The 60,948-nt window shown below is 44.3% G+C and overlaps 2 protein-coding genes and 2 non-coding genes across 4 annotated transcripts; 2 read left to right on the top strand and 2 right to left on the bottom strand.

Moving 5' to 3' along the window:
- Positions 1-7,592: 7,592 nt before the first annotated feature.
- On the bottom strand, positions 7,593-11,598 carry Slc25a5 (solute carrier family 25 member 5). The gene is made up of 4 exons (XM_090326873.1): positions 11,396-11,598; positions 9,572-10,058; positions 9,152-9,292; positions 7,593-7,943 (listed from the first exon to the last, which is right to left on the bottom strand). The coding sequence occupies exons 1-4, from the start codon at positions 11,504-11,506 to the stop codon at positions 7,786-7,788; spliced, it is 897 nt and encodes a 298-aa protein (XP_090182999.1). The 5' UTR covers positions 11,507-11,598; the 3' UTR covers positions 7,593-7,785.
- A 6,568-nt stretch (positions 11,599-18,166) lies between these two features.
- On the bottom strand, positions 18,167-43,283 carry Slc25a43 (solute carrier family 25 member 43). Its single transcript, XM_090325607.1, has 5 exons — positions 43,009-43,283; positions 38,138-38,379; positions 34,067-34,239; positions 20,996-21,130; positions 18,167-19,817 (listed from the first exon to the last, which is right to left on the bottom strand). The coding sequence occupies exons 1-5, from the start codon at positions 43,281-43,283 to the stop codon at positions 19,617-19,619; spliced, it is 1,026 nt and encodes a 341-aa protein (XP_090181733.1). The 3' UTR covers positions 18,167-19,616.
- Positions 23,535-23,606, top strand: Trnaa-ugc (transfer RNA alanine (anticodon UGC)). The gene has a single exon. It is a non-coding gene; the product is annotated as a tRNA-Ala (tRNA).
- Trnaa-ugc (transfer RNA alanine (anticodon UGC)) lies at positions 24,172-24,243 on the top strand. Its single transcript has one exon. It is a non-coding gene; the product is annotated as a tRNA-Ala (tRNA).
- Positions 43,284-60,948: the final 17,665 nt, after the last annotated feature.

Genomic DNA, 60,948 nt, shown 5'->3' with positions numbered 1-60,948 from the left:
AGAGTTAGGTTCAGATTTCAGTGACTATCCATACATCATTTTTTCCTAAGTGACAACAGAATTTCACCCTGAAGCCCAACTGCTTTTGTCACCTACCCCTCATTTCTACAGTGAAACTACTACAAGGTTCAATATTTATAATGAATGGACTTTTTTTTCCTGGTCTGGGGCTTGAATACAAGGTCTGGGCACTGTCCTTGAGGGTTTTTTTTCCCCCCAAGGCTAGCACTCTACCACTTAGAGCCACAGCTCCACTTCCTGTTTTCAGGTGGTTAATTGGAGATAAGAGTCTCACAAACTTCCCTAGCCTGGCTGGTTTTAAACCACAGTCTTCAGATCTCAGCTTCCTAAGTAGCTAGGATTACAGGCAAGAGCCAGGGCCTGAATAGAGTTCTGACTGCTGCGCTTACTTGCAAAAGTGAAAGGAGCTCTTTGGCCTGTCAGCAGTCACTTCCCTGAGGCTCCCTTCCCTGGGGAGTGGTGACTGGATTGGGTCAGCAGACTGGAACCTCATGAATTCCTTGAAATACTACTAGAGCAAAGGTAGCTAGAAGAACCCTGATTGCTCTCTGCGTCTTGTGAGGCAAGCCGGATGTTTTCTGCCTCTGTTCCCTTTTCTAGTCAATTTTGTGAAATAAGGACATAGAAAAAAAAAGGCTCTGAGTTAGAGCTCAGAACTGTCATTAGGACTATATTTCTTTTCAGTCCATTTCAAAATGATCTTTTAACCTTTTTTCTCTCTATATGTCTAAGTGATTGGCTTTGTGTGTGTGTATTTGTGGTACTGGTGTTGGAACTCAGGGCATTGTGTTTTCTAGGCAGACACTGTATTGCCTAGACGCTATCCTGTTTTGCTATTTTAGTTTAAGTTTTGGATTATGTTCTCTTGTTTTTCCACAGGCTGGCCTGAACCATGTTCCTCCTCGCATGCTATCCATGTAGCGGGAATGAGAGACACTGGCTTCCATGCATGTGTCTTGTTTTTTGTTTTGTTTTGTTTTTTTTGAGGGAGGCGGGGTTTGGTTAGGATGAGATTCTGTGAAATTTTTACCTGGGCTGGACTCTAAAACTGTGATCTTCCCTATCTTTGCCTCCTGAGTAGCTGGCATTACACGTAGGATCCACGGTGGCCAGACTCATATAGCATTTTCTTGAGGCTGTTTTAAAAAAAGTACAGGGCTGGGAGTTTGTCCTAGTGGTAGAGTGCTTGCCTACCATGCACAGAGACCCAGGTTCCATACCTCAGCATCACACACATAGAAAAAAGCCAGAAGTAGTACTGTGGCTCAAGTGGTAGAGCTCTAGCCTTGAGAAAGCCCAAGGACAGTGCTCAGGCTGTGAGCCCAAGCCCAGGACTGGCAAAAAATGTACAGGGAGGGGGTGGAAGGAGGGAAATGGGGACAAAAACATGAGACAGGGTATCAATGTGTGAGAAGTAATGTACCTACTACCTCTATACATTATCCCAACAATTAATAAAAAAGAATAAAGATGTACAGATCAAAGATAAATCCATTAAGCCAACCTCCCATGAATGAAATGAAAATAGAATGTTTTGCCAAGACAATTGTATAGGGACTGAAAGTGCAACCCACTGGTGGAACTAGTGCTTACCATGAAGTGCAGTCCTGGTTTCCAGTCCTCAGTAACAGAAAAAAGAAAATCCAAAACAAAACAAACGTGGTTTAAAGCAGGTCCCCAGAATTGTTCTAAGCACTTTATACATATCAGTCTCTTTACACACAACATGATTCCTATGAAGTTACTATAATTATCTCCATTTAACAGAAGGGAAAACTGAGGCACAAAGCAGGTAAGTCAAAGTTGGATGGTTGTCTACATTGTGGATAGTTTGGAAATGAGACCTTTAACCCCAAAGCTTGTCATAAACTGAGCAGAAAGCTGACAAGTTTGCTTCATTCTAGGTAAGATCAGATTGACTCCAAATCCCTTCCTGTATTCTAGTCCAACAGTAGGGCTGCATCCAGGTGGGGCTTGAACTTAGGGCCTGGGCACTGTCCATGAGCTCTTTTGCTCAAAGATAGTGCTCTACTACTTTGAGCCACAGCTCCACTTCTGGCTTTCTGGTGTTTATTTAGAAATGAGAATCTCATGGATTTTTCCTGCCCAGGCTGCTTTTGAATCCTGAACTTTGAATCTCAACCTCCTAAGTAGCTAGGATTACAGGCATGAGGCACCAGCGTCCAGCATGGAACTCTCTTTGAAAAGAAAAACATTTTGAAAATGTTACTAAATCCCCTAAGCATATGAAGATATAACCAGGTTCCCTCCCAGGGCTTGACGGAGGGGCCCCCGTGCAAGGGGCTCTGAGAGGGGGAAGCATCTGCTTCTGTCTACAAGATGTCTGCTTCTCCCCAGCCGGCCATTGGTGTTCACTCAGACAGAAGCATTTCCCTTTCACTGGTAAAACACGGGGCGTTTTGGAAGTTCATCTTTCAATAGCTAGTGCACATACTCTTTGCTATGCATTTTGTCTTTTTGCCCACAACAACCATCTACATTCTGGAAGTAAAACCATGAGAGCTGATGCATCATCTCCAATGTGATCCAATTGGGTATGTGCTCTTAAATCTCAGTAGTGCTACATTTTTTCCCCGTAGTTAGCCAAATGGCCCAAGCAGATGATATCCTAAGACAGACATTCACCATGGAAATAAGAACCCATTTACTCCCCCTGTCCCCCTCGCCGGTGCTCCTGCAGCACTCAAATAGACTCATCTAATTCAACTCAGTTTGGTCTCCAAAGAGGGTCCAATGAAAGCAACCACCCAATCTGTCACTTGAACATTGTTTATATTTGTTGCCCGGATACCGAAGGCTCTTTTAAGCCTTTGGCTAGGAAGAGCACCATGCATCTGACCTTGTTCACCTGCATATACAACAATAATGGCAGAAATGTTAGGAAAGATCCTCCAAACATGTAGAGTGGAGCACAAGGCATTTTTGTGTGTATGTGTGTGTGTCCCCAAATTGCCACATCCAGTATTTGTGATTCAACTCAATCTCCACCCGCATGCACAAGTGCACATTACCCAGAGTAAGATGAGGCTTTGGGAACATAGATGCTAATTATTTTGGAGGGCAATCAGATTACCTTTGACCTAAACCCCAAAACTGTAATTCTGTTGCTCTACTTCTTGGTGCTGAAATTAATGGAAATCTTCTATATTTGTAATTTTTATTTGCCAAAGACAAACCCACCCACACAGTCTGTAAATGACTGCTCTGAGTCAGAGACCATTCAGTTACAATTTTGTTAGGTTATTTGGAAAAATGTTCTCTGGAAGGATTAAATCACCTCATCCTGGTCCTTTCACTGATTCTGCTCCATATAAAAATGAGGGAGCTGGAGAATAGCTAAATTGGAAGGTACTTCTAAGTTGATCCCCGCACCCCAAATTCCTCCTTTCATGGATGAGAAACTAAGGTTCTGATGTTAGGGACCCCCCCTCCAGGTCACACAGCAACCAAAGCTTAAACCCCAAAGCAAAGTACTGGGTTAGGGTTTTCAGTAAAGGGCTACACTTTGAAATTCTTGCTCAGCATCTAGAAACTACCCCTCCCTTGCTCTCATCTCCAACAGTATCTGAGGGTCCTGGCCTCTGATAGCTCGGTGCCTTTCTAAAAAACATGCCATTTTGAATCTAAATGGTCAGAACAGGATTCCAGTAATTCAGCTAGTGTGATTGCAGTAAGCATCAATTTGGGGAGGATGGATAGACGAGACACTGCTAATGGTGACTTTTGAGGAGTGGGGCTCGAGAGATGGGAGAGGGTGGGTGAGATGTTGACTTTACATTTCCTATCTGCTTCACTATGTGGCTTTTATTCCCATGTACAGATAGAAACGATATCACAAACCTCAAAGGCAAATTAGAAATATTCTGCTTGCAAACTTCAAAGGAGAAATAGAACGAATCCCAGACCATAACACTGATGCTTGAAAATCCATTACATAGTAATAGTAGTACTTAAAAAATAAAACACACATTTTTCCCCTCCCAAAGTATCCACAATGGGAGAGAAAAGATTGAATGGATCCCTTCCGGAGTCTCGGGGCAGTGACAGAAATGGTCCTTGTTTACAAGAACTCACTTTACACTTGATGCTTTTCTAAAATGCTATGAAATTCATCAACTCCCTAGCATTTCTGCCTCTGTTTTAATACAAAAATAACAGCTTCAATGACTTACCATCCACGAAAAAGCTGGCCCTCTGGGAAAGACACCCTTGGTTTCTTTTCCCCACGGTCCGGAGTGCCCGCAGCTCACCGCCTCCTGTGCCTGTGTGGAGAAGCCCCTGGAATAGCCAGCGCGGCTGTGCACAAGCTGACTGACCTGTATTCTGGCTCTCTCACCTGGAATCAGGCTCCCCAGATCCTGTTAGGCGTTGAATAGTAACAAAACAACAGCATAAATTAGGGGGTTGCTAAGATTGTGTACCATCAACGTTTGCATGAGCATAATGGACATAATGAATTCTATAGCACTATCTTGCACAGCTTGGGGAGATTAAAATCACTTTGTCTTGAAATTAAATTTCAAAAATCATTCAACAACCGGAATAGCAAGAATAACAACCAAAGCCCCCTACCTCATCTATGCCAGCCACCCAATGGAAGCAAGGTACCACTTCTTGCTTTCTGATCATTAATGCCCAGTCCTATGTTTATTTTAATAGCTGCCAGCTCAGTGAGTCCGCATCTATTGTAATAACCATAAAGGGGGATTGGGTCCTCTTGTGATGTGTGTGCAGCCCGAAGTGAAGAGCCTCTTACCTCCCTTTCAGGAACAAAGTCTATAGCTGAAAAAGACCTAAGCTGAAGTTTATTTTATATAAATGCTACAGACTATACTATGCTTAGACTATGGTGAAAGAAAGAAAAAAAGAAAGAAAAGGGGAAGAAAGGGAGGAGGGAGGGAGGAGGAATGAAAAGGTAGACTTGAATTCATTCTACACTGGACTTCAGCAAATCCTTGTTCAACAAAAATTATAAAACAAAACCCATAATGGAAAATTTATTAGATGCCAGCCATCATACTTACTGCTCAACAGGTTTAATCTTTCTCAACACCCTTAAATAATATGGCCCTTACTGTCGTGCTAGTTCCACGAAGAAGGAAACTGAGGCTCTGAGAGATAGACTTGTCTGAAGTTACACAGCTAAGTAAGTAGCAGAGTCAGGCTTAAAACCCTGAAATCGGAGCTGCCTCCTAATTATCAAAGTTACACCATTTATGGAGTACTTATTATATATGTTCTAGGGCAGAGGGTTTGCATAAACCATTTAATCTTTGCGACAACCCTCTGAAGCAGACAATATTAAGCTTCACCTTATGAATAAGGAAAACTGAAGCTTACAGAAATTTAATTAACTTGCCTAAAGCACAATTAAGTGGCAGTGTCCAGATTTTTGGTTCAGACCTGTCTGATACCAGCTGAGTGTTTATTAAAAAAAAATCTCTTTTCTGGAAACCACTAAGATGATGATGAAAATGAGGTGTGTATAGAATTTCCTACTTGCTCAAAGGAAGAAAACAACCATCAAAGGCAAATGACAATTGCAGCAAAGAAACACGAAGAGCCAGCTTCACACTCAGGAGAGAATGCTGTTGCCGCCTCCTCTTCGTAGTCACAACAGTTCTTAAAAACTAAGCTATAGTGTGACTCAGATGCTTGGCCAAGGTGTGTACAACACAACCCTAGGATCTCCTAGTCAATAATGCGTGTTGCTATTCATCAGTGAATAGGCCTTCAAATACAGCAGTGTGTGGGATGTGTTCCTTGGGAATGAGTTTTTACCTGTCACGTGGATTACCTATCTTCTGGAAATGTGGTGACCTGACAAGACAGAGTGCTTTTCTTCACACAAATCTTATGTTACACACAAACCCCACCGGATTTGGGCCCTAATTGAGAGCTATACAGAAAATGCAAACTTTCATGTGCATGCCAAATACGGGCTTAGCTCCTAGAACCACGAATGTCTGCCACCCACAGGGCTGGTGAATGTTAGCCCCCATGCAGGTGCTGGTTATCCTTTGTAAAATGAGTTCCGAGGTTGTTGAGGTTGTCGTAGCTGTCATCCGGCCAGCTCCATAGTCTTTAATGGCCCTGCAACTAGACCAGCTCTAATCCCCTTGCTTTCAGTGAGATTAAATAAAAATGGCTTGAGCTAGGTGAATGCTGAAGACAATTAGATAAAAACTACTAACTAGTGTTAGAAATGTGGCTCAAGTAGAAAAGCACCTGCCTAGCCAGTACAAGGCCCTGAGTTCAGTCTCTAGCACCACCAAAAAAATATTCCTTCCCCTGCTATGATTATCCTGTACTGAGAAACAAAAAGACACACACACACACACACACACACACACACACACAAACACACCCCCAAAAAAACCACCTTAGACAGGCACCAGTCACCCATGCTTATAATCCTGCCTACTCAGGTTGAGGTCTCTGAGAATGGAGGTTCAAAGCCAGCTCAAGCAGGTCCTGTGAGACTCTAATTTCCAATTAACCACCAAGAAGGCAGAAGTAGAGCCGTGGCTCAAGTGGTAGAGCACTAGCCTTGAGCACAAAAGGCTCAGGGACATTGCCCAGGTCCTGAGTTCAAGTCCCAGAACTGGTACACACCCAGCAGTTTAAATGGGGCAACATTCACGTAGCACATCTGACCACTTGAAAGTGATAATCCAGCCCACAGGTCTTAATAACCACAGAACTAAGAAATGCAGGTGCATGATACCTTTTGGAGAGAGCTCATGTAGCTATGACAGGCCAGACAACGAATCAACATCTTTGTTTTGTATAGACCTAGTCCACATTTCATTCTGTTAATGTGTTGGGAACATTGACAGGTCATATAACCAAGTTCTTTGATGTTGATACTGATGATGGCTTCTGAAAGTTCATCTAGAAGCTCCGTGTTGCCCATACCTGTAATCCTATGCAGAAAGCTAAGATCTGAGGATCACAGTTCGAAGCCTTGCCTGAGCAGGGAAGCCTGTGAGACTATCTCCAATTAACCATCAACCACCAGACTTCAAAATCCAGGATAAACAGTGCTTAGCTGGGTGTTAGTGGATTATACTTGTAACCCTAGTTACTCAAGAGGCTGAGATCTGAAAATTGTGGTTCACAGACAATCCAGGCAGACAAATCCTTGTCTAATTAACCAGAAAATATGGTGAAAGGAGGTGTGGCTCAAATGAGGCGGCCAAGAATGAGCTACCAGCACAGAAAAAAAAGTATTTCAGAAGACTGTAGCATTTGCTTAAGACAGCACTTACTCCAATTACAAAGTACTTTTTTTGTGTGTTTGCCAGTATTGGTGCTTGAGCTCAGGGCCTCGTACTTTTGCTTGTTTTTTTTTCAAAGCTGGTGCTCTACGACTTGAGTCACACCTCTGCTTTTTGCTGGTTAACTGGAGATAAGAGTCACAGAATTTTCTGCCCAAGCTGGCTTTGAACCTCATCCACAGATCTCAACTTTCTGAGTACATTTTCAGATGAACATAACCAGACAAAAGTTTTGATTTCTTTTAAAGATGTCTTTATTTATTTAGGAGTGACTGAAATAAAAAACATAAGTTGAGTCCCTTTATTATCATCATAGAAATAGCTTTAGCACAAAACTGGTGAGGTAAATATTGCTTCCCACTTTCAACCAGCAAATTGTTGCCAATGATAAACAGCCCAGAATCTGTTCCAAAATGCTCAAGACTATACAACATAGCTCGTCAGAGACTCCTGGGTGAACAACTTAGGTGTACTTCTTGATTTCATCATACAAGACAAGCACAAAGGCTCCCCCCATTCCCCTGAGAACATTGGACCATGCACCCTTGAAAAAGGCCTTGCTTCCTTCATCACGTGCGATCTTCCGCCAGCAGTCCAGTGTGCCTTTGTACATGATATCAGCTGCAAAGAAGAAATAGATGGAATTGGCCACCAAAGTGAACGCAAGCCCTAAGTAGACCAAATAAAACTCAGCCTCCCCTTTAAGAATCAATGTCATGCCAGTTCCCCCCACCTCCCCTTGTCGGGAGATGCTGGGGATGAAAGACAAGGACTGGTGTTTCAGAAGTGCTGCGCTACAGAGCTATACACCTAGCAGCCCTCATTGTGGGTTTTAAATCCAACATTTACACATCAGAACCGACAATTCTGAAATATTCATGTCATGACTAAAGATTAGGGATCTGTAGAGTCTGCACTGGCCTTACCCTGTAATCCCGTTTAAGCACCTTCATTCATGGGCATCTGAAGGGCCAGGCCAGCATGTGTTATACACATGCCATCACCTCCCATTTCTCACACTGAACATAGTGCTCAATTTTGTGTGCGTGTGTTAGTCCTGAGGCCTGAACTTAGGGCCTAGGCCGTCTGTAAGCCACAGTTCTATCTCTGGCATTTTGGGTGGTCTAATTGGAGATACAAGATGCATGGAGTTTCCTGCTGAGTCTGGCTTTGAACTGTGATCCTCAGATTTCAGCATCCCAAGTAGTAGGACTACAGGTATGAGCCACCAGCACCTAACTAATATTGCTGGGTTTTTTATTTTATTTTTATTTTCTTGTGGGTCATTGGGGCTTGAACTAGGCTTAGGTTCTGTCCCTGGGCGCTTCAGTTCAAGATTACCACTCTACCCCCTGGGCCTGGTTGTTGGCCCTGAGCTCTTCAGCTCAAGGCTACAGCCCTACCCTTGAGCCAAGCCCTACTTCCAGTTTTCTAGAGGTTAATTCTAGATAAGAGACTCAGTTCCTTTTTGTGCCCTGGCTGGCTTTGAATCTGGATCCTCAGATCTCAGCCTCCAGAGTAGCTAGGATTACAGGTGTGACCTATAAGTCCAGCCTGATTTTTTTTTGTTAGTCCTAGGGCTTGAACGTCTTTTGTTCAAGGCTAGCACTCTACCACTTGAGCCACAGCACCACTTCCAGCCTTTTCTGTGTATGTGGTACTGAGGAATCAAACTCAGGATTTTGTGCATGCTTGGTAAGCACTCTACCACTAGGCCACACTCCCGGCCCCTACTTTTATTTTGTTTTTCAAAGACAGGTTATTATTAATTTGTAGCCATGGCTTGCTCCCTACCCCTGACATTCCCATTCTGCTCAAGGGAAACTTACTTCCTTTGCGACCTGATTGCATCATCATGCGTCGGCGCACAGTATCAATAGGATAGGAAATCAAACCAGCAATAGCTGTGACAGACTGTGCGATCATCCAGCTGATGAAGATATGAGTGTTTTTAGGATCTGGAAGCATTCCTGGGTATAGGAAATAAGATACATTTATCAAAAGAAAAGAAAAGAAAGCTTTCCACACCCACCACACATTCCATCAACCTTTGATCACATTAAACAAGGTGTACGCATAATCTGAGTTGTTGAATTGAAACCCCTTTATACTAGTATTTAAAATAAAAAACAAACATACACCCCTGCCACACACACTCCCCTTACAATCTTTGGCTTAATTTTAGGTTGGCACTGTAATCTTTTAAATTGTCTCAAAGAACACAACCTCAAAGTATACAGCTAACTTACCCTTTGCGGTGTCATAGATACCAAAGTAGGCAGCCCGGTAGACAATAATACCCTGTACAGACATATTGAAACCTTGATACAGGCCTCTAAGCCCATCGGATTTGTAGATCTTTACCAGGCAGTCACCAAGGCCTTTAAATTCTCTTTCAGCTCCAGCTTTGCCTACATCAGCTGCTAGACGGGTACGGGCAAAATCAAGAGGGTACACAAAACACAGGGAGGTGGCCCCGGCTGCCCCTCCAGAGGCCAGATTCCCTGCAAAGTAGCGCCAAAACTGGGTTTTCTTGTCAACACCACCCAGGAAGATCTGCTTGTATTTATCTTTGAAGGCGAAGTTGAGAGCTTGGGTGGGGAAGTATCTGATGACATTGGCCAGGTTACCACGCCAGAAAGACAGAACTCCCTGTTCCTTCGGGATCCGAACCACGCAGTCTACAATGCCTTTGTACTGCTTATCAGCGGTGATTTGCTTGCTGGCATGTTGTACCTGACAAGAGAAGCCAACAGGGGAAATTATAAGCATGGATATGGGAAAGGGAAAGCATAAGTGTATCATCTCAGGTTAACTATTTTTGTGCTGGTTTGGGGGCTTGAACTCAGGGTCTGGACTCTGTTCCTGAGCGCCTTTTCCCCAAGGCTAGGGCTCTACCACTTGACAGTACCACTTGTGGCTTTTTTCGATTAATCTGAAGGACTTTGTCTGCCCTGGGACTGGCTTTGAAACACGATCCTCAGATCTCAGCCTCCTGAGTAGCTAGGATTAGAGGCGTGAGCCATCTTTTGAGTGGCATAAGTTTTTCTAAATACAGCTCCTGCATTTTACAGGCTGGATCCTAACAGCTGGCTGTCATAGGGGAAGACCTCCACCCTTTTGGGTGGGGACGTAGCACTCAAGCTGACCCATGATCTTTAGAGCTGGGTAAAGTTCACTGCCTCAAGTACAGGTACTAGAGGAATCTGGGCTAGATCCACAGAGGGCAGGAAGACCAATCAGGGTGTCCGTGGCGTGAGCATAAGGAATTGCCTGAAGTGCTTGCTTCCTTGGCGTTCCGCCCCCATCCGTCTAGTAGGGGCGAGCGAGTGTTCCTGCGCCTGCGCAGGCACGCCCCCTAGGGCCGGACTTAGCCGGCACAATCGGTTGCCCAGCCCAGTTTCCGGGCGGTGAAGTCTGAGCGTGTGTTCTTGCCCGGCCCACGTGGGCTCACTGTATCACTTTCTCACCGCACCCTTAAAGTCTTGTGAGTGAGTGAATGCGTTTGTTCTCGTGGCCTTGAACTCAGGCTGTGGCCACTGTCCCTGAGCTTTTGTGCTCAAGCTAGCGCCCTACCACTTGAACTACAGCACCACTTGTGGCTTTTTTTGGTGGTTGTAGAGTCTTACGGAGACTTTTCTGCCCGGGGTGGCTTTGAACCACAATCCTTAGATCTGACGTTCCCGAGTAGCTCGGATTATATATATAGGCGGGAACGATTAGAGTCCGGCTCGGGTGTGCCTGTCTAGAGCCGGTTTTTGGCAAGGCCCAGGAAGATGAGACTTTACCCACGAGGTTCTAGTCAAGTTCGCTCCCCAAGGGGTGCCACACCCCTGAACTTGCCCCCTCTCCCCCTTCCCGCAGCCTTGTTCCTACTCCATTCAACATTTTTAACATCAAGCCACTAAGCACACCTCTCCCAAGTGGGTCGTTTCATCCAACTCCGCGCTCACTTTTGTCCCCACGGTAGCACACGTAGAAAGAGTTAGCCCCGAAGTAGCTGGCTTCCAGTGCCGGCGCCCCTTCCCCCCCCCCACACTTCCTGCACGAGCCCTCGGGATCCCACAACGTACCTGTAGCAGGAGCTTAACGCGCTCGATGGGCGCTACAGCAGTCTTGGAGATAGCAGCCGCCACTCCACCGGCCAAGAAGTCCTTGACGAAGGACACGGTGGCATCAGTCATGTTGAAAGAGAAGGCGAGCAAGTGCGAGCGGGATGGGGAGAAGCGGAGAGCCGGCAAGTACTCCCGGGCTGGAGGGCAGAGCGAACCAAATGGCCGACCTATATACGCGGAGCAGATGCCCGGGCGGCGTGGGTGGATCAAGGCGGGACCCCCGGGGGCTGTAAAGCCAATGAGTGGCTCAGGACATAGGGGAGGAGTCAGACGGTTTAGACCACGCCCCCACCCCACCCTTCTAGCCCAACTCTACTCATCCCTCCCTTTTCCTCGCCCTCCCGCCCCCACACACTTGACCGGCTGGGAGGAAAGAGCTGCCGGAGGGCGTACCCCATCCCCCACCACAAAGGCTTCTGCTATAGAATTGTAGCCAACAGCGCAACAAAAAAAGCTAGGCGAACTTTAGAAACTGACATTCCAAGCACCTGGTTCGAAGCCAGTCTGGGCACTAAAATTGCTGAGACTCTTCAATTCATCACCAAAAAGCCAGAAGTAGAGCTCTGTTGTGACTCACGTGGTAGAGCCCAAAGTTTTTTTTTTTTTTTTTTTTTTTTTTTGCCAGCCCTGGGGTTTGAACTCAGGGCCTGAACACTGTCCTTGGGCTTTCTCAAGGCTAAAGCTCTACCACTGGACCCACAGTACCACTTCTGGCTTTTTCTACGTATGTGGTATCGAGGAATGGAACCCGGGTCTTTGAGCATGCTAGGCAAACTCTCTACACTAGACCAAACTCCCGGCCCCAAGCCCCAGTCTTGAGCACAAAAGCTAAAGCACAGCACTAAGGCTCTGACTTTAAACCCCAGGACTGACACACGCACACAAAAAGAAACAATACAAAAACTCTCAGCACTGAAGATAAATAATATGTAATATAGCATTTATAAGATTTCAACTTGTATGGCTGTATGCATGCCAGTAATTCCAGCATTCAAAATGCAGAGGCTGAATTTAGCCCCACGGCTCACATAGAGAGTTCAAAGCCATCCTCCATCATATTGCCAAAAGACAAAAAAAATCTATATAGCTAACTTTTGTTCCTCAGCTCACTGACGGCCACTTACAACTTAAAACATGTCTTCACCCCTGCTTTTCCTAGCTAATTAAAGATAGACATAGATTTGTCTTGTTTTCAAACTTTGACCTTTCCGTCTCAACCTCCTGAGTACCTAGGAATACAGATGTGAGCACCCAGTGCTGAGTCTGGTCACCGAGTTTTGTAATTAAAACTGATTTTTTTTGTGGGTCATGAGGCTTGACCTCGGCGTGGACTCTGTCCCTGACTTCTGCAGCTCAGGGCTACCACCGTACCCCTGGGCCCGGACACTGTCCCTGAGCTCTTCAGCTCAAAGCTACCTCCCTACCCTTGAGCTAAACCCTACTTCTGTTTTCTGGAGATTAATTGGAGATTAAGAGTCTCAAATCCTATTATGCCTGGGCTGGCTTTGAACCAAGATCCTCAGATCTCAGCCTCCTGACTAGCTAGGATTACAGGCGTGAGCCGCTGCACTCAACTAAAACTGATTTTTAAAGGAATTTTTTGTCTGTTTTAGAAATAAAATGTTTTTTTTTTAAAAAAAACTGAGTCTGAAGTTTGCCCTAGTGGTAGAGTGCTTGCCTAGCATGCATTAACACCCAAGTTCTATTCCTCAGTACCACATACATAGAAAAAACCCAGAAGTGGTGCTGTAGCTCAAGTGGTAAATCACTAGCCTTCAGAAAACTCAAGGTCAGTGCTCAGAACCTGAGCCCAAGCCCAAGACTGGCAAAAAATTTTGCAAAAATAGTAATTTGATTACATACTTTATTGTTTTAAGTATGTTCTGTGGATTCCAAATCACAAAAATAATATATTTAAATTTAAATAATTATTTTCAAGTGTTTATAGGACAAAAGAAAACCACTTTAATAGTTAAATACTTTTGAGCCGGGCGTGGTGGCTCACGCTTGTAATCCTAGCTACTCAAGAGGCTGAGATCTGAGGATCTCAGTTTCAGGTTCAAAGGCAGCTTGGGCACTAAAAAGTCCATAACCCTCTTATCTCCAATTAATCACCAGAAAACTGGAAGTGGCAATGTGGCTCAATGGGTAGGGCAGTAGCCTTTAGCTGAAGTGCTCAAGGACAACATCCAGACCCAGAGGTCAAGTTCCACCACCAACCAAAATAAATAAATAAATACTTTTGGTTTTTGAGTGACATCCTCATTTCCAAGGAGACCCCAAAACACTAGGTTGGGCATGGGGACATGATTTTAATCAGAAGCCAGAGATGTAGCAAAACTTTAAGAGGCTTAAGAAAGTTAAGAACTAGAACTAGCCTGGGAGTTTGTCCTAGTGGTAGAGTGCTTGCCTAGTATGGACAAAGACCTGGGTTCAATTCCTTGGTACCACATACGTAGCAAAAAAGCTGGAAGTGGTGCTGTGGCTCAAGTGGTAGAGCGCTATCCTTGAGAAAGTCCAAGGACAATGTTCAGGCTCTGAGCTCAAGCCCAGGACTGGCAAAAAAAAAGAAAGAAAGTTGAGAACTGATTGCCATTTGACTCAGGGGACCCCAAATAAAACACTCTTGGATGGAGGAGATTTCTGAACTTCAAAAATATTTAGAGGAATCGGACTTAGGTGACATTTATTGTGTTAATGGACAATTGCTACTGAGCCCCTGAGTCCTGACATTGGTAATCGTTTGCCACATTATGTTCTTACAAGCTCCAGTGCTTTCCCTAGGGTCCGAACAGCAGCCAAGAGCACAGATGTAACTCTCCCATCTAAATCATCATGAGAATGTTGACAGAAATAAGGGTAACAATTGAAACCTGCAACTGCAGCAGAACCTTAGGTGGCCAGACTTCACAGTTCCCAGAGGGCAGATGCCATGGAGCCTTGCATACCAAAGGAAGGAATGGTTATCCTCCTCATTCTCCGTTCTGCCCTCTCCCTCTTCCTCCACAGCTGCCTCCTGTATGACCCAGCTCTAGGATTCCCCGGACTGGCTTGTGCCCCTTCTACAAGTAAGGCTTTCAAAGAACCCCACCCATCTACACTGATGTGTAGAAACTATAGATGTTCAGAACAAGGAAAGTATTTATTATTATTGTTGTTGTTGTTGTTGATATTGTTGTTGTTTGCTGGTCCTGAGGCTTGAACTTAGGGCCTGAGCTCTGTCCCTATGCATCTTTCTTTCTCTCTTTCGAGGCAGGATAGCCTAGGGAAAATAAGACATGATAAACAGCTGCCAGGGATTCAAAGATCCAAGCTTAAAGCTTGTCCATCCACTTCCCTTATGATTGAGGGGACAAAGTCATTTTCAGAGAAATGAAGCCGGATAGATGAGAGAAAATGAGGTACAGTCAGCTTACAGCAAATACAGGCGATATTCCTTCATGTACTTCCCTTAAGATTAAGGGAACAGAAGTCAGGTTAGGGGAAATGAAGCAGGATAACTTAAGGAAACTGAGGCCTGTGAAGGCAACTCAAAAATATGGTATTTAGCAGTGCTATCTTTACTATAAGGAGAGACAACTGAATGCATTTCTTCCTGAGGGATGCATATCTCACCCAACTTAACAGCTAACTGACAGAATGTATGTCTTCCTGAGAAAACTCAAGCTACCTGCCCAAATTACAGATAACAGGGCGCCTCCTTGTCTCAGCTTCTGTTTTGTGGCAGGATGCATTCTTATTTGGAAACTCAAAGTAACACCAGGTATAGTCAGAGCAAAGACAAAGCACCTATTTTTGCATGACATTGAAGTCAGACCCTCCCCCCCCCAGCCTTTACCCTAACAATATCCCAACAGCCGGAGGAGCTGTGTGCTTCTCTGTCTAGCTCCCCATAAGAACACCCACACTGCGTAAGAGTGTGTCCCCTGCCCTTCTGTTTCTGTTGTTTTTTTGTCTATTTGTTTGATTGCCTGTCTATTTACTCAATAAAGCTCTGCCAAGTTTTCTTACTGTAGTGACTTGTCCAGAACTTCTTATTCTGCAATTGAAGTCAAGGACGGTAAGTGAAGAATTCCTCTATTTAAAGGGAAGCTTCACTAAACCTCACATCCGTTGGGTGTTTATTCCTCCTTGGTATACCTCATCGTCACTCAAACATCCCTTTTCTACACGTGCTCCTTCACTGGCCTTTTGAGCATGGTACCTCTTCCATATTTCATTTCATAGCTCTTATTATTGAAAGCACTTCCGTATTTGTCAGATTTCCCTCTCTTCACTAAATGTATAATAAAATCACTACATGGAATTCGTCCTTGGGTGACGAGGTGTAGTTTTACTGACAATGAAATACAAATTGAGTCATTTAAAAGCAACTTCATGGCTCACCTTAGTATTTCACTAAATCCAGTATGATCAGAGCTGCCTTTTGCCTTTAGCATGTTCATCTTCAAGGCAAACGGCTACTTTAAGGTGCTTTCAAAAATGTCTAGGGCAGCTGAGTGCAGTGGTTCACATCTGTATTCCTAGTTATTTGAGAGGTTTAAACATCAGGATTATTGAGAGGATTGGGTTTTATATTTACCTTTTTTTGTCTGTCTTGGGGTTTGAACTCTGTGCCTGGGCACTGTCCTTGAGCTCTTTAGCTCAAGGCTACCTCTCTACCCCCTGGGCCTGGGCACTGTCCTTGGGCTCTTCAGCTCAAGGCTACTGCCCTGCCCCTTAAGCTACAGCACCACTTCTGGCTTTCTGGTGGTTAACTGAAGATAAGAGTCTCATGGACTTGAGTGCCTGGGTTGGCTTTGAACCACGATCCTCAGATAGCTCCCTGAGTAGCTAGGATTAAAGGCGTGAGCCTCCACACCCGGCGAATGTGAACATTTAACACTTTTTTTTGCTAGGCCTGGGGCTTGAACTCATGGCCTACACACAGTTCTTGGACTTTCTTCAAGGCTAGTGCTCTAACACTTGAGCCACAGCACCATTTCCAGCTTTTTTTTTCTGTGTATGTGGTGCCAAGGAATCACACCTAGGGCTTCATACCTGCTAGGCAAGCAGTTTACCAACAGGCCAAGCTTCTAGCCCCAGCCCTTCTTTTTTTTGTATGTTACTGGTGTTTAAACTCAGGGCCTTGATTTGTTAGGGAGGTACTCTACCACTGAGCTATGCCTCCAGCCTTTCTTTTGTCTGGTTGTTTTTAAGATAGGGTGTTGATTCTGTCTGGTTATGTGCCTGGACCTTGATCCACCTATTTTAGGCTTCCTATCATTGCTAGGATGACAGGTTCAAACTAGTACAGCCAGCTTCCCTCTATTGAGATGTTTATAGACTTTACTGCCTTGGCTTGCCAGGAACTGCAACTCTCCCAACTTCAGCATCCCATGGAGCTGAGGGTGACAGATGTATGTCACTGTGCCCAGCTACTGACTGACAAGGTTCTGGCTGGCCTAGAACCATGATTCTCCTATTTTCAAAGTTCCCAAGTAGTTAGGATTACAGGCATGAGCCACTGGCATTCTGCTGTGATATTTCTCCCTCCCCCATTCCCCCCTGAGTTATGGGGCTTGAGCTCAGGGCCCGGTCACTGTCTCTGAGCTCTTTTGCTCAACGCTAGCAACTCTACCATTTTGAGCCACAGCTCCACTTCCGGTTTTCTGATGGTTATTGGGGATAAGAGTCTCATTAAATTTCCAGCCTGGGGTGGCTTTGAACAGTGACCCTCAATCTAGGTAGCCAGGCTTATACGTGTGAGCCACGAATGCCTGGTTCATCTTTTTCTCTCTCTACTTTTGTGCTTGTACTGGTGCTCGAACTAGAATTACAGGCATGCACCACCAATGCTTGGCCTGGGGCACCTTCCCTGAGCTCTTCAGCTCAAGGCTATTGCCCTACCCCTTGAGCCACAGCCCAAGTTCCGGTTTTCTGATGGTTAATTGGAGATGAGAGGCTCACGATTTTTACTGCCTGGGGTGGCTTTGAACCGAGATCCTTCGATCTCAGTCTCCTGAGTAGCTAGGATTCTAGGCGTGAGCCACAGTGCCGGCTCTAAAGAATTCTTTGGAAATTACAGGAACCAGAGCTTCTTCATTTTTTACTTGGATTTATTGAAAACAGCTAAAAGTACCACACAGAAAACAGTCCTGTCACAAGTAGTTATTTCAGTTACTTCTAGAAAAATATACAGATCTGGGTCATGGAGAATTGTGATCAAAGCTACCCTGCACCAAAACTTTCAAAAGACTCCATCTCCCAAATAACCAGCAAATAGCCATTCTGGAGGCATGGTTCAAGTTGTAGAGTACCAGCTAAGCAAGCAAGGCCAGGTGAGACAGTGAGATTCTGAACTCGAATCCAGGTACCAGAAAAGAAAAGTAGATAGAAGATGCACGATGAGGTATATAAACTGAGGTTGGAATGTTAGCATTTATAAGAGCTATTTTTGCTACTTTAAAAAATTCATGAAAAGTTTGCTTTAAGGGGAATGAAGAGGACAAAAGTATGAACTATTCATTCTGTGTAAATTCTGAATTCTACCACAGAGTTTTAAATGAGGCTTGCATGAGAGTATCGACAGCTTTTTCCTGTAAAGTTCAATCTGTCCCAGAGATTGTAGAGCGGAGTTATTTTGGCATATTTAAAGGACAAGCTTCTAAGAAGTTTGACCATTTAGGTATTTAGTCATAATTTTATCCCTCTCATTATTAAGACATGATCATTTTTTAAAAAATTCTGGAGCAAAATTTAATAGAAAAATACTTTCAACACACCGAAAACCGGATACACAAAAACAGAATGGTTTATGAATAACAACTTGATTTAAAAGGTAGTTATATAAATTTTACATAGAATCTCTAAGGTAGAACAATCTCCCCTGCCCCTACTGGGGACTGAACTCGGGGCCTGGTGGTTGTTAGGTATATACTCTACCATTTGAGCCACCTTTACCCCTTATGGTGGAACCATTTTGAAATTCATTAAAAAAATTCCAGTACAGATAATGTGTCTAAAGTGTTTTAATTGTACTACATTTAGTTGGATATGTGTGTCAAATGTTCCATTTGATCCTTTCTAGGCAAGTGGGACATTTGTGAGAATAATGCAAGATAACTAAATAATTCATTTTTAGCGCAGGCTTGCCAAGCAAGTTGAAACGGCAGAGATACAGGCTGTCTGAACTGTACCTGACTTCAGCCAGAAGGTATGTGTGTAGGAGGCATAATTAAAGAGTCATGGTTAAAAAGTGCCTTCTGAAACAAAAGCTTCCAAGCCCAGGGTGCTTGCATTTCATTAAAGGAGGATAGTCTTAACCTGATCGCAGTCACTTTTGTGTGTGTGTGTGTGTGTGTGTGTGTGTGTGTGTGTGTGTGTGTGTGTGTGTGTGCTGGTTTTAGGATTTGGATTCAGGGCTTGCATGCTGTCCCTTAGCTGATTTTTTCTCAAGGCTGGTACTCTACCACCTCACCTCACATTTCAGCCACAGCTCTACTTCTGGCTTTTTGCTAGCTAATTAGAGGTAAGAGTTTTATAGACTTCCTGACTAGGTTGGCTTTGAATATTATTGATCTTCAGATCTTGACCTCTGCAGTAGCTAGGCTTAAAGATATGAGCCACCAGAGCCTGGCTTTAGCACTGTCAGCTCCAAGTGGTAACAGCAGAAATCCCAGCACTGGTTGGGGGCAGAAGGATGGTCAGTAAAGGTCAGTGTGGGATCCACAGGGAAACAGTCTCAGAGAAACAGAACCAAAAGTATGATTATTTTTTTTTCCCATCTGGTTCAAGATAAAGCCTAAGGTATACACTGTAGTGGGTTATTCTCACAAGTTAAATCTAGGATAACTGGAATGGGAGAAGGGGAGGCCACAAGTCCATGTGAGAATTCTATCATCTGAGAGTCACCTTGGGGCTGAACTCAGGACTGCACTTTTCCATGCATGCTGCCTGGAAATATCACACCATGTTCTTTTTTTTAAATTTTGCTGTCCTATTTCTCTTTAAAGGCTGTTGGATGTACATTTACAACCACTGGACTTTGCTTATAAAATCTGGTGACATGCCATTGTGACGCAGTAGTGTTGGGAAAAATGCTATGTATGGTACAGGTGTTCTCACGGTAGGTGACATTTGTCTGTGATTGCACATTGCCTTCAGCTGCTGCACTGGTAGTGTCGTTTTCATTTGGACTTCACAACGTTGGTTTTCTAGACTTTAGATTTCCATTTTTGAAGAACTTCTTTATTTCCCGTAATTCTTGGGGCTTCAAGCTTTGGTCCACTCCTGGGGTCAATTTATAGCTCAGAGGAGACACGATATAACCATTTTGGTAAAGAAAGACTCTCTTGCAGAACTCAAAGGTGCTAAACATGACTGCAAAATAGGGAACTACCTGTTAGAACAGAAAATGAAAATTGTATTAAACTCATAGAAATGATTAGTGTTCCTAATAGTAAGTTAGATGAGGGTAAAATGACATAAGAGCTGTGGAATTCTTCTGGAAATCAAACAAAATGATAGAATGAATCCAAGTTCCAGTGGTTCACATTTATAGTTCTAGCTACTCAGGAGGCTGAAATTGGAGGCTTGTAGTTCAAAGTCAGCCCTGGCAGGAAAGTTGCTGAGACTCTTTTATCTCCAGTGAATCACCACAAAGTCAGAAGTGGAGCTGTGATTGAAGTGGCAGAATGCTAGGCTTGAGTGAAAAGGTTCAGAGACAGCATTCCAAACCTGAGTTCAAGTCCCAGGGCTGGCACAAAAAATGGTAACAATGAAGGCTGGCATATTTATGGAGAGAGAGGGTTGACAGAGCCATTGGAGAACAAGCTGTGGGCCTAGAAGAATGCACTCAGGGACTATCTGACACTTCCTGTCATTATCTGTTGGCCCTGTTTGGAATTCTTGCCCTGCAGCTAATATGAGGGTGGTAGCTTAAGAGTTCTTACCTTAAGCCTCTGCTCATGGAAGATTTTGGGAATAGGATGCATGCATTGCATACATGCATACACATTTTTTTGGTCAGTGGTGGGACTTGAACTCTGTGCCTGATGCATACACATTTTTGCAGACAATTTTAGGCTTGGTGTTAGGTTCTCCTTAGGGTTCTCCTTAGAGTTCCTAAGTCCCATGTTAGGGGCTTCTAGAGTAAATGTTCAGCTCCTTTAAGATAGGCTCCTGAGTAACTAGGACTGTAGGTATGTGCCCTAAGATCTGAGGACTACGGTTTGAAGCCAGCCCAGGCAGAAAAGTCCAAGAGATTCTATTCTCTAATAAACTATTTAGGAAAAAAAAACCAGAAGTAGAGCTGTGGTTCAGTGCTTAGCCTTGAGCAAAAGATCAAGGACAGAACCCAGGCCCTGAGTTCAAGCCCTATAACCGACAAAAAAAAAAGATATGAGATGCCTACCCCTGAATATGTCTTCAGGGTCAGTAGTCAGCTTGTATCCCTAGCTTTGTGCTACCGGAAGTGCTAGATGGGGCATTTCCACGACAACTCATCACTGAGGTGGCTGCCAAAGGAGTGGGTACAAGCGGAAGAGGCAAGGAAACAGTAGAACGGTCGCCTCTCACCTTCAGTAAGTTGGCTGTCAGTCCATTCCAGAGCCCCCAAACCCCTTGGGCCTTCACAATCTGCCGGAAGCAATCCACTGCTCCTGAGAAATGCACATCGACTCCTCCATAGTGGGGGAGGTAGGAACTCTGAGCCTGGTAGGAAATAGAACGATGGAGAAGGTGATTTCCACACCAGGAAAGAAATGTGTTAATGAGAGAAGCCAGGGTGTCTGGCCTACACAATAGCAAGGAATGATTGCTCTGGGCTTCAACTTCTGTGGGCTTAGAATGAATATTAACTTGTGATCAAACCATGCCATCCTGTTCTCATATTCGTGGCCTATATTTCCTTAGAAGAAAGCAGGCTTAGGGACACAAATTCCATTTTGTTCTGACCGTCTCTCCCCGACTGGGTCCTGTGGAATGGGTGTTTGGGTGTCTTGAATCTGCCCTTCTGTCTCCTAGTCTTCATCACCCCCCTCTCTCCTGGGAAGTTACCTGAGGGCTGGGACAGATGTTATCTGAGTAACTTATCTTTTTTTATTTTTTTGCTATGCCTGAGGTTTGAACTCTGGGCTCGAGCTCCTCAGCTCTAGCACTCTACCATGTGGAGCCACAGCACCACTTCTGGTTTTCTGGTGGTTAATTGGAGATAAGAATCTCATGGACTTTCATGCCCGGCCTGGCTTTGAACCATGATCCTCAGATCTCAGCCTCCTAAGTAGCTAGGATTACAGGTGTGAGCCACCGGCACCCAGCTAACAACTCAGTTTTTGATTATTTCCATTTCCTCAGTTGCCCAGGTTAGAGATTTTTGTCCTCATTCGGACTCTTCCTAGGCCCAGAGTATGGGCCATTATGTCAATTTGTCGTCTTGGATTTGGGCCATTTTAGAATGAAGTCTCAGAGTCCAAGACATTTTCAGTTCTGCTACCTCTCTGCGATGATGACAACTCTTTATTGGAAACACCTATTACTCTGTCTTTTTTTTTTTTTTGCCAATCCTGGAACTTGAACTCAGGGTTTGAGCACTGTCCTTGCGTTTTTCTCAAGGCTGGCACTCTACCACTTTGAGGCACAGCACCACTCACTGTTTTTTTTTTTTCTGTGTATGTGATAGTGAAGAATCGAACTCAGGGCTTCTTGCATGCTAGGCAAGCAGTCTACCACTAGACCACACTCCTGGCCTATTACTCTCTTTAAAAAAAAAACTACTATCTTTAGGTGGTTATATAAAGGGGTACAATACATCTCTCTCTCCCTCCCTCCCTCTCTCTCTCTCTCTCTCTTTCTCTCTCCTCTCTCTCTCTCTGTCTCTCATCCTGTGACTTGAACTCAGATCCCTGAGTTTTTTTCTTAAGCCTAGTGCTCTGCCACTTGAGCCACAGCTCCACTTCCTGTCTCAACTTCCTGAAGAGCTAGGATTACAGGCATGAGTCACAGACACCTGGCCTACAGCTCCAATTCTGGCTTCTTGTGGCTAATTACAGAGAGAGATGACTCTAGCTCAGTGGTAGAGGGGATGCTTGGCGTGTATGAGGTCCTGGGTTTGATCCCTGGCATGTCTACTTTTTTATTCTCAACTACCTGCCGATGTCTACATTTCAAGATTGAATCTTCAGAAATATAAACTTTCATTTTATGAGAGCATTGATATTTCCACGGTATTTAACCTTTAAATATTTTAAGCACATCTTATTTTCCTTTTCCTATATTGAGAAATAAATGTCGGGGTTAAATTCTTTTTTAAAGTTTTAAAAAAGCCTTGTGCTTGTGGGTCATGCCTGTAATCCTAGCTCCTCAGTAGGCTGAGTTCTGAGGATCATGGTTTGAAGCCAGCCTGTGCAAGAAAGTCCATGAGCCTTTTTTTCTCCAATTAATCCCAGAAGAAGCAGTAGTGGAACTGTGGCTCAAACTATTAAGAGTTAGTTAGGCTTGAGCAAAAGGCGTTCTGGGACAGTTAGCAGTTAATTGTCAGTTCGAGCCACAGGACTGGCAAAAAAAGTTTCACTGACACCAGTTTGCTTTTCTTTTTTCTTTTTCTTTTTTTTTTGCCAGTCCTGGGCTTGAACTCAGGGCCTGGTCACTGTTCCTGAGCTTCTCTGTGCTCAAGGATGGCACTCTACCACATGAATCACAGCACCATTTCCAGCTTTTTCTGTCTTATATGGTACCGAGGAATCAAACCCAGGGCTTTGTGGATGCTAGGCAACCACTCGACCACTAGACCATGCACCCTACCGGCCCCAGACACCGTTAAGTGAACATAAGACTCTCTTGGGCTTTCCTTCCTAGGCTGATAACTGTCCCTGAGCACTTTTTGCTCAAGCCTAGCACTTCACCATTTGAGCCCCAGTGCCACTACTGCTTCTTCTGGATTAATTGGAGGAAAAAGGCTCATGGACTTTCCTGTGCAGGCTGGCTTCAAACCATGATCCTGGAATCTAAGCCTTCTGAGGAGCCTGGGTTACAAGTAAAAGCCACGCGCATGCGCTATAGTCTCCACTTCCGGCTTTATATGGTTAATTAGATGTAAAGATAAACCAACTGCTGTGCTGGGGATGTAGCTCAGTGGTAGAGCGCGTGCTTTGCATGTATGAGGTCTCGGGTTCGATTCCCGGCATCTCCACTCTTTTCTTGTTTTCAACCACATGCCTATGTCTACATTGATATTTCTAACCCATTTAAACTTTAAATATCTAAATCACATCTTATGTTCTTCTTATATTGAGAAATAAATGTCAGTGTTAGAAAAAAAAAAAGCTGTTTGCTGTGGCTCATGCCTTGTAATCCTAGTTCCTCGATTGTGGTTCAAAGCCAGCTTGGGCGAGAAAGACTCTGAGACTTGAGACTTATCTCCATTTAAGTACCGCAAAACCCAGAAGTGGAGCTTTGGTTCAAATGGTGGAGCGCTAGGATTGATCAAAAGGAGCTCAGGGACAGCGCTCAAGTCCAGACTTCAAGCTTATAGACCATCAATAAAACAAGAAAAAAAAAAGTCCCACAGGTACCGATTTTCTCTTGGATAGCTGGAGATAAGAGTCACATGGGCTTTCCTACTGGGGCTGATTTCGAACCTCGATTCCTTAAGTCTCTTGAGGAACTAGGATTACTAACTCCCGGCAGCCTGCCTACAGCTCCACTTCCAGCTTTATATGGTTAATTAGACCTAGAGAGGCACATGCTGTTGTGTTGGGGATGTAGCTCAGTGGTAGAGCGCGTGCTTTGCATGTATGAGGTCCTGGGTTCGATTCCCGGCATCTCCACTCTTTTTTTTCTTATTCTCAACTACAGCCTATATTTACATTTCAAGATTAAATCTTCAGAAACAAATATTGAATTTTATAAGACTATTGATATTTCTAAGCCATATAATCTTTAAATATCTAAATCCCATCTTATCTTTGTTTTCCTATATTGAGAAATAAAGGTCGGGGGTTATAAAGGGGCCGGGAGTTTGAACTCGTGGTAGAGTGCTCCCCTAGCATGCACAAAGACACGGGTTCAATTACTTAGTACCACATATAAAGAAAAAGCCAGAAGTGGTACTGTGGATCACATGGTAGAGCGCTACCCTTGAGAAAGCCCAAAGTTAGTGCTCAGGCCCAGGACTGGCAAAAAATAAATAAATAAATAAATAAATAACAAAAAAAAGAAAAGAAAAAAATTAAAAAGTGAAAAAAAGTCCTTGTTGGGCTGTGAGTGTAGTAGCTCTGGGTTCAAGTCCCCGGTACCATATTCACAGAAAAAGCCGGAAGTGGCACTGTGGCTCAAGTGGTAGAGCACTAGCCTTCAGAAAAACCCAAGGACACTGCCTAGGCCCTGAGTTCAAGCCCAGGACTGGCAAAAAGAAAGAAAGAAAGAAAAAAGCCTTGTGCTGGTGCCTCATGCCTTATAATCCTACCTTCTCAGGAGGCTGAGATCTGAGGATGGTGCTTCAAAGCCACTCCGAGCAGGAAAAAAAAACAACATATGCCCAATTAATCACAGGAAAAGCAGAAGTGGCACTGTGGTTCAAGTGGCAGAGCACTAGCTCAGGGACAGTTCTCACACCCAGAGTTTAAGCCCCAGAACTGGAGTGGGACAAAGTCTCACAGACCCTGGTTTTCTAGTGCTTAATTAGAGATAAGAGTCTTATGGGCTTTCCTGCCCTGGCTGCCTTTGAACCTTGATCCTCAGATCTTAGCCTACTTAGTTACTGTCATGAGCCACTAGTATCCATACTTTGCTCCCTTGCCCCCTCTTTTCCCTTCTCCCTCCCTCACTTCCTTTCTCTCCTTTTTCTCTCTCCCTCTCTGAGTGCGAGGGATAGAATCCAGAGCTCCAGGATGCTTGGCTAGTGTTCTATCCCTGCGCTCCAACCCAAGACCCATAACCTGCTCTTCCTTGCTCTCCTACATCCTACTCTTAAGCCCCTGACAATCCAGAATCCCTCAAGTACAGACTCCAACTTGTTAGAAATCCCAAGATCCTCTAGTCCAATTACTTTATTTAATAGGGGAAAACCCAACACTAAGAGAAGCGGGATGCCATTAAAACCTTTAGTGAGTGTGTGGTAGAGGCGGAACTAGTAGTCACGACTTCTGCCTCTTGTTCTACTGCAATCTGTACTCTAAGATCCTGCCCTCTATGGCTTCCGACTCGCCCAAGACATCCTGCCACACTATCAGCTGCTACACATCCCTGCTCATCTTGCTCATTGGACTTCAGTCTCTCCATGACTTCCTCACTATAAGGACAGCCAATAAACCATATCAGAAGATTCCATGAATTCCAATAGGGTGGCAGCCTCGCTCTCACCTTTGCATCTTTGAGTTACTCTTTTTTTTCTTTTTGTGCCAGGCCTGGAGCTTGAACTCAGGGCCTGTACACGGTCCCTGAAGTTCTTTTATTTATTTATTTACTTACTTATTTGTGGGTCATGGGACCTGGGCATTATCCCTGAGGTCTTCAGCTCAAAACACTATCGCCTTACCCTTGAGCCAAGCCCCACTTCTCGTTTTCTAGAGGTTAACTGGAGATAAGAGTCTCAGGTCCTGTTGTGCCCAGGGTGGCTTTCAAACTTGATCCTCAGATCTCAGCCTCTTGAGTAGCTAGGATTACAGGCTTGAGCCACCTCCCCTGGCTCCATCCTGTAGATTTCTAATATGCATTCTTCATAACCAGGTGGGCCAGTTCCTTAAAATCTGTCTGTTTCTCCATACATCCGTGCATGTGAGTACATACCCATACCCCAAGGGAAGTCTGTTTCTGGAGAATCTAATGCCCTCTCCCACCCCAGGGAAACCCCCTACCATATATCCTCTCACACTTCTCATCCCCTTCTCCAAGTACCATGCTACATTTTATTCTACTCACTCACATCTGGACCTGGTGCCACTTCATTTTTGAAGTTTTTCTTGTACTGGAAAAGTTTGTTCCTTCCCTCTGTCTCCCCTTCCTTTCTCTCTCCCTCTCCCTCTCCCTCTCCCTCTCCCTCTCCCTCTCCCCCTCCCTCCCTCCCTCCCTCCCTCCCTCCCTCCCTCTCTCCCTCTCTCCCTCCCTCCCTCCCTCTCTCCCTCCCTCCCTCTCTCTCTCTCTCTCTCTCTCTCTCTCTCTCTCTCTCTCTCTCTCTCTCTCTCTCTCTTCTCCCCTCTCATTGGAGATAAGAGTCTCACGGTCTTAATTGCCTGGGCTGGCTTTGAACCTCGGTCCTCAGATCTCAAAGTATCTAGGATTACAGGCGTGAACCATCTGTGCCTGGCCCTTTCTTTTCTTTAACTACTACTATTATCATTCGGGTTTTTTTCCCCTTCTTCCTTCCCTTTTTTTTTTTTTGGTCAGTCATGGGGTTTGAACTAGGGCCTGGGCGCTGTCCCTGAGCTCTTCAGCTCAAGGCAACCACCCTACCCCTTGAGCCACAGCCCCACTTCTAGTTTTCTAGTGGTTGATTGAAGATAAGAGTCTCAGGGCCTTTCATACCCAGGCTGGCTTTGAACTGAACTGTGATCCTCATATCTCAGGCTCCAGAGTAGCAAGGATTACAGGTCTGAGCCCCCTGTGCCTACCCCTTTCTTTTTTTTAACCACAACTATTATTTTTTATTGTAAAGGTGATATACAGAGGGGTTACTACTGTTATCATTATTATGATTATCTAATCTTGGAGAAGAGACAAGTATGCTGAAGACCCAACCAACCTGCTAGACTGGAATTATCTTCCTGGCCAAATGAGCTGACTCCAATAAAGAAATGGAACACAGCAGGCTGCTAGTTCCAAGCACCTGAACTCAAATCTTCCTTCCACACAAAGCCAGGCAATGATCCAGGCTAATAAAACCCAGCTGTCGACTTCAGAGCCCCAGCTCTCAGGAGTGCCACACTGGATTCCACAGCGTGACATCATCTGAAAAACTCAAAGGAGCCAGGTCAACCCCAGACATTATCTGTGTAACTTTGGCTAAGTCGTTTACCTTTGAACTTGACTTTCTTCACATGTGGCATAAGGAGATTGAAATGAAATGACCTTGAAGGCCCTTTCCACTTTACATAATTGTTGCTGCTTGGCCTGATTCCATGCTTCTGTAGGTCCTCAAACCTTACATTTCCTCTGTTTCACTTAAATTTCTCTCTCTATTTCTCTCCTTTTTGCCTGTCATGGGGCTTGAACTCTGGGCCTGGGCGCTGTCCCTGAGCTCTTCAGCTCAAGGCTAGCACTCTAAGATTTGAGCTACAGCGGGTCACTTCCAGTTTTCTGGTGGTTAATTGGAGATAAGAATCTCATGGACGGGGCCGGAAGTTTGGCCTAGTGGTAGAGTGCTTGCCTAGCATGCACAAAGACCCGGGTTTGATTCCTTGGTACCACATACTTAGAAAAAGCCAGAAGTGGTGCTGAGGCTCAAGTGGTAGAGCTCTAGCCTTGAGAAAAATCCAAGGACAGTGCTCAGGCCCTGAGCTTAAGCCCAGGACTGGCAAAAAAAAATCTCATGGACTTCAGAGGCCCAGGCTGGCTTTCAACCGTGATCCTCTGATCTCAGCCTCCTGAGTAGCTAGGATTACAGGCATGAGCCACTGGTGCCTGGCTTAAGTCTTTGTCTTATAGATCAGATCAACAGCAGTTCCTCAGAGACAGTCTTCTCAGATCCCCAAAGTAAGTAGACTCTAGTTTTCCTTCATAATACTTAACCGTTTGTACTGATCTGTTGTATAGTTCTTTCTTAAGCTCCTTCTAAAGGGCAGTGACCAGACCTGTCTCTCCCATGGTTCTAGCCCCAAAGCCTACGTTCATGGTGACATACAGTAGATGTCTAATACGTAGTGAAGAAAGAAACAGAGTTATAGAAGATGGAAAGGCAGACTCAATGCTTCAAAGCTAAGCACTTGAGTGTTTCTGTGATGGTCTTCAGAGACCTTCCAAGAGAGCATTTAGGTCTCATATTTTTTTCACACGAGTTACTGAAATCTTTGAACGGTATTTATAAAGCTGTAAACATGTGTATCTTTGGATCAAAGCAATCCTACTTCAAGGAATTTGTTCAACAGATGCAACTACATTTGTGAAATTAGCTATGTTACAAGGAGGCTTCTTACCACATGGTCAGAAACAGTAAAAGGTAGGCAATAATGAGAATGTCTATCAACTGGGTGCTAGTTAGAGAAATACGATGTGGGATTTCACAACTTAAAAACATGTGACAACTCCATGTCGATGGTTATGCTGTCATCCTTATGACATCTCTTTAGGGCACAGAACAGGGTTGGTAGTATGTTACTGATGATGTAAAACAAAAAGAATACACATGAGGCCTGGAGCTTGGCCTAGTGGTAGAGTGCTTGCCTAGCAGGCACAAAGCCCTTGGTTCAATTCCTTGGTACTATATACACAGAAAAGGCTGGAAGTGGTGCTATGGCTCAAGTGGCAGAGTGCTAGACTTAAGAAAGCTCAAGGACAGTGCCTAGGCCTTGAGTTCAAGCCCCAGGACTGCACCCCCCCCCAAAAAAAAAGCACAGGCCTGACACTGGTGGCTCACGCCTGTAATCCTAGCTACTTAGGAGGCTCAGATGTGAGGATAACAGTTTAAAGCCAGCCTAGGCAGGAAAAGTCTTTGAGACTGTTTATATCTAATCAGCTACTCGGAAAAGGCTGGAAGAGGAAGTGTGGCTCAAGTGGTAAAGCACTAGCACTGAGAAAAAGAATCTCAGGGACACACACACACACACACACACACACACACACACACACACAGAACAAGAACAAAAACCCCAAACAACAAGAATAAAACCAGGGCCTTGTACCTGTTCACAAGTGCTCTACCACTGAGTTACCTCCCTAACCCCACGCAACTGCTTTTATTCATTTTACTAAGAGAGCTAGCTGGTTTAGGAGCAGGAGAAGCCAACATTGATCAAAGTAAAGCCATAATCGCGGCTGCAAACTCAGTCGCATCTTTACTGAAGTTGGACTGGACAGGAGAACTGCAGAGGTCAAGATAGCCATGGGAACCCAAGCAAGGACTGCTGACTGGAATATAAAACAATACTTTGCCTTCAGGGCCTGGGGGAGGTAGGATGGAGCAAGATCACTTTGTTGGAATTGGGAGTTTGGATGGAACAGAGGTCCTAAAGAAAGCCTGTTTTGTTTTGTCCAGTCTATATGTTTTATTTGCTCCTCTGGAGCCTCTGTTGTGCTACTGGTAGTGCAATGCTAGGTGCATTTTGTGAATATAGTGAAGGTGAGTTTCCCAGAATGCCTTCCAAAACTACTAGGGCAGCCTGTGCAGTGGAAACGGGAAGTGGGGCTTGGCTCAAGGGTAGGGTGGTAGCTTTGAGCTGAAGAGCTCAAGGACAGCGCCCAGGCTGAGTTGAAGCCCCATGACTCCCCAACCCCCACACAAAAAGCCACTAGAGCTCAGAATGCATTTTTTTTGCCAGTCCTGGTGCTTGAACTCAGGGCCTGAGCACGGTCCTTGGGCAGCTTTCTCAAGGGTAGAGCTCTACCACTTGAGCCACAGCACCACTCTGGCTTTCTTCAGTGTATGTGATACCGATGAATCAAACCCATGCTAGGCAAGCACTCTACCACTAGGCCATGGTCCCAGTCCCTCAGAATGCATTTTAGAAGGTTTCTTGTTCAGGGGCAGAGCGTGTGTTCTAGGGGTTCCCTCATGCTTCTGATCCTTACAGGATTTTGAATTCACTTTGAACCACAGTGCCACTCCCCGTTTTCTGGTAGTTAATTGGAGGTAAGAATCTCAAGCATTTTTCTGCCCAGGTTAACTTCAAACCATGTTCCTCAGATCTCAGCCTCCTGAGTTGCTAGGATTACAGGTGTGAGCCACCATTGTTGGCGCCAGGCAGATGGGGAATCTTTTGAGCAGCTTAAGGTTTCTGTTTGGTCATTGACAAGGTGAGTTCTGCTCAGTCAGCTGAGGTACTGGGAGAGTACCTTTGCCCTTCAGCTTTTGTGCTTTCAGTTCAAATGCTGACCGGCTCCAATCTTGCTTACCTTGTAAGCAGTAAAGGAGTCAAAGTCCATGTGGGTGTAAAGCAACTGGCTGACTCTTGGGTTTATAGTTGAAAGGAAGATACCCAATATGGGTCTCAGGGGAGGGTGTTGGTCGAGAGAGGAGGGGGCTTGTACTTGAGCCTGGTACCTCCTTCTTCTTTCTGAAGGCCTAGCAGACATGTCCTTTACCCCCACTCTCAGCAGATCCCTGGATCTCCAGGGCAGTGATCTCTAGCCTGTCTCCCTGTCTCCTTCCTTCACACCTGTCCACTGACCCTAGTCTTTCTTAGGGGCCCACAGATTAATCTTATCTATTAAACATTGTCAATATTTTCCCATCCACAGTGTATTGTCTTAATACACTAAGGGCAGCCTGTCTCATTTGGCCCAGGATCTAGGCCAAGTAACTGGCCTAGATATACCTGGAATTGCTTGGACAAAAATGCCCAGAAGGACATTTTGAGCAGCATAGTGTTGGGATCTCTGACAACACATCCTTCTACCTTGTACACAGGACTCACCAGCCCCCTGCCCACCAGAAACATTGTCTAAACATGCACGCGCATAATTTATTGAAACTCTCTGTTCTCTAACATGCCAGTCCCAGAGCCAAGGCAAGAACAAGAAAAAACAAAAGGAATAAAATGACTGTAAGCCCGGTGAAGGAAGGGCTCAGGTGGTTAAACAAGACTATTGAGAGCAAGTGGCCCATACAGAGGCCAATCAGTGTAGGGGGTTGAAAAGAATTCCCTATCCAATGCTTCTCATTGGGCAATACAGGGGGAAAGCTGTTGCAATGCAAATGCTTCCATTAACCGTGCTCGGGTCTCAGCACTTTGTGACAGATTGGGTTGTCAAACCTTGCCTTCTCCAGCGGGGGTACACACTTCTTAAAGCTCTCCTCGCTAGGTGTCTTTGGCTTGTGTGCTTTGCAGGAGAAAGAACGGAGTTAAAGTTTTCCTATTGCTTCTAAGTCTTCTATCTTTCAAGCTGACTTCGAGCTGAGATAATGAGATAGCATGGAGATCACGGTGCTGCTGGTTCCCATATTTTCACAAGGTCCTCAGATACTCGCCATTTACTATAGCTACATCTAATGGCCAGAGAAGGCATTGCAATGCAATCCACTGTTCTGTTATGGGGGGGTTACTGTATATATATATATATATATACAGTATGGGGCCAGGAGCGTAGCCTAGTGGTAGAATGCTCACCTAGCATGCATGAAGCCCTGGGTTCAGTTCCTTGGTACCATATGCACAGAAAAAGCCAGAAGTGGTGCTGTGGCTCAAGTGGTAGAGCCCAGGCTCTGACTTTAAGCCCCAGGACTGGCAAAAAAAAAATCTATCTATCTATCTATCTATCTATCTATCTATCTATCTATCTATCTATCTATCCATCTATCATCTATTGTATGGACAACATATACTTATAAACCCATAAAATAGCAGTTTAACTGAAAAACCTAAGAGTTTACTTCCTCTGTCTTTGGATAATGTTTATAATTCAGTGCTGACCCCAGTCTGTGAACACACTATAATTACTTCTGTGGATTTTTTTTTGTCCATCGTGGAACTTGAACTCCGGATTTGGGCATTATCCCTGAGCTCTTCAGCTCAAGGCTACCGCCTAGCCCTTGAGCCACAGCGCCACTTACACTTTTCTAGTGGTTAAGTGGAGATAAGAGTCTCATGGACTTAAGTGCCTGGCTTTTTAATATGTATGTGGTACTGAGAAACCAAATCAGCGTCTTCGTGCATGCTAGGCAAGCACTCTACCACTAGGCCAAACTCCTGGCCCCGCAAGAGACTTAAAGCTAGGATTTATTTTTAATCCAATAGAACTAGGATTTAAACTATTATATTTTATTTTAGTGGTACTGGAGTTTGGAGTCAGGGCCTTGGGCTTGCTAGGTAGGTGCTCTTCCACGGAGCCATACCCCCAGCCCACAATTTCCTTTAAAGATGAGCTCATGGTTTTATTATTCTGTTATCCTTTTTATTGTACTTCTTTTCAGCTGTATGTTGTAATTCAGAAGAGGGTTACTTTAGGGGCTTGGGATAAAGCTCAGTGTAGGTTAATTGCTTAGCCACTATTTTTTTTTTTAATTTAAGGGTCGAAGCATAGGAAATTACCATTGATATGTGAGAAGGTTGGGTATTGGCAATTTCCTGTGGTCTAACCTAAAGAAAGAAGATTGAAATTAAAGGAAAGATATATTACAGTCCTGAAGAAAATGGGAATATTTTCCATAAATGAGTCCAAATATATAGCTTAACCTAAACTGTAATCTCAAATACAAGATGATTCTAAAGTTCATTAGAAAGAACAAATGAGCAAGAAGAGTGCTGGGAAGGTGTCTTAGTGGTAGAGTGCTTGCCTAGCATGCATAAAGCTCTGGGTTCGATTCCTCAGTACCACATAAACAGAAAAAGCTAGAAATGGCACTGTGGCTCAAGTGGTAAAGTGCTAGCCTTGAGCAAAAGAAACTCAAGTACAGTTCTCAGGCCCTGAGTTCAAGCCTGAGGATGGGCAAAAAAAAAAGAAAAGAAAAGAAGAAATGACTGAGAAAATTGAAGGCAATGTTGCAAAGAAGAGCAACGATGATAACGATGAGTGTTACAAGGTATACTAAATCGAATGATGTGGTACTGGCATAAGAATAGTCCCCTGTGGAGGGGAAGTTGGAGAGTGAAGAGAGGCATTGAAGAGGCCCACGGACAAGTCAACATCAAGTGGGGAACCGAACAATAGGAATGCATTTAAAATGGCATGCAACTGACCTGGAACTAATCACCACCCAGCTCTTCAGAAATACACAGATTGTCTGCGTGAGAGTTAGCTTAGAGGAGGCAAGGGAGGCAGATAATCCATGGAGGTGGAATTTTGCAGGAGCAGCAGGGTAGGGGAACATGCAAAGCTTCCATCTTCTTTGAACTCTGAGTCTCCCTGCTATACAGAATTAGAGGAGCCTCCCGGTGTTATCGGATTTATCTTTTATGCAAATTAGCTCATTCTAGTTTAAGCCAATTCTTCCCTTTGAAGCCTCTGCTTCTAGGCCTGTGTCTTAATGACGTGGCTGTTGTGATGATGTGTGGCTGATCCGACAAGGACCCGCCCATTTGAAAAGCATTACTTCTGTAGCGACAATGGAGTTAAAGGGCCACAGAAGCCTTGGAAGTGACAGCTCTTGGCTTCTGTTAGGTGTAGCCAGACGGGGTGGCAAAGGGAAGGACAGTGACATGCAGGAATGTGTGTCCTTGCTTTAGAGGTAGAAAGGAGCATGAGCTAGTGGGTTGCATTCTACATTCGCACCTTTGCTGGTGTTAGAGGAAGTAATGCATGGATGCAGGATGTCCACAGGGAAAAGGAAGCCTCACCTGCAAGCTTCATAAAAGAACAGAGGAGGGGAATAACAGAGGAGGAAGATGTGGGGCTGAGGATCCAGCCAGAAGCCCTGAGGTTGGCATAATACTGGTAGGAGCAGGTCTAAGCTCCTTGGGACCTGGCATCCATGAGAGTAGGTTGCCATTCTTTGCTGTTAGCCATCCACAAACATTTCAAGCAAGGCCTCCTCTTACCCCATCCACCACCACTACACCTCACCTGCATTTTTCTCTTCACAGTGTCAAAGGGAAAGGAGAGGGTCTGGCTCACTGCAGCAGCCAGACAGATATTGGTAAAGTTCTGCAGGACTGAGAACTGGTCTCGGGGTCCATTCCAGATTTTCTCCAGGTTCATGTAAACTAGCAGGGAGCCAGTGGAGAATGGCAGAGCACCTGCAAAGAAAAAGGGCAGAAAGAGGCTTCTGTCTGGAGGAAGCACTGGGCTTGAGCTCACAAAGGACCTGGAGGATTGGGCAAAGGAAACAGAAGTGGCTCTGTGCTACAACCATTGTAGCTAAGCAGAGTGGCTCGAGCCTGTGATCCTAGCCATTTGGGAAGCAGAGATGGGGGATAGAGACTAGACCCCTCATAAAAGTATACCAGACTCCATCTCAATTAATGTTTGGGTACAGTAGTACATGCACAGTCCAGTGTGACTGACCCCAACTGACCAGCCCAACTATAAAGTGTGACTCCCAGCCAACAGGGGCTGGGAGTTTGGCCTAGTGGTAGAGTGCTTGCCTAGCATGCAGGGAGACCCAGGTTCAATTCCTCAATACCACATACATAGGAAAAAAAAAGCTGGAAGTGGGGCTGTGGCTTTAGTGATAGAGCCTAGAGAAAGCCAAAGGACAGTGTTGAAGCTCCAGGACTGGCCAAAAAAACCCCAATAAAAACAAAAACCAGCCAATAGGGCCGGGAGTTTGGCCTAGTGCTTGCCTGGCATACATGAAGATCAAAGACCAGGGTTCGATTCCTCAGTACAACATATTTAGAAAAAGCTGGAAGTGGTGCTGTGGCTCAAATAGTAGAGCTCTAGCCTCGAGAAAGCCCAAGGACAGTGCTCAGGACCTGAGTTCAAGCCCCAGGACTGTCTAAAAAATCGCAGCCAACACAAAAATGGGGCTGGAGGCATGGTTCAAGTGGTAGAGTGCCTGCTTAGTAAGTGTGAGGCTACATATTCAAACCTCAGTACTACTAGAAGAGAAAATCAGCATATATAAATATGAACGTGATGCTGATGAAACACATTTGAAAGGTTCAGGGGTGAAGTGCACAGACTGCAACTTTTACAACTTACACTGAAATCAACATTGAAAACATTTGGTGAGAGCAGGGCATGGTGGCTCATGTCTGTATTTCTAGCTACTAAGGAGACTGATACCTGAGGATCGTGGTTCAAAGCCAGCCTGGGCACTAAAGAAAAGAGACATTTATCTCCAATTAATCACTAGAAAATGGGAAGTGGGGCTGAAGAGCTTAGGGACAACCCCTAGGCCCACAGTCCAAGCCCCATGAAAACAAATAAACATGCGGTGAGGAATGACAGTTAAGTCATCTAGACAGTGAGTGTGTGGTTGTTTGTGATTGTTTTCATGTTTGTGTGTTTATAATTAGTGGTGGAGTGCTTGCCTAGCATGCATGAAGCCCTGGGTTCAATTCCTTGGTACCACATGTACAGAAAAAGCTGGAAGTGGTGCTGTGGCTCAAGTGGTAGAGGACTAGCATTGAGAAAGCTCAAGGATACTTCCTAAGCCCCGAGTTGAAGACCCAGAACTGCCAAAAAAAAGGCAGGTGGGGATACACAATGGAATTTTACTCATTCAGAGAAAGAATGACACCATATGAGTTGTAAAGAAATAGCTGGCGCGGTGGCTCACGCCTGTAATCCTAGCTACTCAGGAGGCTGAGAGCTGAGGATCAAGGTTCAAAGCCAGCCAGTGCATGCTAGGCAAGTACTCTACCACTAGACCAAACTCCCGGCCCCACTTCCAGTTTTTGAGTGGTTCATTGGAGATTGAGAGTTTCATAAGGACTTTTCCGCTTGGGCTGGCTTTGAACTGTGATCCTTAGATCTCAGCCTCCCGAGTAGCTAGGATTACAGGTGTGAGCCACCAGCACCTGGCTAATGAATAACTTTTTGGTGTGGGGGGGATATTTTTGGGTTTGAACTCAGGGCCTCTGCACTGTCCTTGGGCTTTCTCAAGGCTAGTGGTCTACCATCTGAGTCACAGAACCACTTCTGGCTTTTTTTTTCTATGTATATGGTACCGAGGAATTGAACCCAGGTCTTCAGTGCATGCTAGGCAAACACTCTACCACTAGGCCAAACTCCTCACCCCAGTGAAGAATTTTTGAGCTGGGTCTTGAGGGATGAGTTGACGTTCATCAGACATGGAGACAGTGGAAAGGCAGTCCAGACAGAGGGACTGGCATGTATAAGAAACAAGTATTTCTGCATGTCTGGACTAGAAATGCAGGTGGTAACATGGTAGAGGATGGGATGAAGCAGGACAGGTTGTCAGGGACTGAGTCTGAAAGATCTGGAATGCTATGGGGAATGTGGGCCCATTCCCTTAGCTCAAGAGGAAGCCCTAAGATGCCGAAGGTGGGGAACCTGGCAATGCACGGGGCACACTGGGGTAGGAGAGACTCAAGACTGGTAGAAACTGAAGCCTCAGTCTGCAGGAGTATCTGATTCTGTAAGAGTGGGTTGGGAAGAAGCAGAGAGAAGAGATGGCCATGAAGGGCCAGGCTTGAGCATGAAAAGAGGTCAAAGGGGGCCAGGAGTTTGGCCTAGTGGTAGAGTGCTTGCCTAGCATGTATGAAGACCTGGGTTCGATTCCTCAGTCCCACATATACATAGAAAAAGCCGGAAGTGGTGCTGTGTCTCAAGTGGTAGAGCTCTAGCCTCGAGAAAGTCCAAGGACAGTGCTCAGGCCCTGAGCTCAAGCCCAGGACTGGCAAAAAAATAGAAAAGAGGTCAAAGGGACAAGGACCTGGTAACTGAAATGGGATATAAAAGAAGGAACCAAGGTGACATGAAGTTTTCTTCTGACTGGGCCTCCTGGGTGAAAGGAAGTGGCCTCATTCATTATGGGTCACAGGACAAAGAACAGGTTTACGATTAATAAGGATATCAGCTAGATAGATTTGTTGTGGATTTTTTTTTGAGTCTTGAACTTAGGGCCTGGGCACTGTCCTTGAGCCTCTCTGTGCTCAAGGCTAGCACTCTACCACTTGAGCTACAGTGCCACTTCTGGCTTTTTCTGTGTATGTGGCACTGAGGAATCCAACCCAGGGCTTCATGTATGTTAGGCAAGCACTCCACCATTAAGCTACATTCCCAGCCCTAGGGTTATGTTTGTGTCTACAGATTGTGAAGGTAAGGGAAGCAGTAGAAGGGGTAGCGCTATTAGTTGCTGGTGTAGTTCAGTAGCCTATTACCTGTGTTTGGCACCTGGCACAGGTTCTTTTTTATTTTTTCTTTTGTCAGTCCTGGGGCTTGAACTCAAGGCCTGAGCATTGTCTTTGGGCTTTCTCAAGCTACAGCTCTACCACTTGAGCCTCAGTATCACTTCTGGCTTTTTCTATGTATATGGAATCGAAGCCAACTCAACAAACAAGATGGGTATGGTGGCCTATGACTGTAATCCCAGTTGTATGACAGGTATAGATAGACAGATCCCAGTTCAAGGTCAGCCTGAGTAAAAAGCTCAAGACAGTATCTGAAAAATGAAGCAAAATGGACTGGGGATGTGGCTCAAGTAGTAAAACTCTTGTCTGGCTGCAAGGATATGAGTTCAATTCCCAGTACTGAAAATAAAACAAAACATTAAAGATTGCTAGGTGTGATTATACACCCCTGTAATCCCAGGCTGAGGCATAGGATCTAGGGTTCAAGGTCAGCCTGGGCTACATTGTAAGACTCTGTCTCAAAACAAGTGATAAACAGCTGGGTACAGTGGCTTACGCCTGTAATCAGGAGGTTGAGATCTGAGGATCAAGGTTCAAAGCCAGCCCAAGCACTACAAAGCCCTGAGAAATGGGAAGTGGACTCAAGGGTAGGGCAGTAGCCTTGAGCTGAAAGGCTCAGTGACAGCACCCAGGCCCAGAGTTCAAGCCCCATGACCCCCACAAAAAAGTAAAAAACAAAACCCCAAATAAAAACAAAACTATATGGTAAAAGAAAGAGGAAGCTTGAATGGGAAATCACATGCAAAGCATCTGGTGAAATATCTACTACACAATAAGCAGCTCCCCCACCCTGCCTCAGTGTTAATCACCGTACCTAAAACAGCCAGGGAAACGCCTCGATAAAGGGCTAAGAACCCTTCCTGTCGATAAATAGTAGCAAAAGCATGGACAAGCCCCCTGTAAGAAGGTTCCAGCATGTTCTGCACAATCAAGCGGGTTTTGATGAGGTCTGTAGGGTACATCACAATTGTCGACACTATGCCTGCCAGACTTCCGGCCACAATGGCGCTCCACTGAGAAATGTGGCCCAGGTCATCTGTGAACAGTACAACACACCTGGGGAAACAGAGGAAAGCCCAAAGTTATCAGCTGGGGATTGTGCAAGTGTTCTAGTGGACAAATTCTTTCCAGTGTGTGGATGGGCTCTACAAAAGGAAATTATATTATTATATTAGAATGAATGCATAGTCAATTTAGCTACTCCTATATTGGTAGACTTGTTAGCTATCAAAGCCTCTGTGAGACTCTTATCTCCAAATAACCACTGAAAAGCTGGAAGTGGAGCTGTGGCTCAAGTGGTAGAGTGCTAGCCTTGAGCAAAAAAAGTGAAAGGACAGTATCCAGATCCTGAATCAGGTCCCAGGACTAACACACACACACACACACACACACACACACACACACACAGATTAACACTTGCAAAACATCTCGCTTTCAAGCTGTAACAGTCTTGACTTCATTTTGTCAATCTGCCTTCATGTTCAAATGAAATAGTCAGAGGTAAGTTGCTACTTTTAAAGATACAGGTAAAAGGTTAGGGGTGTGGTTCAGAAGGGCGCTGGTTTTGATTCCTAGCACCCATCTTCCCAACAATAAAAAAGAAAGATAAAGATACAGGCAATGAAAGCTGGCATTCAGGACTGGGAACAGAAAGCTTGCCTAGCAAGCAGGAAGCTCTGAGTTCAAATCCCAGGCTCTGGCCCTAAAACTGGCATTTACTAATGCATCGTTTGGCTTAGTGTTACTGCCCAAATATCTCTTCCTCTTTCCTCTCCTCTAGCCAGTGAAGTGGGAGGTGCAAAGGAGACAGGAAATGGAAGGTGCAGGGGAGATAGGAAGTGAATATACTGGATTAGTCATTGGCTCTTGAAATACCAGGAACTCCAGCTTTCCTTTTCCCACTCTTATTCCCCACCCACAGGCTATTTCAAGGACACTGGTTAGTTCTTTACCTATTTATTTATTGAACACCTACGATGTGCCAGATACTGCTAGCTGTCCATATAGATCATAGAAAGGGCTCCAATAGTTCTGATGAGCAGATGACTAATAGAGACAACTATGGGGAATAAGTCCCTGATGTTCTGAATGATTTGAACTATGGAGAGAAACTCGTGTCTTTTATCAGTCTGACTTATGAAGCATTATTACTATCAAATACTCAAAATTAAAAATAACCCGTCTCTTCTCAGACTCCTATTCTGGCATATAGGCATCAGACCACTGATCTTCCCTGAGAATTACAAAGTTAGCTTAGGCAACGCTGATTGGCCACCAGTGATGTCATTCAGGTCTCTACTCCTGAAACTCTTGTCTTGATTGGCTAGAGCAGCTGTGGCCTTATTTCTGCCTTTCCTTCCACCCCCTCACATACGTACAGGCACTGAAGATTTTTCTGTCAACACTGGATGAGCTGGTGAACTGCAGTAACCCTTTCCTTTCATCCAGCACAAATTCTCCACACCCTAGATGCATGTAATTAGAATGGCTAAGACAGCAGCAGCCAATGCAGCCAAACAAGCTCCCCCAGTGATTATGCAATGAGGAAATGCTGTTACTTCTCAATGCAGAGCCTCAATGACTAAAACCGTGGAAGATAGACAAAAAACCATGGAAGGAAGTTGGGGGAAAGGGCTGGTGCTTTTGAATGCCATGTATGTGGCAGATACGATTTGTTTCTGACAAGTGCCCGGAGTGGTTGGTTTCTATCATGAACCCATGTCAGCAGACAAATTAGCTGCACACGGGTTGACAGAGCCCTAGACCTGGTTTCCAGTTCTAGCTATGTTATTATGTTTTGTGGACAAGTGCTTTAGCTTCTCCAATCCAGGTGAACCTGCTGTTTGGTTACACTTTTTCCAACCCATGACAGAAAGTCTCCTTATGCCCAACCACCTGTTTTGACCATATTTATGGTCAGAAAGAGTAGAAATGAATCAGTCTAAAGATGGATCAACAGTTTCATCTTTAAGTAGGAAGGGTCGCCTCATAATTACCCACAATGCCTTTCTAACCCACCATTCTTCACCATTCACCAAAACACTTTCAGTTTTCAGGAAGAAAATCATCATGTCAAAATATATGGTCAGGCACTGGTGGCTCACACCTGTAATCATAGCTACTCAGGGAGTTGAGAGCTAAAGATCATGGTTCAAAGACAGCCCAGGCAGTAAAGTCCATAAGACTCTTATCTCCAATTAGCCACCAGAAAACTGGAAGTGGAGCTGTAGTTGAAGTTGTAGCATGCTCAGACCCTGAAGTTCAAGCCTCATGACACAAAAAAAGGAAACATACTAAACTATGCTTGGAAAAGATTTTCATATAACTGTTTTAGAACTAGAATATAAAGTATTTTCTTTCAAAAAGTCCAAGTAGGAGCCTCTTTTCCCACTGGTACCAGCTTATTTCAGGTGGTATGGCTGTCAGGTACACTAATGCTACAGGTTCCTAAGTGGTCCTGCCACCAGCAATCTTTCTCCTCTCTGCCATCATATGACAATCCTTCCCTCTGAAACAAAAGTCTCTCACAGCTACCTTTGAACACCAAGCCAGGACTAAAACCTTAATCTAATCCTCTAAGATCTCAAGGGGCCCTGCTTTTTTGGCTTGTTTTTCCAGTCTTGCTGCATGCCTTTCCTTCTCCATCTTTGCTGACATTCTTTGAACTACCTCCCCATTTTTGCCCAGCAGACTCCTGCTCTTCCCCTCCCCCCAAGGCCAACTCAGATGTTTGTTTCTCTTCTGTGAATCTTTACACATTCTTGTCCCCTCTCACACCTGAGGTACATTGTTTTTTTTTTTTTTGCCAGTCCTGGGCTTGAGCTCAGGGCCTGAGCACTGTCCTTGGACTTTTTCAAGGCTAGAGCTCTACCACTTGAGCCTCAGCACCACTTCCGGCTTTTTTCTATGTATGTGGTTCTGAGGAATTGAACCCGGGTCTCCATGCATGCTAGGCAAGCACTTTAACCACTAGGCCAAACTCCCGGCCCCCTGAGGTACATTGTTTTTATTGCTTATTTTTTTTTAATTTTTGCCAGTCTTGGGGCTTGAACTCTGGGCCTATGCCATTTCACACAAGTAGAATTGGCATCAGTCCAATCCACCACTGACCTACATAGCTCAGTGCCACCACATGGTCTTCTGACTACAGATCTTATGCTGATTATGTTATCTCAGGCCACCCTTTGTTCTCTCTTGCATTCATTTGTCATTAATTTAGTCCATGAAGTACCTACTATGTACATGATGCTGAAGACAGCACAAAGATGAACCTGTCACAGTCCCTTTGCCCCAGGAACTTACAAAGTAATAGAAGAATAAGAATAGTATAGTCATTCCAGAACCAAAGCATACACAACGGCATGTGATTGCCATGGATAGCGTCGTCGAAATGTGTACTTAAAAAACTGAGTACTGATGGCTCATGCCTCTAATTCTAGCTACACCAGAGGCTCACGCCTATAATCCTAGCTGCTTTGATGATCACAGTTCGAAGCTAGTCCAGATAGGAAAGTCTGTGAATCTGTTAGCTCCAATTAACCACCAGAAAACCAGAAGTGGCACTGTGGCTCAAAGTGGTAATGTACTAACCTTGAGTGAAAATATTCAGGGATCGGGGCCTCTTGGACTTTTGTGCCCAGGCTGGTTTCAAGAGTAGCTAGTATTACAGGCATGAGTCACAGGCATCTAGCTAAATAATCCTTTCTTTCCTCAGTAGTAGTGGGGTTTGAACTCCAGTCTTGTCTCTTTGCTGGACAGGCACTCTAACCTCTGAGCTTCGTGTCAAGCTCAAGGTCAGTGTTTAGGGTTGGCCTGTTTTTTTGTTTGTTTGTTTTCTTGGTTAATTGGAGATAAGAGTGTTTTGTCTGCCTGGACTGACCTTGAACTGTGATTCTCAGACCTCAGCCTCTTCAGTAGCTAGGATTACAGGTATGAGCCAGAGGCATCCAGCTACTTTTTTTGGTTGTTTTGTTTTTGGCTTTCTTTTGCAGCTGCAATGCAAATGTTTTTGGGCCCTAGAAAGCTTTCATTCTCATCAGATATTTGCCATCTTTAGACATTTTCTTAAGAAGCAGCTGTTGATGTGGGAGAGAGTGGGGGGAAAAGGCAGAGAATAAAATAAAGTCAGTGGGCAGCTAAGGATCATAGGAAACATTAGGCTCAGGAAATAGTTCCCTGCGCAGCCTCTGTTGGACCATACAGCTGCAGCTGGGTTTGAGCATATATTGCTCGAGGTAGTGTAACAGGTCCTTCTCTCTCCACTGATGACTTTGTTTTTGAGCCACTGATCAGAGAGACACAGCAGGAGGCTCTCCCCTAAGCTAGCCTAAGCAAAAATCGCTACTTTTTGGATGGTGCAAATAAAAAGGTCAGTAGTCAACTCTCTGGAGACTTCTTCCTTCCTGTCTCCAATATCTGCCTTTTGCATTTCAACTTGTCCCCAGGGGTCCAATCTCCAGAGCCTCAAGATGCCACCCAATCGGAGGGCAGAAATTCCATGGGTATATGTGTGTGTGTGTGTGTGTGTGTGTGTGTGTGTGTGTGTGTGTGTGTGTGTGTGTGTGTGTGTGTGTGTGTGTGTAATCTCCTGTGTGGCTCTGACAGCTCTCCCGCCCCCCCACACCACGAAATAAGGGGTGCTGTGGCACGACAAAGCCCCTCCAGGCCCCTCCCACCGACCCTTACTTGCGGTAGGCGGCCAGTTGCACGCTGCTGCAGGGGACCAGGCGTAGGCAGGCCACTGCATTCCCCTTCCACAGGGCCCGGAGCCCCTCAGCCTGCCACACGAGACGCGCGGTAGCCCACGGGGCGTGGGCGTGGCCTCGCTCTATGCTGACCTGTGCCAGCACAGTGGCCAGCTCCAGGGGCGCGGTGAGGGTGAGACTCAGCGCTCCGGCCAGCCCGGCGCACAGCAGACGCTGGCTGCCAGTCAGCCGGCCGTCCCGCCTCCACGTAGCCATCTCCGCCGGCCCGGCTGGGGAAGAGTGGGATGGGGCTTTCCCAGCAAGTCCTCCGCCCAGCTCTCTGACGATCCCAGCTCCCTGGTGATCAATCTCGACAGCTACCGGTGGGGAGGGTTGGGCCAGGCTCCGCCTGGTGTGGGAAGGACCTGCTGGAGCCACGCAGAGCCCAGGTCTAGCCCGCCCCGGGCCTGGGCCAAGGGCGGGTCTAGGAAGGCTGGTCTAGAAAGACAATTGAGGTCTGAGGCCTGGTCTAGGGAAAGTCACTTTGGTCTTCTGCAGGTGAGGCTGCATCCGTCACTTGTCTTGGAGTATCTTCACCCCAGCCTCTCAAAGCCTAGCCAGGGAAGCTATTTCCTAAGGATCCACACATTGCTTCTCTTCCTGTTTTCCTCTTTCATATTCTACCTGGCCCTGTCCTGCTTCCCTCATACCTACAACTGGCTCCCACCACCCCTTTTGTGCTTAATAAAAAAGCCCGGCTGGGCACTTTTCCCTCACCTCCTAGCAACTCAGGAGGCTGAGATTCGAGGATTAAGTTTGGAGACAACCCACACAGAAAGATCCACGAGAGTCAAATCTCCAATGAACCACCAAAAAGCTGGAAGTGGAGCTATGGCTCAAGTGGTAGAACACCAACCATGAGTGAAATAAGCTCAGTAAAATCAGGAAGCCCTGAGTTCAAGCCACAAGCACAAAAAAGAAAACAAGACTGAAAGATTGTGCAAAGTGCATAATGCATGACCTTTGGTAGTAAGCACAGCTCTTATCTATTAGTTAACAGTCTCTGGGACTTTGCTGCCACTGAGACCTGGCTCATTCCTGTAATCCTAGCTACTCGGAAGGCTGAAATCTCAGGATCACGGTTTGAAAACCTAACCACAATCTTATCTCCAATTAACTACCAAAAAGCCAAAGGTGGAGCTGTGGCTCAAGTGGTAGAGTGCTACCCTTGAGCACAAAAATTCAGGGACTCTAGTGCTCAGGCCCGTGTTCTAGTCCCAGGGTATACACACACACAGTGTGTACAATTAACCACCAAAAAAACTGAAGCGGCACTGTGGCTCAAGGGGTAGGGCAATAGCCTTCAGCTGAAATGCTCAGAGACAATGCCCATGCCCAGAGTTCAAGTACTGAAACCGACAAAACAAAAAAGAAGACAGGGTGCTGGGAGTGTGGCCTAGTAGTAGAGTGCTTGCCTAGCATGCATGAACAACCACGTTCAATTCCTTAGTATCACATACACATTAAAATCCAGAAGTCGTGCTGTGGCTCAACTGGTAGAATGTTAGCTTTCAGGAATGCCCAAGGACAGTGCTCAAGCCCTGAGGCCAAGCCCAGGACTGGCAAAAAAAAAATACAAAGTTGAAATGTCAAAGAATTAAAATATTTCTTGTATTCTGGCCAAGTTGCACTTTGCCACGTTTCCTCTTAGCTCAAAGAACTGTGTATGTGGTACTGAGGAATTGAACCCAGGGCTTCATGCATGCTAGGCTAGCCAAACTCCTGGCCTTGTGCAACATTTTTATAATCACAATAAAATAATAGCATATATTCTTGACAATACAGTGTGCTGTTTGGATGCTTATACAATGTATAGTGATCAGAGGAATTAGCATGTCTATCACCCCAAACATTTACAATGATGTATTATATATTTCAAGTAACTTAAAAAGGGTTCTGAAAGTTTGTGGTAGAAAGAAATAGAGTCGGACCAGTGGCTCACACCTGTAATTCTAGCTACTCAGGAGGATGAGATCTGAGGACCTTGGTTCAAACCCAGCTTGGGCACTAAAGTCTGTGAGACTCTTATCGCCAATTAACCACCAGAGAACAGGAAGTGGTGTTGTAGCTCAAGGGGTAGGTGGTAGCCTTGAGCTAAAGAGCTCAGGGACAGTGCCCAGGCTCAGAGTTCAAGCCCCAAGACGGACAAAATAAATACAAGAAACTTTTCCAATAGCCTCTGCAGGATGTTTTTTCTTTTTCTTTTGTGGGTCATGGGACTGGAACTCTGCCTGGGGTGCGGTCCCTGAGCTCTTTAGCTCAAGTCTACCGCTGTACTTCTGTGCTTGGGCATTGCCTCTGAGCTCTTCAGCTTAAGGCTCCCACCCTACCCTTGAGCCAAACGCCACTTCCCATTTTCTAAAGGTTAATTGTAGATAAGAGCCCCAGTTCCTTTTGTGTCTGGGCTGGCTTTGAACCTTGATCCTCAGATCTCAGCCTCCTGAGTAGCTAGGCTTACAGGTGTGAACCATCATGGCTGGCACATTGCAGGATTTTAATTGGGAGAACTTGTTCTAGTTACTAAAGTGTTGCTCTAGTCTCAGAAATGGAGAAATCCTTGTTTTTGTTTGTTTGCTTTGTTTTCCACAGTGCTTGAGATGAAACTCAGTTTGCTTTATAAACTCACTACTACTGCCCTACCCTTCCTGACCCAGCCCACGCATGCTTAGTATTCATGTTTTGCTACAAGGTTAATTTCATGGTTGCAGACAACTGGAGAAAGTAGATTTATGATTCTGAAGATCACAGGGCAGGTGACTTTTAGACAGCTTGAATTATAGGAGTACAACAGAGAAACTTTCAGTTCCAGCAATGCGTTGCTAATGTGACTGGATCCTAGAATTTCTTCAGAGATTTTCCCTGGAATGGGAGCTGTTGCTGCCATACTCTCTTGTGTGCAGACTGGCTCCACTGAATTTATGTTAAGGTAACCTCTGTAAGAACTTCAGTGGTACTCGCCTAAGAATCAGGTGCAATCTTTTCTTTAGTACTATCATCCTTTTTGCTTTCTGCAAAAATAACAGGTTCCAGGCTGGGAGTTTGGCCTAGTGGTAGAGTGCTTGCTTTGCATGCACGAAGACCCGGGTTTGATTCCTTGGTACCACATAGCAAAAAAGCCAGAAATGGTGCTGTGATTCAAGTGGCAGAGCTCTAGCCCTGGGAAAGCCCAAGGATAGTGGTCATGCCCTGAGCTCAAGCCCAGGACTGGCAAAAAAAAATAACAGGTTCCAATGAGTCATGGGCAGAAGAGGCATTTTCAGCCTTGATAGTTATAGGCAAGTTTATATATTTTTGCTTCAAAATTTAATTTTGGTCTACTTTTCCTGTGTACAAATGTTGAGCAGTAATATGAGTATCATAAACAGCAAACTATATATTTGATACCTTCTGTGTTTTTTATGATATAATGTGCTAATAAGATCTGTTTGTGTTTTGCACAACCAGAATCTCATTCATTTGTGAAGAACTGGGATATTATGTATATTGATCTTTTGTTCTTTTCAGGGTATTGGGGCAAGTGACTATAGGGTTTCCCACATATGAAACATACTACCACTGAGCTATACCTCTACCCCTGTATATCAATCTTAATTTTTTTGCCAGGTCTGGGGCTTGAACTCAGGGCCTGAGCATTGTCCTTGGGCTTTCTCAAGGCTAGCGCTCTGCCAGTTGAGCCACAGCACCACTTCCGGCCTTTTCTAATCGAACCCGGGTCTTCGTGCATGCTAGGCAAGCACTCTACCACTAGGGCACACTCCTGGCCCCCTCATAGGGTTTTTTGCTCAATCTCTCCACCAGTGGTGCAGCAGGAGGCAAAGGAACTTGATATGATGATGCACTTTAAGGAATCTGGATTCCTGAGTTCATCACTCAGAAATATCATCTTGGAATGTTTCTCAGACAGGAATCATTTCATCGGATTTTGTATGAAAGTGAAATAAACCTTTGGTTAAGCCAATGAAGTTTTAGGGTTCCATTACCACGACAAAACTAGTCTACATGGACTAAAATGCCTAAAAAATACATTGCTGTCGCTACTTGAGTTAGATATGAAGATTATGAGAAGTGCTGAATGATTGTCAATTACATTAAAGGCTTTTTAAACTTCATTTTCATGATGAGATGAGTGACCATTATAAATAAAAATACTTATACTCGAGGAACTCACACTCACATAAGGAAAAGTCATCACTTGAGTATTTGCCTTTCCAGTAAAAATCATTTGTCATTATGGAGCAAAACTTTTTAATATGGGTGATTGTAAGCATAATTTGAGTTGATCTGGAACAGCCCAAATTTAGGCTTGTATGACAGGCTTATCAGTGTTTTACTGTACAAGAAAAAAAAGTGGATGTAACGGTTGCCAAAACCATAGTTGTAGTACACATAGGTTAATGGAGATTGTGGGGCCGGGGTATAAATGCTTTTTGTTATTATCTGAATTACCTCATTGTGAATTCCATTGAAAAACTTGCTTAAACCATTTTGATCATAATGAAGAGACTCTTGAAATACTTGACTATTTTATAAGAATGTCTTCACTGCAGAGGGCAGGGGTGAGCGGCAGTTTTGTATCAATTTGGGTCCTTCAGGAAGCAAATACTAATATGGAACTAGGAATGAAAGATGTTAATTGGGGATAATTCCCATGAAAGATAAAGGGCCTGGAGCAAGGAACCTTGCTTTCCCCAAGCAGAGAGACTTTCTAGACCATAATACAGCTCTAACAGACATGGAAGGAGAAGGGAAGAAGCAGTCTGTGTTGGTTATGATGACCATTGACTGTGAAGCAGATGAAACAAAATCTTGGCTAGCACAATGGAGAATGCTGGGGGAAAGACAGCCCTTCACAAGAGTCTCATATTAGGCAGAAATGGCTAGGCCTTCATGTTCCCATCATTACCATGCTTGGTCACTGGCTGGAAACTGCCCAGGGAAAGTACTGTCTTACCAAGAACACTATACCTGATTTTGGAAGATGCTGTGGCCTGAGGTGCTTAATTAACTGCTTATATGCATGGAAAATTATTTTTTAAAATTTCTTATTTATTTAATTATTACCAGTGCTGGGCTTGAGCTCAGGGCCTGAGCACTGTCCTTGGAGACTTTCTCAAGGCTAGAGCTCTACCACTTGAGCCTCAGCACCACTTCCGGCTTTTTTCTATGTATGTGGTACTGAGGAATCGAACCCTGGTCTTCATGCATGCTAGGCAAGCATTCTACCACTACGCTAAACTCCCGGCCCTGAAAGTTCTTATACATATTCTTTTTTGTTGTTGGCTGTGGGGCTTCAACTCGGGGGGTGGGGGGGGTAGAGGGTTGGGCGCTGTCCCTGAGCTCTTCAGCTCAAGGCTAGTGTTCTACCAAGGGAGCCACACAGCCACTTCTGGTTTTCTGGTGGTTGGTTGGAAATGAGAGTCTCACGTACTTTCCTGCCTGAGCTGGCTTTGAACCATGATCCTCAGATCTCAGCCCCCTGAGTAGCTAGGATTACATATTTGAGCCACTTGTGCCCGGTTTTATGTATAATCCTATATATACACACATATATGTATATATATATGTATAGCTATCTATCCATCCATCCATCTATCTATCTATGAACTATATATTGTCATAGTGTATGTTGAACCTAGGTTCTTGTGCACAGTAGGCAAATGTTCTACCCCAGACTATACCCCAGCCCCATGGCAGTTTTTCTTGAAGAGAGACCTGAACCATGGTACCTTGATGCCTGCCGTACTCCGCTTTGTGGTGAATAAATTAATTTCTTCAAACATGCTCAGGGTTCCTGCAGACCTCACTACGGGGAAAGGCAAATAGGAAGTAGATGGGAAGACACATAGCCTACCTTTCTGCTGAGTCTCAGGCGTCTTCTGGTTTTTATCTTCTCCTTTCTATTCAGTCTATCTTCATACTGACCTTTTGTCTGCTAGGTTTATCCATTATTGACAGAGGGTATTGAAACCTCTAAAAAAATAGTTCTGTTTCTCTTGGAGGTTGATCCATCTTTATTTGATGTTCCGTTGTTAGGTATACGCATATTTATTACTGTACTGTTTTCTTGAGAATTGACACTTTAGTCACTACATCTTCCTGTGGGTGAGATGGTGCCACACCGAGCCCTCTGGCATTATGTTTTGGCAGCCCAGGAGGATAATAACATATCCCTGTACACTATTAGTATGGTTAGGTGCCAGCTCAGATGAGGACATTTGATTGCTCTATAGGACGGGGTACTTTGGAATGACATGGAATGTGACATGCTCAGAGAATCCTATGGTCCCAACTAAACCCCCCATTCTTCCTGCTATGAAAAGGTAGATCTCATGCAAAGGTGCATCATGCACCTTTAAGCTTCAGTATAGTGGTACTAAATGAAGGTCTGTGGGCAGGAAAGGCAAAGCCAAACCCACAAAAATGCGCATTCTTTTTTTTGGTGTGTGTGTGGGGACATGGGGCTTGAACTGAGCCTGGACACTGTCCCTGAGCTCCTCAGCTCCACGCTACCACCCTACCCTTGAGCCAAGCCCCACTTCCCATTTTCTAGAGGTTAATTGGAGATAAGCGTCTCAGGTCCTTTTGTGCCTGGGCTGGCTGTGAACCTTGATCCTCAGATCTCAGCCTCCTGAGTAGCTAGGATTACAGGCATAATCCTGCCTGGCTGTGCATTTTTTGGACCAGTCCTGGGGCTTGAACTCAGGGCCTGAACACTATCCTTGGGTTTTCTCAAGGCTAGAGCTACTCCTGAGTAGCTAAGATTGCAGGCGTGAGACACCGCGTGTGGCTAAAATGTCCATTCTTTTTTTTTTGCCAGTCCTGGGCTTGAGCTCAGGGCCTGAGCACTGTCCTTGGGTTTTCTCAAGGCTAGAGCTCTACCACTTGAGCCTCAGCACCACTCCTGGCTTTTTTCTATGTAGGTAGTACCAAGGAATCGAACCTGGGTGTTCGTGCATGCTAGGCAAGCACTCTACCACTAGGCAAAACTCCTGGTCCTAAAATGTCCATTCTTATGAAAACAATTTGATGGCCTTTCTAAGATGGAAGAGGCCCCATCCTTCCCACTGCTACTCATGATTCACCATCTACTCTAGCCTGGAGAAGAGAACTACGGTGAAGCTCTGAGTGACAGTCACAATCCTCATGACCAATGGTAGATATCTTCTCACATGTCTTCAGTGAATCGTAATCAGCCAGTGAATCTTCACCGGGTGACTTCACATGTTCATTGCACAAACCCTCCTCTCTGAGTGTAATTCTTCATGCTACTTTCCATTCACTGGGTGTGCTTGGGGAAGAAGTTGTTGCTGTTGACTTAGCAGTAGCTGCTTTGGAAACAGATAGAATACTGGTTTCTATCTACTAATATAGTAGAGACTCTAGGAAGAGCAAAGAAAGTCAGGGAGCGATGAAATAGTTCAGTTATAGAGCTGTTAAGGTGGAAGCTTTGAAGTCATAAGACCAGAAATGAAATATTTAAGTTTGGAGCTCAGAGGAAAGGTCAGGGCTGCAGATAGACATTTGAAAGCATGGAACTGGAAAGGATTAGGAAGGCAGCGAGTGGGGCTGGAGGGAAGAGAGCCAAGGACAGAGTCCTGGGCATTCTGACATTTCAGGATTAGACCTTGCCTGACTGCACTATAGTCTGAGACTTTCTGTTCCCCATTATGCTGCCTTTGCCCCTTCTGTTCATACGTGTCAGATCTGCATCACGGGCTGAGGCATTTCCTACCCATCCTCCCGCTTAAGCCTCTTGCTCTCCTGACTCAGTCTCAGTTGTCTGCTTCCCAGAGGACCTGCACTGACACAAGTGATGCCAGGACTGGTGTGAGACAGGCGCTGAGATGGCGCTGTAGACTGACGTGAAGACTTCATCCCAGGTGAAGGCTGAGTGGGCCACAGATCATCAAATGGTGCCTCACTGGCTCAAGCTTTCACTGTGAGTGTGTTTCCCAGTAAGAGAAAATGCCCTGGCAGGCACCATGGAAAACAGAGTTGGATATCTGCAGCATGGAACAATGCAACTACTGAGGGCAGTGAACAATAGAAAAACAAGGTGTGAACGCCATGAGAACTCCTTGGTACCTCACTGAGACATCCTCCTCTTCACTCTTCTGGGAGTGTAGCAAAACCTAAAGACCAAATTCAGCTTCCGGGGCTGGGAGTTTGGCTTCATTGTAGAGTGCTTGCCTAGCATGCATGAAGACCTGGGTTTGATTCCTCGGTACCACACAGGTAAGCTAGAAGTGGTGCTGTGGCTCCAGTGGTAGTGCTGTAGCTTTGAGAAAGCCCAAGGACACAGTGCTCAGGCCCTGAACTCAAGGCCCAGGATTGGCAAAAAAAAAAAAAAAAACCAAACCCAAAACCAAAAAATAAACTTAGCTTCCAAGACGACTCAGTGCTCATCTAAGTCAAGTGTATTGTGCCACAGTGAGGGCTCTAGTTGGGCAAATCTAGGCTCTTGTAACATGGAATATTTAAATGGAAGAGACAGTTCTCCCATCCTTGGTCCCTGCCTTCTCCTTTGTGAGGAGGTAGTGAAAAGTTCTCTTCACATAAGACAATATGTTTTCCTTCTACCTATTTGCATAGATACAAAGTGAATAACTACGGTTAAATCAGGGTAGAGGCTGGGAGTGTGGCCTACTGGTAGGGTGCTTATCTAGCATGCAAGAAGCCCTGGATTCGATTCCTTAATGTCACACACATAGAAAAAAGTTGTGTTGTGGCTCGAATGGTACCGTGCTAGCCTTGAGTACCCAGGCCCTGAGTTCATGCCCCAGGATTGGTAAAAAGAAATCAGGGTAGAAGCTAACCTAGGATGTATGGGGTAAGATAGGAAAGGAGCTATAGTTTCATGTGGTTGAAGTAACTAGCCAGGAGGAATTAGAAAAGATCCATAGATTGGATTTTGACAGTATTTGATTAATGGGGCAAACCCACAAGACTAGATAAAGGAGAATCCATTGATTGGGGGCATGCTGTTAGAATATAGGACTTATACAAATTGACCATTAGGTTAGCTCCTAGAGGCCTGGGAAAACAATGACTCATACTGACTGATGCTGAACGTCTCAGAGAGGCAACTCACTGTGGAGACTTGATTGTTTGGGGCTTAAAGAACCACCAGAGAATTATGATGTACAGGAGTGCTCTGGTCCAGAGATAAGAAAAGGAAGGCATAGATTAAAAAATTAACAATAAGCTAATAATGTAGGCAAGAGAGGTAGAAAAACCCAATAGAAACAATTTGTTGAGGGGCCTAGAGTTTGGCCTACTGGTAGAGTGCTTGCCTAGCATGCATGAAGACCCGGGTTCGATTCCTCGGTACCACATACATAGCAAAAAACCGGAAGTGGTGCTGAGGCTCAAGTGGTAGAGTGCTAGTCTTGAGAAAGTCCAAGGACAGTGCTCAAGCCCTGAGCCCAAGCCCAGGACTGGCAAAAAAAAAAGAAACAATTTATTGAAGGGGATTGTTGGACTTAAGAGGTTTTATGACACTTGATCATATTTTCTGACTCAGAATGAGCCAAAAATGCTTTGGAAAAAAATTAATTGAAGGCTGGGAATGTGACTTTGTTTTGTAGAGTGCTTGACTAGCATTCATGAAGTCCTGGGGTTCGATTCCTCAGTACCACATACACAGAAAAAGCTGGAAGTGGTACTGTGGCCCAAGTGGTAGAGTGCTAGCCTTGAGAAAGCCCATGGACAATGCCCAGGTCCGGTGTTCTAGTCCTAAGACTGGCAAACAAAAACAAACAAAAAACCAAAAAGAAGCAAATATATGACTAAAGTGTTATAAGTTCAACACTTAACGAGGATTTTGAATACTTGTAGAGACTGAATCATTGAATACAAATGATAAAGTAAAAAAATTGGGATGTAACTTAGTGATAAAATGCCTGCCTACTATGTACAAGGCCCAGAATGACAAACAGCAAAAAAGAGAAGCAAATACGTCAGAATTCAACCAGATGTGCAGTGGTCTTATGTCATTACATGAGATATTTTATTATTCCCTTAGTGCATGCTTGAAGTGATTTATTTGAAAATGTACCTTAGTCTAGTTTTCTCGCTCCTTCCCTTTCCCCTCCCCCTCCTCCTGCTCTTTCCCCCTTTTTTCTGTTACATTGTCCCAGGTTATTTGCTGAACTGATATAGTTCTTCAATGTGTAATTCACCCTAATTTGGGACAGGCATCAGAATAGTTGCTGTGAAGAGCCAGGTAGCAAGTATTTTCAGTTTTGTGGCCTCATATGGCCTAACTTTTAACTGTAGTGTTAAAGCAGGGTGGTATGCACATTTTTAAGACGGTCCCCAAGAGTTCTAGTGCCAGATGTACATGCATTTTATCTGTTGTCAAATCAAATTCTAGGAGCAGCTGTGAAGACATTTTGGAGATGTAGCTAGTAGAGGACCAGGGGTGGGAGATAGGAGATTAGCCTAGTAGGGGGATTCAAGTGTTAAAGAGGAGATACTTCACTGCTTCCTTTGAAGATGAAGGGGCCACAAGGCAAGGGATATCGGACACTTTGAGATGGTGCTAATGTCCAGCATAAGAATGGAAGCCTTAGTCCTCTCACTGCAAGGAACTGCAAGCTGATAACCATGTAAGCTTGACAATGGATTAGTTGAGATTTTTTTTTTGCCCAGCCGAAAACCGGGTTTCAGATCACTGATACTCTGAGGGCCTGGCTAAATGCTGGTCAGATTCCTAACCTATAGACCCTGGGAGATGTTAGTGTTGTATTAAGCCACTAAGTTGTAGTAATTTGGTACACACTAGCCAGAGACAATAAATACATAGTCAGATGATTGAGGGAGAGTGTATGCCATCTAAACTTTAGTTATGGATACTGGAATTTGAATTATGTATAATTTTCCTATGTCATAAAACATTTCTTGATTTTTCCTTTTAAATATATTAAAATTATTCTTAGTTCATGGACTATACATAAATCGAAGATGAGATGGATCCAGCCTGTGAGTTATAGTTTGGTACCCCTGATCTAGGATATATCTTGGTCAAATTTTTTGAATGTTTGAGAAACTCTTGTGTTGCATAGGAATATGGAAATGTCTCTATAGGAACAACTCTTTAGACTATTGTTTTCTTCAGATTTAAAGTGAATTACAGTTTATTTTCTTCACGCAGCAGTGTAAGTATTACACCTTGACAATCTCTGGTGCTGAGGATTGAGCCCAGGGCCTTTCACATGCTTAGCATAAGCTCTGTCACTGAGTTATGCCACTAGGTCCACATGATACATTTAAAACACTTTTCACTAATGGTTTAAATCTCTTTTTTAAGTATCCAATCTAAACTATAAAACCACTTAATTTTACATCAATTTCTAACACTCAAATAGGTTCAAAGGAACATTGCCAAGTCTAATGAAAATATTGTAGTTATTTATTTATTTTGTATCCCCCAAGGAAGTACTCTTTATTCTTTTGATTACAATTCTAATTAGTTGATAAATGTGCATGGCCTTTTGTAAGACATGCTAATTAGTGTGGATGCCACTCTAATCTTCTGGCAATTTACATTTTTTAAGTATCTGGTATATCATGCATTAATTTTTATCATTTAACGAAACTGTTAAATCAGGAATTTAGAATGCTGTCCTTAAACTTTCTTTAATTAAGAAATAAACATAGTAAGAACAGATAGGACTCTGGGAAACAACAGTTCAGTAGCACAAGCTAGATGTTTATAGAAAAACTTCTTGGATTAGTTTTTTTTTTTTTTTTGGTCATGGGGCTTGAACTTTGGGCCTGGGCGCTATCCCTGAGCTCTTCAGCTCAAAGCTACTGCCCTACTCCTTGAGCCACAGTGCCACTTCCAGTTTTCTGGTGGTTAATTGGAAATAAGAGTTTCACAGACTTTAGTGCCAGGGCTGCTTCTGAACCCTGACATCCTCAGATCTCAGCCTCCTGAACAGCTAGGATTACAGGTGTGAGCCACCATGCCCCACCCTGGATTAGTTTTTTGGGAATATCACAGAGAATCACAACTGGAGTGGCTTAAAACTACTGAAATTTACTGTCTCGTAATTCTGGAGGCTAGAAATCTAAAATCAAGTTGCCTTCAGAGCTTGCTTCCTCCTGAGTGCTAAGATTACAGGTAGGCACCACTATATCCAACTCTCCGCCCTTTAAAAACTTTAAGATGGGTTCTTGCTTAGTTTCCTAGGCTGTCTACAAAGCCATTATGAAGGCTAGGCTGCTTGTAACTTGTGATTGTCCCACTTTAGCCTTCAGAGAAATTGGATTATGGGTATATGCCACAACACTGGGCTCTTTATACTCTTCATGTAAGTTCACCATCATATTGGATAAGAGTCTGTCCTTGCAGGCATGGTGGCTCACGCCTGTGATTCTAGTTACTCTGGAGGCTGAGATCTGAGGATCAAGATTCAAATCCATCCCAGGCACACAAAAGGACCTGATACTCTTATCTCCAATTAACCTCTAGAAAATGGGAAATGGGGCTTGGCTCAAGGGTAGTGTGGTAGCCTTGAACTGAAGAGTGCAGGGACAGTGCCCAGGCCAAGTTCAAGCCCCATGACCCATAAAAAAGAGTCTGTCCTTATAACCTCATCTAAACTTGATCACTTTTGTAATTAGTTCCAAATAAGGTTACATTTATAGATACTGAGAGTTAAGGGTTCACCATATCTTTTTGGGAAGCATAATGAAATCCTTAACAGTCTATCCAAAAAAAGAGAGATAAGAATGTAAGATGGTACCAGAATGTTAGAATTGGAATGCCCTTAGTAGTTAATAATTTTCTGTAATATTCTACTTTTCCATGCGGAGAAACTGAGGCATAGACAGGTTAGGAGAGACTCACCCAAGGTCACACAGCTAGATGAGGACAGAGCTAGAACTGGAAATTAGTATTGACAGGGAATTTAAGAAACCATGTAGATACATACATGTGGGAAGTAGAGAAAGTTTGAGCCTGGGCGTGGTGGCTCACACCTGTAATCCTAGCTACTTAGGAGGCTGAGATCTGTGGTTCAAAGCCAGTTGCACTAAAGACAATGAGACTCTTATCTCCAATTTATCACTAGAAAAGGGGAAATAGGGCTGTGGCTCCAGGGCTAGGGCTGTAGCCTTGAGCTGAGGAGCTCAGAGACAGTGCCCAGGCCCAGAGTCCAAGCCCATGACCCTCACAAAAAAATGGCAAAGTTTGAGTCTTTCCCATCTCATTTGTGGCTCTTCTAGGATCAAGTGACATTTGCCAAGAGCTTCTGTTGTGTTGGGTAGTGTACTAAATCGTCTGTGGTTTTTGTTCATTTCAGTATCTTAATATCATAAGTACTTTTGTTATTCTTTTTCTATGGAAGTTAATGAACTCAGAATCATATATCTTGGAAGAGGCTGGGCTGAAGTTCAAACATGGGTAGAGACCACATTTTCAAATATTCTGCTATTCTACATCTTCCTTCTGAACTCTTTCTCCCACCATATGCTTGCACACCTTTTATACTTGCTCTAGAATGTTTCCTTAAAAGCCCTTGTATGGCCAGGCATCAGTGGTTCACGTCTGTAATCCTAGCTACTCAGAAGCTGAGATCTGAGGATCATGGTTCAAAGCCAGCCAAGGCACTAAAGTCCCTGAGACACTTATCTCTAATTAACCACCAGAAAACTGTGACTAGACAGTAATATATCTCTATATCTCTATATCTATCTATCTATCTATCTATCTATCTATCTATCTATCTATCTATCTATCTATCTATCTTATCTATCTATCTAACTATCTATCGAGAGAGGTGAGAGAGGGAGGTTCAGATACGGCTCTGCAATGGGTCTAATAGAACGATTCTAATGTGATTTGGGACTTGGTCTCTCCAATCCAAAGCCACAAGAGGCACATGGGCAGGTGTCTTTCTTCAGAAAGTCCAAGACAGCAAGCCAGTCAGTGCATGAAGGGCTAAGGTCTAGCAGGGAAGCCAATGTCAGGATTAAGTCCAGAAGAAAGAAAAGAGAACACAAGGAAGGAATTCTGTAGCTCAGATAAACAAGGGCAGGTGATTTGAGAGGAGATACAGTGCACAATTTATTGTTGTCTAAATTTTGCCTCTGATTCTATAGGTTTAGACCCTGAACCACATGTCCAAATACCAGCTTTGTCCTAAGGGCTTTTGGCCTTGCTCTAACACTCAAGGTTTTGGTAGCCAAAATTATCTCTGGCTTTGGGCTCATGATTTCCAGTTGTCTCTAGGAAAGGAGGAGTCAGATTATTTAGTCTTGTGTCAGAATAGCTAAGACTATCTGATGATCTCAAATTTTTAACTCTACTGCTGAATGAAGTATCAGATTGAGAAGCTTTTCATGTCTTTACTGGCTAAAAGTAACTTGTGATTTACTGATTTTTGTCTTTTGTGAATTTGCATACCCGTTCCATCTCATTTAATTGATTTATAACTGTCATGTGTACATTTCTGTGTTGGTCAGCATATGTTACTGTGACAAAATAACTGAGACAATCAATTTATAAGAAAGAAAGTCTTCTATGGTTTTCCTCATTTGTAAGAATTAGTACACATTAAAGATTCTCCTAACAGAGTATCACAATAGCTCAAAGGCTGTGTGCATAAGGTAATATTGGATGAGACTAAATGAAATGAACTCTAGGTTAAGAAACAAGAGGTTTATCTTTGTGATTGCTGTTCTTAATGTACTATGTAAAGTTATTTCTTTTCTCTCCCTTTTTTTCCCACTTATGGTTAATCTCAAGATGTTACTGTATCTGAATGTGTATACTAGTACGCTGTGTACAGTACTGGTTTATTTGAAATAGGGAAGGGAAGGGGGAAAACAAGACTGGGAGGGGGAGAGGGGAAGGGGGAGGAAAAGGGGGATAAAAACATGAGAAAGGATATCAAGATTTGAGAAATAATATATCCACTAACTGATGACTGTAACTATAACCACTCTATACATTATCCCGACAATAAAATAATAATAATAAAAAAAGAAATAAAGTCTTATTTTGACTCACAATTTCACAGGTCTCTATTTTGGGGCCTATGGTAAAGAATACATAGTAAAGCAATGCTACTAAACCCACGGTGGTCTAGAAGCAGAAAGAGGAAGGGGTTAGAATTCCAAAATTCCCTTGTAGGGCACACCTCCAGTGAACTTAGCTCATCTAGCTGCCACCTTCCTCCTATAGGGTCCAGAATCTCCCCATAGCTCCACAGAGCAGCAACCAAGCATTAGCCCATAATAATTACTAATATGAAGCATTTACTTCTCATATTTGTTATATATTTTTCTTCAATTTTAAGCCTCTTGGCTTTTCTTTATATTTTGGCTGCTGACAAGTTTTACATTTTTATAGAGCCAATGCTTTTAAATCATTTCCTTTCTGGATTTGAGATTCCAAGATTTTTTTTTTGTGGGTCATGGGGCTTGAACTTGGCCTGGGTGCTGTCCCTGAGCTCTTCAGCTCAAGGCTACCGCCCTACCCTTGAGCCAAGCCCTACTTCCAGTTTTCTAGAGGTTAGTTCTTGATAAGAGTCTCAGGTCCTTTTGTGCCTGGGATGGCTTTGAACCTGGATCCTCACATCTCAGCCTCCTGAGTAGCTAGGATTACAGGCGTGAGCCACCAGTAGCACTGAATTTCCAAAGTTTTATACATATTCTCTTATATTTTAGTTTCCTCCCTTATTGATTTACCTTTCAGAAATTTTGATTGAGTTTGTGATAGATTTCTAGATCAATTTATGGAAAACGAACTTTACCTATCATGAAGAGTCATCCTAGTTAAGTAATAAGACGTGCCATTAGCTGCATGGTAATGCTTGCAGGTAGTCTCTGATACAGAGGAGGCTGAGGTAAGAGGATCCCTTGAGCCCAGGTGTTTGGGCCAGCCTGGGCTTTGTCTCAACAAGGGCAGAAAAGTCCGTGAGACTCTCTTTTTTTTGCCAGTCCTGGGACTTGAACTCAGAGCCTTGGCACTGTCTCTGAGCTTCTTTTTGTCAAGGCCTAGTACTCTACCACTTCAGCCACAGAACCCCTTCCAGCTTTTTCTGTGAATGTGGTACTGAGGAATCAAACCCAGAACTTCATGAATTCCAGGCAAGCACTCTACCACTAAATCACATTCCCAGCCCCAAGAGACTCTTTTTTTTTTTGCCAGTCCTGGGCTTGAGCTCAGGGCCTGAGCACTGCCCTTGGGCTTTCTCAAGGCTAGAGCTCTACCACTTGAGCCACAACACCACTTGCAGCTTTTTCTGTGTATGTGGTACCTTGGAATTGAACGCATGACTTCATGCATGCTAGGCAAGCACTCTACCACTAGGCCAAACTCCCGGCCCCCCAAGAGACTCTTATCTCCAAGAAAATACTAAGAAAAACCCAGAAGTGGTGCTTACGTGGTAGAGTTCTAGCTTTGAGGACAAAGAGGCTTCGGGACAGTACCCAGCCCCTGAGTTCAAGTCCCAGGGCTGGGACAGTGAGCTTGATGATTTGTACAGGGTCTCACTGTGCTACCTGCTTCTTCCTACCTACTACTTTCATGTTGACATTGAAATATGTGACTGGTAAAAAAATAATAACCAACATTCCATAATTCTGTGATATTCCGTGTACTTGTCTCTGGTTTCTGGTCCATAGTTCAGAGATACATTGTCACAGTGACTCCTCCTACACAACCCTCCACCTCTCTATCCAAGGCTATAACCTTTCAGGAGTGAGTGTGCAACAAGCGTGTGTACACAGACTCACCATGTTTTCTAGCTATGCTGATGAAATCAGAGGTGAGACTCTGAGAGTAACCAGAATGACTTCCAGTCCAAAGGGCTGGCATCATGAAGGGAAGAAACCTAAAACTTTAGCTGTGGAGTTTCAGTATGGCTAGTCTTCACTAGCAGAACCAACCAGTAGAGGAAGCCAATCCACACGAATGAATAAAGCCAATCTTAGGATATTGTACAAAGGGGGTACCATTTCATAAATCAGGTAGTGATGAGTAGAGTACAGGTGACAATGTCACCCCTGCCTTTGCTTCTTCCACCCCCCAATTTCCCCCTCCCATCCCTACCTACATGAACACTTTTTTAATTCAAAATTTATCTCTTCATGGGCCAGGAGCATAGCCTAGTGGTAGAGTGTTTGTCTAGCATGCACTAAGCCCTGGGTTCCATTTCTTAGTAGCACATGCACAGAAAAAGCCAGAAGTGGCCTTGTGGCTCAAGTGGCAGCGCACTAGACTTGAGCAAAAATTGTCCAGTGATAGTGCACAGGCCCTAAGTTCGAGCCCCAGGACTGGCAAAAAAAATTATCTCTTAAACATTGGATCCTTCTTGGACAAGTAACACAGATTGAGAATATTTTATTCTGTGGATACTTGACAGTATTTTTTGAGTTGACTTCTTAATCATTAAGAAAATTATTAGAACAATCCAATTTATATCAAAATTTTCTTGTGTCTTAAAGGAAGTTCAACTTACATTATATAAACCCACTTCCTTTAATGGAAAGGTAATGGTTTCTAACCAATTGAAGGCCACAACATCTTACCTAAAGAGCTTTCAAAGAACTTATGATTAAAAATAGTTCAGGATGGAATTATTTCATTTCAGTTCTTTTAAAATGGATTAAATGGAAATGCATTCAAAAGCAGAAAGCTGTTCTGCTGCCGCTTGATGGGATTCACATGCTGAAAATGTTATATCTTACAAAAGGCCTAAATAACCCCCTCCTAATAGGCTGTCTTGCTCATGTTTGTACTCATTTTTGTTAGAGAAAGCACATGGTCCCATTAGGATCTGGGCATTGTCAGGCCAAATACGCAGAAGCATTCATTGAATACTCAGAAGTTTCAATTATGCAGTGGTTTTTTCTGACAATAATATAG

Source organism: Megascapheus bottae, chromosome X (assembly GCF_031878675.1).
Source record: "Megascapheus bottae isolate mThoBot1 chromosome X, mThoBot2.hap1, whole genome shotgun sequence".
Taxonomy (NCBI): domain Eukaryota; kingdom Metazoa; phylum Chordata; class Mammalia; order Rodentia; family Geomyidae; genus Megascapheus; species Megascapheus bottae.
Note: the sequence above shows the minus strand (reverse complement) of the source record. Positions and strands in the feature narration are given on the sequence as shown.

Bases quoted from the DNA above. Each gene is read 5' to 3' on its own strand.
- Slc25a5 (XM_090326873.1), bottom strand. From the start codon at position 11,506: ATGACTGATGCCACCGTGTCCTTCGTCAAGGACTTCTTGGCCGGTGGA. The intron at 10,059-11,395 runs GTACGTTGTGGG...TTCTCTTGTCAG, and splicing joins GCGTTAAGCTCCTGCTACAG to GTACAACATGCCAGCAAGCA. The intron at 7,944-9,151 runs GTAAGTTTCCCT...TCTTCTTTGCAG, and splicing joins GCAATCAGGTCGCAAAGGAA to CTGATATCATGTACAAAGGC.
- Slc25a43 (XM_090325607.1), bottom strand. From the start codon at position 43,283: ATGGCTACGTGGAGGCGGGACGGCCGGCTGACTGGCAGCCAGCGTCTG. The intron at 21,131-34,066 runs GTGAGGTGTAGT...ATTTCCTACCAG, and splicing joins CTGTGAAGAGAAAAATGCAG to GCTCAGAGTTCCTACCTCCC. The intron at 19,818-20,995 runs GTGAGAGGCGAC...CTGTTCTAACAG, and splicing joins TGACAGCCAACTTACTGAAG to GTAGTTCCCTATTTTGCAGT.